The following is a 72089-nucleotide window of genomic DNA, read 5'->3' as shown; positions in this document are numbered from 1 at the left end:
AGCTACATAAAGGATTGTGAGGGGGAACTGTACTTGGGGTCTGGTTGTCTTCGGTTCCGTGCCGCGAAGTTACAGTAGAGAGGCTCGGCAGCATTGCAGGGCTGCGGCTGCCGAACTTCACATCTCCCTCACAAAAACCGAAGTAGACATTGCTTTGGTCCAGGAGCCGTATCTTTATAAGAATAGGGTTTCTGGGCTAAACGATGGGCATTATTCTATATTCTCCGCACATAACGGGGGAAGGTAATAACATGTATAGTAACATGTATAGTAGTATAGTAGCCATAATGGACTTAGGGTGTACCCGCACTCAGCAATAAATCAAATGTTTCTAAGCTAAGTAGTGTGCAACGTGCCGCGTCAATTCTTATTACTGGAGCTATTAAAAGCACACCTCAGGCGGCGCTGAATGCTGTTTTAAATATCCAACCTCTGGATATTTTGGTACAGTATCAGGCCTCCAGCTGTGCCTTGAGGCTTAGGGTACTTGACATGTGGCGTTGCTCACTACTTGGTCATGCAAACGTTCTACAGCGGTTGAGTAGTCAGTTAGTGCTTGGAAACAGAGGGGGTGAGACCTAAATAAATATTATCGGTTTCCTCTCCTTCACTCTCTTATCATCTCTCTACTCTCCCCTGTCTCCTTCCATCTACTTTCTCCTATCCATAACTAATATCCATCTCCATAGCATCTCTTCTTTCCTTCACCAGCACTCATCATCACCACAACCGGATTCGCAACTATCTTACACAAATTTTTTCAACTACAACCAATAAACACACAAAAATTTCAACACCCAGGATGATCACAATGGACCATAAGGTCTCCGAGTGGAGTGGCTGCAACCTATAGCAGCTGCGCATCCTATAACCTAACCTATACTAAAAATCTGTTAATTTCCGATGCTCAGACGAACAATAAATACCCTTGGAATGACAACCCCGGACCATTCTAATCTTGAAACAGAACAAATATCCCACACTATCAGGCATGTCACAAAAACCAATTCCGATCGAAAGTAGAATTGATTCCGTATTTAGCTTCTTCAGAAACCGAAAAACGAAATTTTTTTTTCGGAATGAAACCACTTTTGGTTTCTCAAGTGGAATTGTATTTTTTTTTTTGGATCCATAAAATATCGAAAGAAACACACTCATCATTCCCTGGAGGGATTTTTAGGGTTATAAATACTATTTATTTTTTGATACGACAAATCGGTATCACGAATGGCAAGAAATACGACTGCATATAAAAATAAAAACAAATAAATTTCAAAAGAATGATTATGAAATATGTATATTGGAAAAATAACTAAAATAAAAATTTTACTTCTTTTATTCACTTTCGTATGACAAATTTCGTGTTTTTATCAGATGACAAACTTTCTATTGAAAATCTGTTAGAGTCCTCTTATAACGATTCAAGCAATGCAAATTTCTTAGTTCTTGTTCAAAAGATGATTTCGCACAAATTATTTTACAATTAAAAAAATATATATTTTTAATTTTGTATTGCTTGGTTTACATTTACGAAATCCACTCGATTTCATCTGTCAATTCCTTTGTGTATACGTCAAATGAAAACTCATCTGAAATCGATTGGATTTCATTTGACGTTTGAGCAACGGAATTGACAGTTGAAATCGAGTGGATTTCGTAAATGTAAACATAGTATATGAAAAAAATGTCGTTGTAAATTCGACCCATAATGTTCAACCCAATTGGATAACATTGGGTAATCAATTGGATGGTATACGTCTAGTAGATCCCGAGCTAATAACACAATTTCAAAAACGTTATCCAGTTATCCTGCTACAACAACCACCACTGCCGTAGTGAAAAAATAAAGTATTTTGTGTTATTTTTATTTTTCTTGTATAAGTTATATTAAACTTCTAATGAGTGTTTTTTTAAGCCCGATAGCACTTGAAATTGTAAAAAATAACACAAAAAATTAAATTGTAATCAAAATTTTTTTTATTCGAAAGATCAATACGTGACATTAACATTTGAAAATGATTTCGGCCTTTGTGCACCGCGGCTGTTCTTGACGAAGTGCATTCTGGACGTCCAATTTTTGGCCACTTTTTCGAGCACTGCTGGCCGTATGTCACGAATAACACGAACAATGCTGGCCTCCAAGGCATCAACAAACCAACAAACCCGTTAAGCCAAAAATGCGCTTGTTCAGATGGACGATTGTGTACGCCATACAAATGACGAAGTCGTCTATAAGTTGCGCGAATCGACGACTGATTTTCAAAGTAAATTTGGATAATTTCGTAGCGTTGTTCAAGCGTGAGTCTATTCATGATGATTTGTCAGAGTATACTGAAACATATAAAAAAAAAAAGTTTCATCAAAATTTAATTTTTTTTGTTACTTTTTAGAATTTAAAGTTCTATCTAGCTTAAAAAAACACCCTATATATTAAAGAAAGAAGAACAAAACTGTTTTAAGACCAAGTTTTAATAAATGAAAAGAAATATAAACCCTTTTTCGAAGAGAAGTGATGTTTTATACCGATGCTATCGATTTGTTCTGTGCATCATCCAGAAAAAAGAAAAAGGATGAAATGTGAACTTTTTTATGGAGCTTCTACAAGATAAATGTTACGTTGGGATCAAGTTGCAAGGTAAGCTAACATTTTGAACTTATAAGAGTTCGCAAGCAAATTGCACTATCAGACAAAGCCACATTCCATTCTTATGAACCTTTCTGTACAAGATCAAAAAGTATTTGAAGTGTTTTAGTGCTTCATAATTGGAGATATTAACATATAAATTTGACACAAGATAAAGTAGAAATCGTAGAAAAATTAGAAATTACCGACTGGCTTAAACTTGTGCATAATTTCATTATTTATCACAAAATGTTTAAAAAAGTTTCATGTCAAACTTACAACTCTCTCGGAGAAAAATTGTCAGAGTACGTGTTTTGTTTTTCACTTGGAGATTGCAAAAAGTAAAATTATAGAAAAAATAGCAATAATTCTCATTAAAATCTAATAAAATTATAAACTAATCAATTGTGTGTTGACAACAACACCAAATTCGTCGCAGTGTGTGATGCAATATGGGAAACAGTGATTCTAAACTTAACTTTCGCAAATCGATTGTCCAACTCACACAGAAAAATCTGACAGGAATACGAACATCTGATTTTGACGGGAATAAATTGAATGTAAACAAATCTGACAGGAATACGAGATCATCAACACAGCACCAGTCAGAACATATGTGCATACATCACAACCCATGTTTCTTGTACACCATCATCACCATATGCACAAATCACCATATACCCATCAGCCACACACATCATTATCATCATCATCTGCAGACATGTATAGAGTAATTTCGATGCCAATTAAAATTAAATTTTAAATCTTTTCATTTATTTCCTGTACATTTTTCTGAACTATTTTGGAAAGACCCTAGTATTCAAATGTTGTCATTGACATTTAGTTCCCATAAAACCATGTTGTTATTGTAAAATTGTTAGTTGTTGTAATTCATGCAAACACCTTACTTCTTACACCATGATTGGAAATATATTTGTGGAAATATATTATAACTACTGGTTGGATCTCTAAATTGTATGTTTCTTTTTTATTTTATTAGATCAACATCTCAGTGAGATTTTTCAAAAAATGTTGCCTGCAATTATTCGATTCGTTTGACATTTAACGGCATTTTATAAAATCACTAAAATATTTCATGTCAAAATTTTTACTCGACTACTTATACTGAAACTAGCTATTTATTTAAAAGTATGTACAGTTAGGCAAGAAATGTATTGCAAAAACCAAAATTGTAGAAAATTTCATATTAATTGTTCGTTTATGGCAACAAATTATGTAAAAACAATACGGGTTTTTGTGCAAATCTCTTGCTATAGGTCCTTACAACAATATTCCGTCAAAATATGCAAAGGTTATTTGCGATTTATAACAAATACGGTCAAAAATAAGAATTAACTACTATTTGGGGGTGACAATAAAAGTATTGCAAAAATTATCAAATCGATGGTTTCTTCGTGAATTGCCAAAGGTATGTTCCTTAATGAGTTGTCTATCCACTTTGGACATTCATTAGAGCATTACTGAGCTTAGTTAAACCAAAAATTAAGGCTCGGTATGTTCCACTCTAAGGATACTGGTTCCCCAATTTTTAGTAAATCTTGATCCTTCGTTGGAGGACGTTTTTGGAGTTTTTTGTTAAATTGGACCCAAAAATTGTATGAGGGTTGATATCAGGATGTTGGCCCGATGTATTTAAGAGTTTTGTGTTGTTATATTACATCGGCAATTTACACAAATAAGATTAACATGTCATTATCTGGTCTTTGGAATGGTAGTAGTTGACTTTGTTTGAGCTTTCGGGATCGATTTTTCTGACTTTCAGACTAATGCTTATACAAATTTCTTAATGATGTCAGTGGGGATGTCTTCCCAATCATTATTATATCCGTGAACCCAATTTCGCATACTATTTTCCATGGTAAAGAATATAGTACCCAAATATTCGGTATTCAAGATTCTCCAGTAGCGGTTTAATTTCCATATTTGATGGGTTTTATTGAATTTGGCGTAATTTTTTGGATTTATTATGATAGCAGAGGATAATATCTATCCACTTAGTAAAAATTAAATCATATCAATACCATTTAGAGACGAAATAGTGCTCTGTCGTAGGTCGTTTCAAAACACTACACTGGTGCCAATTTTTTCCATATACTTTCCAAAGGTATTTCGATGTTCTCAAAGCCAAAATCGGACTGTTTTGCATTGTTCCATTATCCTACAATACATATTGAGTCAAATATTCATTCTTGGCATACTTGCCTGTGGCCGATTCGTCATTGTTTATTGTTAATATGGTCCCATGCGTTTTTTACCTGCCTGAAGACCCTCCATGACCGCATTTTTTATCACTGAACTTTATTACATTCAATACTGTTAGTCCATTATTAGCCGCAAAAGTCATAAAAATGCATAATGACCGCAAAAATTTGCAAAAATTTTGTAGTTTTATAGTACTGATTTTCCCGTTGCAATACTTTTATTGTCACCTCCAAGTAGTAGTTAATTCTTATTTTTGACCGTATTTGTTATAAATCGCAAATAACCTTTGCATATTTTGATGGAATATTGTTGTAAGGACCTATAACAAGAGATTTGCATAAAAAAATGTATAGTTTTTACATAATTTGTTGCCATAAACGAACAATTAATATGAAATTTTCTACAATTTTGGTTTTTGCAATACTTTTCTTGCCTAACTGTAATTTCAATTTGTTTATTCCTCTGAAATCAACCTAACGACACCCACTTAGTATATATGTACATATAAATATCTCAAACGGTGAGGAAAATACGCATACACAAACATGCAAAATTGTCCACAGCCATGAGACGATAGTTATTGCATTTTTTGGCATGGAGTTTTTTTCGGTATTGTTATGAAGGTGGATTTTATCCAATCCTGTGGGTATATACCAGTATCGTGGATGTAATTAAACAGTTCTGCCAGTAGCTCAATGTTGCTATTATTTTGCATTTTTAATAATTCAATCGGAATAAAAGTCCTTTCATCAGGGCCAGTAGCTTTTCCATCTCGAAGGGATTTTATTTCGGATTCTACTTCATTGTTTGTGATGAAGTTTCCTATCATATGTTCTGATGCATTGTTGACGAAGTTTGATCGGTGATCATCCTGAAATAATGTTTGGATATATTCTTCCCAGATATTTTTCATTTCTGCAATTTCAAAGACAGGTTCATTGTTGTTATTGAAAAGGACAGATGGATTTGTATTCCGATATTGAGTAATTAGGTGATTATTTTTTGCGTTGTATTGTTGTTTCTTTCGCCCAAGCCATGTAACGCCAATTACTTCACCTCTCTCTACTTTTGCATTAAAATCACCTTGGACTTTCTATTTCGTCATAAAATATTTCTACTTCTTCATTACTTCTGTCTGAGGTATTTGCGAGAGGTATTTGATTTCCCTCTTACCACCCATATCTGGGAAGCATTCCCCTATCCGCCACCTGGGAACACGTCCTCTAGGCGTTACAGGCTCCCCTAGGGTGAAATTTCGGTAAAACAATGTGGGTAAATTTCTAAATGCCGAAATTCGGGAGGTAGCGTTCTATGGGGGCTATATGAAGGCGTTGACCTGTTCGGACAAATTTCGGGGGGAAAGCAATATGAAGGCGTAAACCTGTACTAAAAAATTTCAGGTGGAAAGTTTTGCACCTCCAACGAAGACTAAATACCAAATTTCAACCATTTTGGTGGAATATTGAGGCCACAACCTTCAAAATACCGAAAATTGGGATGTACCGTTCTACTGGGGGTATATGATGGCGAGGGCCTATACCGACAAAATTCTGGGGAAAATGTTTATAGCCTCAACGAAGACCAAGTACCAAATTTAAGGCGTGGACCTGTACCGACACATATCTGGGGTAAAGTTTTATACCACCAACGAAGACTAAATGCCAAATTTCAGCCATATCGGAGGAATATTGAGGCCACAACCATCAGAATGTCGCAAATCAGGAGGTACAGTTCTATTGGGGTATATGATGGCGTGGGCCTATACCGACAAAATTCTGGGGAAAATGTTTATACCCTCAACGATGACTAAGTACCAAATTTCAGCCATTTCGGTGTAATAAGGAAGCTAAAACCTTCAAAATACCGAAAATCAGGTGGTACCGTTCTATAGGGTCTATATCAAAACGTGGACCGATTTCATTTCAGCAGACGGACAGATGGACGGACGAATTTTACCCTGATCAAGAATATATATACTTTATAAGATCTCCGATGAATATTTCGATGTGTTAAAAAAGGAATGACATATTTAATTATACCCTCCACATTATGGGTATAAAAACAGTTTCTGTATCTTCGATATCGATTAAGTGTAATTTTTTCCCACGTAGTATCCACCAACACAGAACTTGTTGGTTATTGAGAAGCATAACCCGATTTGTCAACTTAACGTGTTTTAGCCAGTTTCCAATGAACTTGGTTTTATTGCTGTTTTTTTCTGCAAATTTCAATGAATTTTTGTCTTATCAAAAAAGCTGGAAAATTTTAGCAAATTGGCGGCGGGAGACAATAAAAATCAGAGCAAGGAGTGCCTTTATGTTTATGAGGGGGCAATGGGCGATATGATGACAAAATTCTTACGGCGTTATTTACCAAATTACGACCTCGTGCACACACAAATCAAGTGTTGGGAGGGAGGGCAATCTATTTACGCAGATACTCAGTGCTATATGTTAAGATAACGGAACTGGATATATGTACACAAGGTTCGAAAATAGAACTTTTTATTGATGAGCAACTATTTCATGCGAACTTAACACCACCTTATGACAATATTGTAAATAGTTCGGCGATGGATGAAGAAAAATGCTTAATTTTATTGTTTTATTGCAAACCGACAACCACCCACTCATCCAAGCGACTGAGGGCAATGGAAGCGACTGCATCCACACTTACCAAATCAGCGATACCTGATTGTTCCGAAATTAGGACGGACTTATTCGACAGCAGTGCAGATAGTTCGTGGGAAGATGACAATCCTGCATTAATAAGCAAAAGAAAGCATAAGCCCACAGGCATTACAAGACGATTTGTTATAAGTTCAAAGCTGTCATCCCACAAAGCAGCAACGGTGGGTCACCAGCTTTCTGCAGCGGGTAGTGAAATTCCAACCCAATGTCAGTCAGGAATCCATAAGGCTATCTACAAGAATACTGATCTGGTGAATGAGTACTTTGTAAGCACGCTGTAACTGTTGTGGTGTAGTATGCACTTTGATGGCAGACACCTTGAGAGTCATCAAAAATGAATTTAAGTTGACTGCGCTTAATCGAAAGGTGGGAAAGCTCAGACAAAGGCAGAAGGTTTCCAGAATGTTATTTGCATGTTCATTTTCTGCTTAATCTGGCTCTGGGTCTATCTCCAGATCTATGTATGTGGCTGCTTTGATGGGATGTACCCACAGATCTACTGGAGTTAGTTGAGTAGGTTTGCCAGGGCAGTTGAAAAGGGTACAGTGTGTCGTGCGAGCCTGTGCCAGATGATGGGCAGCTAATATGAATCGGGGTGCACTCATTGATATGAGAGAAGTTTCCCTTGTCCCGCCTGGGATGTTTGTGGAACAATTATTATTGTCGTGGCAGCTGACGCTCCTCAGCTGCGATAGATGGGGGATGTTCTCCGACGATCGCATTTACACAGTAGTTGTTTATGACATCAGCGCATGCATCCGTGTGAATGCTATTTAAACCTGCTTGATAGGTTTGTTAATCTAGGAGTTCTTTCTTGTAACGTTGGCCCTATATTTTTAGATCATGAAGATGGCTCTCAAGGTAACACCCGAGCAAGAACTGCAAGGAAAGCATGTGTTGCTGTAACGGAAGAATCTTTGTCTCCTCATGTAGATGATCAACTGAAGACATGAGGAGGCACCCTGTCGCAGTTGTCAGGGCGGCATTTTGACATGTTTGAATATTTTTCAATCGCGTTGTACTTATATTCGCGGACAATACTGACTTTAGCTTACCACAGACCGTCCTATCGCGTTATATATGGTCAACAAGGTTTCTTTATCTGCACCCCAAGTACTGCCGGCTAGGGACTTAAGGATCTTGTTCCTACATCTAAGCTTGTCGCAGATAGCTGTGACATGCCCGGAAGACATAAATATACTGTCGAATGTGACCCCTAGAATTTTGGGGTAAATTGTGGTCGGAATCTCCTCTCTGCGTCCACAAATATAATTGATATTCAATATTTCAAACTTAGCCGGAGGGTAGTCTGCTCGATGCCCTCAAACAGCGTGGAGTGCTTGAGAGTGTCAAAGATATGGCAAGTGTCACCATCACCGTCCTATCACACGGCTTGCTCTGACTAATAAGTATGGAGATGGCGTGCAGCGCTGTTATCGTGCTGTGCTTCTTACGGAACCCACGCTGATGATTGGCAACTGGATAGCTATTTCTAAATCTGGGGAGGACTAAAGCCTCAAGGGCCTTTGCTACGGGCGACAAAAGCGAAATCGGTCTGTATGATTCACCTTTGCTGGTATCCTTGCCCGGCTTCATCCCGGCTGGATCCCACGGCGGCGGGTTCTTCGGTACTGGATTGACCTGTAACCAAAGAACACCAGTGTTCCTGGCAGCGGCTGCCACCTCAGTGTACACATGTTTGTAATTGCATCGTTTTCCTGGAATGCCTGTTTCAGACTAATTTGGATGTGCTTAGTTTGTCACATCCGCATCCAACACACTCCAACTTCGGTGAGATGCAATATATGTCGGGAGTGAGTATATCACAAGGTTTGTTCTGGACTCTAGGGACTATGTTGCTGCATGCTGCGTGAACACAGGGCCCAGTGAGTCGTTGCCGCCATCAGAATACGCGACTCCCCCGCAGTCCCACCAACAGCAGTCGCACACACAGCACCTATCACCAGCCGTTGTTGTTCCAATCCCTGAAAATGCAACCTTTTTACAGTTTAATTGCAATGGACTGCGAGGTAACTTCGAGGAAATAATGGATTTCGTAAGTCGGAAGAATATCATGGTCGCGGCGGTACTGGAAACCAAGCTCAACAACAACTGCACTTTACAGTGTTGTGATGGTTACAACGTACTGAGGAAGAATCGCAGCAGAAGCGACGGGTGAGGGGTAGATAGATTTCCTATTGCAACAGTCTGTTCAATACAGACCTATCTCGCGTGAGACTGCCTCTAATGACACGTACATGGGGTAGCAGTCAGGTGCGATATAGCCGAGGCAGAGTTGCTGATCGTATACATCCCGCCGATAAATAGCTGCTCTTAAGTTTATAGGCCCAACATTGGCCCGATTTTGGAAGGTCATAACCGTCTGGTATTGGAGAACTTTAATGCTCATCATGAGTTGTGGCATTCAGTCCTCGAAAACAACCCGTCATCAGCAGACCGCCAGATTTCATCACCCCTGAAAGCCGAATTTTCATGAATCACAGGAAAGCTAATTGACCTAGTTTCAGGGAGTTCACTAATCACCGTTTCAGAGATCTGCCCAACCCTTTTGATGTTTGGGTATCAGAAAGGACGTTCCAAAACATCATTACTGCTGCTGCCTTTAGCCTGCTGCTGGTCGAATATCCGAAGTGAAACCAAATTTCCCAGCAGAGGCGGAAGGGTTAGCAAATGAGCATGATGAGCTTCTTCGCGACGACCACAGTGACCCCAGAGTCAGGCAGGTGACACTGAAAGTTAACAGGTTGGCCGGTGAACATAAGCGGAACAAGTGGCTAAATCATCTTAAGAGTTGCAACATTGGAGTCGGAATAACTGAAATGTGGGCAACGGTTATGTCACTCTCGAAACCTGGAATGAAGGAAGATAAAACCTCAGTCACGTTTGGCAGGGTGGTCCCACTGCTGAAGCCATGCAAGGATGGCAGCAAAGGTTAATCGTACATAGATATTTCGGTTTTGTCGCCCGTAGCAAAGATCCTTGAGGCTTTAGTCCTCCCAAGCGTCAGAAACAGCTATCCACTTGCCGATTATCACCATGGATTCCGTAAGCAGCACATCACGACAACAGCGCCGCAAGCCATCTCCACACATATTAGTCGAGGACTAAAGCAGAACAAGCCGTGCGATAGGACAGTGATGGTGGCGCTTGACTTATCAAAAGCCTTTGACACTGTCAAGCACTCCACGCTGTTTGCGGACATCGAGCAGATAACATTCCGGCAAGTTTGAAACTTTGGATAATCAATTAAATGTGTGATCGCCAGTCGTATGTGAAATTCAGAATCAAGAAGTCGAAGCCCTGTAGAGTGAAACAGGGAGTTCCCTAAGGTGGGGTAATATCTCCGAAATAGTTTAACCTCTACTTCTCCTGTATTCCGCCCCCAGACGGTATTGAGATCGTAACTTATGCGGATGATTGTAATATCTTGTCGTCAGGTAAATTCCCCGCTGCTATTTACGTACGTGAAATTCAGGAACAAAAATTCCAATCCCTGTTGAGTGAAACATGGAGTTGCCCAATGTGTGGTGATATCTCCGGAATAGTTTAACATCTACCTACCTACCTCTCATGTATTCCGCCCGCTCCAGACAGTATTGAGATCATAACGTATGCTGATGATTGTACGATCTTGGTGTCGGGTACCTTCCCTACTGTCATTTGTGAACGGCTGAACACCTATTTGACTAATCTTACCACCTTTTTTCACGAGAGGATATTTGCATATCCGCCACAGCTATGCGGCGCCAGTGTGGTCCGCGAATATAAGTTCAACGAGATGGAAAAAATATTCAAACCTGCCAAAATACTGCAACAGAGTGCCTCCCCATGCCTTCAGTGGACTATCGTGTGAATGCAGTCTTCGGAGAACATCTTCCATCTATCGCAGCTGAGGAGCGTAAGCTGACACGACAAACTAGAGTAGTTTTGGGTCAACTAGGCTCAGGCGGTGCAGACGTCTAAATTTCTACAGGGCAAGGATCAATGACATTGTGCTAACCATCTTCCCACCATGTGGCATAGGTCCGTACGACACACTGGATCTAGCCACTTTATCCGCTTACGTTCGTCTACTAGCCTGTTGACTTCAAGAGTGAGTTCTCTTACACTTGGGCTTATAGGTTCGTAAGACGAAACTGATCACGTTCATTTTCTAGTCCCGTCGCCTCTGCTGGGAAATTTGATCGGATTTCGGGTATTCGACCAGTAGTTATATAGCCAGCGGCTGCTTCAGTGATGATGTCCCGGAAAGTTCTCTCAGCTACTCGAGGATCTGAGGGAATAGTCAACTCTGTGTAGCGGTGACTGGTAAATTCTCTGGACCCTTGCCAATCAGCATTTCGTTCCATGGTTCAGAAAAGTTAGGCGGTCGGAGGTTATGACTTCGGGTGGTCTCTTTAAAACGTACTGAGGAGGGAACGCAGCAGAAGCGAAGGGTGAGGGGGTGGTGGGATAGCTTTCCTATTGCACCAGTCTGTTCAATACAGACCTATCTCGCTTGAGACTGGCTCTAATGACGCGTACATAGAGTGTATGGGGGAGGTGTGGCAAAGCCGAGTTGCTGATCGTATACATCCCGCTGATAAATAGCTGCTCTCCAGGTTATAGGTCCAACATTGGCCCGCTTTTGGAAGGTCATAGCCTTCTGGTATTGGGAGACGTTTATGCTCATCATGAGGCATTTAGTCCTCGGAAACAACCCGATGGGTATAGTGCTGGCTGAACAGATTGATAGCTCTACGTTCTAAGGGAATGGTCTACTCTGTGAAGCGGTAAATTCTTTAATTCTTTAAAAGTACGACGGTCAGAGGTTTTGAAGTCGGGCGGTCTGTTTACGGAGACGATGATCGGCTAACGCCGTACCTCTCTGGTTATTGCCTAGGGTGGAATGCCAAAGCTCATGATAAGAACTGAAGTCCCCTAGCATCAGACGGTTATGGACCCCAATAGCGAACTAATGCAGGGCAAAGCCATTTATCGGGGGCATGTTCACATTCAGGAACTCTACCACGGCAGTTCCACACTTTACTGCTACCCGCATACATTCCATGTATGGGTCACTTTGACTTTAGTCAAGCGACATAGGTCTGTAGTGGACAGACTGGTGTATAAGAAAGGCTGATTCTTGTACGATCCTTCCGCAAAACATTGTAATCATCACAAAGTTACAAGCTACAGGTGACGGTGAGCCTTGTTTCCTGGATCGCGGCGATCATGACTTTCTTCCGACTCACAAAGTCTAATATTTCGCTAACTTTTTTGCGGAGACCGTTTCAATTGAATTGCAGAAATGATGCATCTCCGAGGCGCTGAACAATAATTTGGGGTGTTATATGCTGCGTTTGTTTTTGTTGGGGAGGCTTCGGATATGTCCCGTCTACCGACGACGAAGTTGGACACATGATGGGAGATGCTCTGCCGTAGCAACACACATAACTTGTATCGCGATTAAGACCTGAACATCATCTCTAATGCGATTCTCTAACTCATTTTTTGAGTTACCGACAAATGTCGGTAAAATTAAAATGCTTATAATTTCGGCATAATTTGGGTGCCACCGTAGTGCAATGGTATACACACCCGCCTTGCATGTACAAGGTCGTGGTTTCGATTCCCAGGCCAGGCAACGCCAAATTTTCAACGGTGGCAAAATACCCCTCAGTAATGTTGGCGACATCTCCTGAGTATTTCAGCCATGTACAACTTCTCTACAAGTGGTGTCTTAATACACGCCGTTCTGACTCGGCGATAAACAGTAGGTCCCATATCATTGAGCTAATATGAATCGGGGTGCACTCATTGATATGAGAGGAGTCTCCCTTGTCCCGTCTGGGATGTTTGTGGAACAATTATTATTATTTCTGTAATTAACGATGCTTTTCGGTAAGTTAACGACGAATAAAAAGCAGTCGTAAAATTCTACCGATAGCAAGAGTGTTGTCAACTTTTATTTGAACTCTTCATTCAAAATTTTGCGTTTTAATTTTACCGATTTTTGTTGGTAACTCAAAAAATTTGTTAGACAATCGCACTACTGAAGTGCACCCATTCTCTACATCTATTACATGTCACCGAAGTTGACTTATGGTGGAACAGATCCATGGCCCGGGGTTCTTCTCTATCCCGGCACGGACCAAAAGAGTTCTGAGCAGGCATTCCGGGATATATTGCCGATCTTATGGCGAAAATGTATACCAACACGGCCCCTGGTCGAAATCAATCCGGTGCATAGAACCTGCCGCCGTGGAATTGTTCCTTTATGGATGGATAGTTTGGGTTCAAATTGTAAAAAGGAAGTCCATTATAACCAACTACATTTGTTATAAGTTCGGCGTGGAATTTTTTCCAAAACAGCATTTGTTAACCTTTTATGGTCAACAATGTGCCATCAACATTTAAGATGTTGTTTGTCAGATATGAAATATTTTTGAAAAATTCTGCATACAAAAATTAATGCTCTTCATCTTATCTCGATGGGTTCTCTTTTCAAAATCACTGTTTTTATATGATATTGTCGATATTTGCTTTTATCATAAAAATCGACATTTATAGCTGTGAAATGCTACGAAAATTAAATATAGCTATGTACATTATCAAACGTACCTCATAAAAGTACGAATTTGTTGTTGTTGTATATAACATTGGCAGTGAAATTCTTTGTTTGTCGTTGTGGGATTAACTTAAACGTTTCAAGTGTTGTTACCATTATATAGAGATTTTCTGCTGTGGCTGCGCCACATCACCTGCAAAATCTGCCGTTGGTGTTGGCAGCACCGACTTTACAGTTTCCATAACTTATTGATATTTTGTTAAAAAACATTTCATTTCATTCAATCCACTTTTTTATTTAATTATTAATGTTCGTTTGAGGTAATCGGTAGTACAACTAAAACCTTTCAACGACTCGCATCGAAGCGTTTTGAGCGGGCGGCCCTTTGAACGATTTTGCAAGTTGGCTTACTAACCACTGTTGGCGTTAGCGTGTATTTAGCGAATAAATACGATATCGTGTTGAGACATTTAAGTGTTATAATTTACCTGGGAATATTTGAATCCAATTGAAATTAGTATTTGAAAAAAAATTGTTATTGAAATTAGCGGCAAATAATGTAAAATGTGCAACAACAACAAACATATTTTAATAATAATAAGTGCCGCCGAATGATTGAAAATAAAATTAAAAAAATTGCAATTTCAATTGTGTGTCCAGCAATTAGGGAGTTATAAAGCAATAACAATAACGAAATAATAATTTAAACAAAAAGTTAAAGTTTTTTAGTTGCAACAAAATTATAACAAGACAGACAAAATGGAGGTCAAAACTAATGAAAACAATGGCCGTGTTACAACAACTGTGTCCATCGAAGTAGATATCAATCAATAAGTATTAAGTTTGTATATAATTAAATATAAATATAATTAAGTGGACGGAACAAGTTAGACAAAATAAAACAGATATATATTTTATTTAATTTACGTAAACTGTCAAATTAATCAAGATAGAGTCCTTTTCATAAAAATAAGCGATAGTGTAAAGATACTCTAGTGTGAATTCTCAACTACACCAAGACCTCGCTTTGCGTTGTTTTCCAAGTTGCGTCGTTGCTTAGTTAATACCAATTTTCACTATGCGTCGTTCGATTTTCGATGTTGCGTCGTTTTAAGTTTGAGTGTCTAATTTGTTATACCCTCCACCATAGTATGGAGGGTATATTAAGTTTGTTTTTCCGTTTGTAACGCTTTGAACTAATCAAAGTACATATCGTCACCATAAATGCCCGAAGTCGTATCTTCAAAAAAGTCAAAATTAGTTCTTTTATTGAATCTAATACATAAGACTAAAATACATGCTCTTAAAAAATTTCAAGCTTTTACGTTAAAAAAATAACGATCCTATTCAAGAAAAAGGCATTTCGGAAAATGGGATAGCATTGCAGATTTTGTTGTAATGACGGATTCCCGGGGGTTTGGGTTTCACTACTTACTCCCATTCGTATATGATTGATAATATCCCATATACTCGCCTTCGTTAGATTAATATTCCATAAAACAGTTTTTAATTTTACAACGTTTTTTGCTTCTCCTGTAAGATTATTATTTTGTTAGTTACGACTTTTGGCATTTATGGTGACGATATATTCTTGATCAGTGTAAAATTATTAGTTGATTTTGTCATGTCCGTCCGTTTGTTGTAATCACTCTATGTTCCGAAGACTTGCGATACATGGCTGAAATTTACACATATCGCTCATTTACTCAACGAGTGACACATCTCGAAAAATCAAGTTTCGAGAAAAACGCGTTTTACGTTGGCGATTGAAATTTGACTTCCCAACTTAAAAAGATTATTACGAGTACACTAAAACTAAAATAACTACTTGGACCATATTTTGCAAACAGCTAGCCAGCTATCAGTGCTAAATTTCTGTGCATGATCAAACATGATTTGAAGTGTTTTAGTGCTTCATTAACTCAAAAATTGTTTGTGTTGAATTATGCGAAACTCCTAGTAAATGAGCTATAACTCGTCGAGTTTTAGAGATATCAGCATGAAAATTTGACACAAGATAAAGTAGAAGTCGTAGAAAAAATAGAAATTGCTAACTCAGAAAACGCATTTGGAAGTGTGTCTTATTTTGGAAGACATTCCTCTCGATAGGACCATTATATCAGGAAACATGGACTTGCCCACGAAAAACATCATATCGCTGTAAACAGGGCTACTAGGAGTACCTTCGGTAAAAATTCTCGCACAGAACCTTAGCCGCACTTAAACAAAAAGGTTGCTCATTTGTGTACCATCCACACACCAAGGAGTATACCGATAGGGCCCACTTTTGAACATAATCTAAATTCGGACAAAATATTTCGAGATCCAAAGTTTGGACCAAATTGGTTGCTCCGTTTAAAAGATATTGCGCTTACAATTTTAGCGGATATTTTCGAACTTTTGTGGGGGAGGTACCGGAAGAAGTGTACCTATAAGAACCATCTTCGAATTTCATCTAATATTCGAAGAAATATTACGATATGCAAAGTGTGGACCAACGCAGTATTCGGTTCGGGAGTTGTCGTGCGCAACAGCCACTACACATGTCGTAGGGTTTTTTTGCAGTTTTCGGGCCATTTCCTCAAGAAATATGGACTTGCTACTGAAAAAACTTGTACAATTGTAACAAGGGCCTTGAGTGCAACCTTGCGGTTTATCCGTTCGCGAGTTACTGCGCTCTCCATCCACAACACAGGGTGCCATAGGGGATTTTTACTGCTTTCAGGCACTTTTCTCAGGAAGTATAGATTTGCCCCTGAAAAAAACTTGCTCCATCGTAATGGGGGCAGCGAATAAAAGTTGCTACAACAATAATCAAATGGATTCGAGAGCAGATCTTTAACTGCATTTCTCCGAAATTTTGAGTGGGAGGTACCCGATGGAGTCCATATTCGTACTATATCTATGTCTGGTAGAAATGTTACGAAGTGCAAAGTATGGACCAAATCGGTTAGAGTTATCGTGCGCATTATTTTTGCGAAAAAAATTGAACTTTTGTGGGGGAGTTACCCGAGGGAGTGGGCCGATATGGTCCATTTTCGAACTTAAACTATGTTTGGACAAAATATTACGAAAGCCAAATTTTTGGACCAAATCGGTTAATCCGTTCGAGAGTTATCTTGCGAACAAACAACTACACATGGTGTCCTAGGCGATTTTTGGCCCTTTCAGGCTATTTTCTCAGGAAGTATGGATTTGGCCCTGATGAAACTTGAACCGCCGTATGGAGGGGGGGGGGGGGCCGTGAATACAAGTTGTTACAACCAAAATCAAAGCGATTCGAGAAAAGGTCCTAAACTGAACATTTCCGAAATTTTGGGTGGGACGTAGAGAAAGGAGTGGACTGATTGAGTCCATATTGGAACATCATCTAAGTCTGGTAGAAGTTTCACGATGTGCAAAGTATGGCCCAAATCAATTCCTCCCTTCAAGAGTTGTCGTGCGCACAAATTTTCCGAACATATTCGAACTTTTGTGGGGGAGGTACCGGGAGGAGTGGACCGATATAAGCCATCTTCGAACTTAATCTAAGTTTGGACAAAATATTAAAAATGCCAAATTTTGGACTGAATCGGTTTATCCGTTCGAGAGTTGTCGTGTTCTCCAGCCAGCCAGACAGACAGACGGACGGACATAGCTAAATCAAAAAACTCAAAATTGTCTGAAACGGATTTCTTCCAAACATACTTGGGGTCTAACACCATTATTTCGATGAGACACATTTTGCCCGTATGAAAGTGTATATACATACCCTCGTTAGCATAAATGCTGAGAGTATAAAAACGTAGACCTATACCGAAAATTCGCTGCAAGTGTTTCGTAAAAAATACTAATTTTTAGCCATTTCGGTTAGATAATGTGGCTAAAACCTTCTATGGGGGCTATGTAAAAACGTGGACCTATACCGACCATTATCTGCGGGAATGTTCAAACCCTCCCCCCAATAAAGACTATAATGACGATAATGCCGTTATAACCATGAAAATACCGAAAATTGAGTAATATCTTTCAATGGGGGCTATATCAAAAAGTAGACTGATATAGCCCATTTTCAATACCAAATATCCTAGGAGTAATAGAAACTTCAATACCAAATTATAAAGCTCTATCTTAAATATTGCGAGCTGTATCTTTGTTTCAACAGACGTACATACCTAGCAAACCTAATGTCTGATGTCCGACGCGTCTGAACAATTTCGGAAGCAAAGTCGTTCAGATTTCGTTTCGATTTCTAAACGATTTTTTGGAGAGGAAATAGTTCAGATTTTGCACCGATTTCATTCCGATTTCGGATCGAATGTCTGAAAGAAAGTTCCTTTCCGAATTTTTCAAGGTTTTTCTTCAGATTTCGTTACGAAATCGATCCGATGTCGCTCCGACATTTCGTTCCGAAATTATGTCAACCACTTCATACAACTTTCGTTAAGATATCGTTACGATTTCGGATCTGATATCGGACGTATCGTACGAATTTTGTTCCGATTTCGATACGATGTCGGTACGATTGGTTTGCTGGGTAGTTATATCGACTTAGAATTTTATGTTGTAGTGTGATTCTCTAACACATTTTTGCAATTACCGACAAAAATCGGTAAAATTTAAATCCTTTTTTCGGTAATTAACGATATTATTCGGTAAGTTAGCGACCAATAAAAAGTAGTCGCAAAGTTCTACCGATAGCTACAGTGTTGTCAACTTTTATTTCAACTTTTCATTCAAAATTTTGAGTTTTTAAGTTGCCGATTTTTGTCAGTTACTCAAAAAATGAGTTAGAGAATCGCACCACTGATCAAGAATATTTTGTCTGGCTTAATTCCATTGTTGTTGTTATAATATTTTAAAACAACGTATTTGTTAGTGGAGTAAATTTAGGCAAGGGATGAGGAGGGGAAGTCTATAGTTTCGATTCTTGTCACAGAATCTCATCAGTTCCCTTGTTTTTTGTTTGCAGACTACTAGAAACCCTATGTACCTAATTACATCTACTTTAGTAGGGAAATGTGGCTTAAATCCCCAAAATACCAAAAATCGGGAGGTACCGCTATAAGGGGACTATACCAAAACATTAGCCGATATTGTTCATATTCAACCAAAAATGATGCTACAGCAAAGAACGATTCACATAAGAGCGTCGACGACCAGCAAAAAAACGTTCATATCGACAAAAAGAAAAAAGCCAGACTAGAGTTCGCTACGACCCATCTGAACTGTAGTGTCCAAAAATGGAGAACTGTGCTGTTTTCTGATGAATTTAAGTTTAATTTAAAGGATTGAGATAGCATAAGGCTTGGACCAAATTGCAACGGTTAAATTCAAAATATTGCAAAGGCACAGTAAAACATTTAGACCGAACATAATGGTCTGGAATTTTTTCTCGGGTCAAGGGATTGGATCAATTCATAAAATTAATGGAAATATGGATCGTTTCAAGTATCATAACGTATTTAAAGGCGCGATGTTGCCTTATGCTGAAGAAGAGATGTCACTTAGATGGACATTCCAGGAAGATAACGAACCAAAACATGTATCGGAAGTGGTTAAGGAGTGATTCCAAAACAATTCAACAGAAGTTCTCTATTGGCTGTCCCAATACCCTGATCTTAGCTCTCGATTGGGACCTGTGGGAGATCGTTAACTCAAAAGTAAACCGAAAAAATTGCAAAACCAAGGAAGATTTATTTGAAACCGCAAAAATAGCATGGGAAGCAATATCGTCTGCAATAATTAATAATTTAGTATCCTCTATGCCTAAAAGATGTGCATGTGTCATGTCATTTCAATCATTTTTGCTATACATCAAATGTTTCTTTTTTAATTTTAACTTTTGTTTATTACATTTTGAATTCCTTATATTCGTGTTTTCCAATAATATATGTAGATATAAATAAACAAAAAGAAAAATACAAATAAAAATTACAACTTATGTTTTCTTAAAAAATTTTCATTTAAAAAAATGTACTGAGGTGGTGCTTTAGTTTTGGCCGATACTGTATATACTTATATATAATGTCCCCGACGAATATTTCTATGACTTACAAACGGAATGACAAAGTTAACTATACTCTCCATATTATGGTGGGGCGTATAAAAATAAGTTAGTTTTTTGGCAGTAGTTCGCTGAAACACTAAATGTTTTATTAGAACCAATATTAGTTTGAGCTACTGTAGGTATAATAGTGATTCAATAACATTACTAAATGTACCCAGCAAACACAATGTCGGACGTCCGACACGTCTGCACAAAGTCGGAAGTTTTTTCGGACGCGTCTGACCGAATTCGGTCCGAACTCTGTCCGATTAGTCTGAAGAACTTTTTTCCCTCTCTCTCTCTGAAGGGATTTTTTTTTATTTTTTCTCTTTTGCTGCATTGGCTATATTCATTGTAAATAAGCATAGAGAAAAGAATTGTACATGTTGCGCTCGCACATTTTAGGCAAATTGTGTGTATTTTTTGATGTGCCGATGAAGTGCGAACGAAAAAAATAAGTGCTCGGGTTTTAATTTCTGTGACCGAGAACAAATTTGGTTTATTTTTGTTATGCGTGATATGCATGATAGTATTTAAAGAGCATTCATAGTGAACCGTTGTATACATAATATATAATTGTTCCACAACATCCCATAGGGACAAGGGAGACTTCTCCCGTTGTATACACATTTGTTTATTTTTATAAAGTTAATGAAAGTAAAGATTTTCTTCGTCAAACTTCAACGATATTCCGTGGAAAGTCATGTTTTATAAATATTGCCAAAGTTAAGTTTCTTTATACTTTCATGTATAACAACTTTTGTATGTGAAGACATTATTTTTTCATATATAAATAAAAATTGTTTTACATATTTCACAGATCCTGTTGATAAATTTGTTGTTCCCCACTGGAGGTTTTTTCTACCTAATTGTACGGATTTAAGAAACCCACTGGGTTTCAAATGTCAATTCCGATAGGTCAAATAAGTCCTCATAAAGAAGGTTAACCCGGCAAAAATCCATAATATAAACAGGCTATAAGATGATATTAAAACCTTTCATATGTTTATAGTAGGTGAACAAACATTTAATTTACATTTTTCATTTTAATTTACATTTTTGATACTGGTAGAGCTTTTTTTAAATTTTTTAGTCCTTTATCTTAGGAAGCACGGAATTGTCCACGAAAAAAAATTACTGTCGTAATAAGGAGATTGGGAGAAATAATTAATCAAAATCGTGTTAATTAAAAAATTGCGACTTGGGAATTCAAATGGACACAAGACAAATGGACGGTCGAACATTTCCGACTTGTCTTTATGAAGCAAAATCTCAAAAGGTCTTTATATGTGTCACCCAACGTAGATTATTTACGTTGTGTTGGTATAAACATTTGCTTAAAAGGGGATTTTTGTGACATCATAATTGGTCAGTCATTGCAGATATTAATTTCATTTGGTGGTAGGTGCCACTTTTTTTGCAAGCAGGTGATTGTCATTTGCAAAATATTCTACAATGACTTTTTGTGTATTGTCTGTCATGGTTATTTGCAAATTTGCTTGGATATGAAAACAAAGGCTTCTAATGAAATTTTTCTACGTCACGGTAATTAATTAATAAAAATTGTCCTCGAGAGGCTTAGACAAAGGCTTCTAATGAACAAACATTTAAATGTAAGGATTTTAATTTTTCATGAATTAACTGTGTACATTTAACACTTTCAAATAATAAAAACAAATTCTGGGCGAATGCTGGTATTTAAATCAGAAATTCGTACGAAAGTTCATCAGACTTAGGACCGAATTCGGTCCGAAAGTCTGCAAAAACTTCCGATTTTCATCCGAGTTTCGGTCAGAGAACACGTCAACCACGCCATATGACTTTCGGTCAGAGTTCGTACCGAATTCGCATCCGAACTCGGATGTTTCTTCCGACTTTCGGATCGAATTCGGTCCGAATTCGGATGTTTCTACCGATTTTGGTTTGCTGGGTAGGCATTTGTGTTGCTTCAGCTAACGAAGCTTGTGTGAGTAGAGTTTGTGTGTAAAACTAATGGTGTGGTGGTTTTGTGTCTGCCGCTAATTGCAATCAGGTTACACTAGAGTTTTTTGCCGGGTTAATCCACTTCGAGAGGATTTATTTGACGTTTGCGCTACGTTTGAAATCCAAACTCACTGGGTTAATCCGGTTAAGTGTAACCGGGGTATAATTGTCTTGGCAATCAGGGCTTTTCATTATTAGGTGTGTTCGATAACTCAAAAGTTTGTACAAATTTGTACAAACTTTTACAAAATGTTGTTCGATAACAAACTTGTTCAGTAAAAGAGAAATGAGAAGTATTTACAAGTACTTGCAAATACTTTTTACTTGCGAAGATATCAAACAGGCATATTGCAAACTTCAATCGATAGGAAAAGTTGAAATTCGTATTTTATATCATTCTCCATATGTCCTTCCACCTCACGTAAGAGTTGGTCTTTTACAAGTTCGTGAAATCCGGTTGTGTTGCCATTTAGTTACATGACCCTTTCCGTTGTTTTCAATAGAAAGGAAGAAAGACTAATCGGTCTCTTGTCTATAGATTTTAGATTGGGGAGATTAGTCAACATTAGATAATCTTAAAAATTTGTATTACACCTACAATGTTCTTAGGTGGAAAAACCAAAAAACAGAAAAATCGCCAGAGCGCTTTTTAAATAAATCGCGGTCAAAGTTCACATTTTAGGTTTTTTGGTTTTCATTGTTAAAGAAATAGTCAGTGAATTGTCCCAACTTGAACTTCTATGTCTCAAAAATGGTAAAAACTACGAAAATATCATGAAGGTCAATCTTGTGGAGAATTTTCACAGCTACAATATTTTCTCCAAACCCATTTCGATAGGACTTGCGATTTCTAAGCAAAATCGTGAAAACCAAGATATTGGTTCAAGAGCACCGTTCGTTGTAATTAGAATCACAAGGACTACCTTCGATAAAAATTTCAAAACAATCCTCGACGGAAGGTGTTGTCCGATATAGCCAATCTTCGAACTTACTTAAGTTCGAGTGAAATGTTACGGCATGTAAAGGTTGGGCATCTTTTCTATAATTATCATGTACACCAGTCATTTTAGTGGGTCATCGTAAGTTTTTTAATGTCGCTCTAAACATGACCTCAAGGAGTTTCTTAGATAAACATTATAAAACGATCCTTAACAACCTTTTGTGAGAGTCGAACCCGAAGGAGTTTTCGGATACAGACTTTATCGAAAATGTATATACGTTTGGATGAAATTTTACGATGTGCAAAGTTTCGGCCAAATCTTATACTCAGTCGTAGGTCATCAGTCATTTTAATTTACATTTTTGATACTGGTAGAGCTTTTTTTAAATTTTTTAGTCCTTTATCTTAGGAAGCACGGAATTGTCCACGAAAAAAAAATTACTGTCGTAATAAGGAGATTGGGAGAAATAATTAATCAAAATCGTGTTAATTAAAAAATTGCGACTTGGGAATTCAAATGGACACAAGACAAATGGACGGTCGAACATTTCCGACTTGTCTTCATGAAGCAAAATCTCAAAAGGTCTTTATATGTGTCACCCAACGTAGATTATTTACGTTGTGTTGGTATAAACATTTGCTTAAAAGGGGATTTTTGTGACATCATAATTGGTCAGTCATTGCAGATATTAATTTCATTTGGTGGTAGGTGCCACTTTTTTTGCAAGCAGGTGATTGTCATTTGCAAAATATTCTACAATGACTTTTTGTGTATTGTCTGTCATGGTTATTTGCAAATTTGCTTGGATATGAAAACAAAGGCTTCTAATGAAATTTTTCTACGTCACGGTAATTAATTAATAAAAATTGTCCTCGAGAGGCTTAGACAAAGGCTTCTAATGAAATTTTTCTACGGTCACGGTAATTAATTAATAAAAATTGTCCTCGAGAGGCTTAGATGTCAGTGACCTAATTCCATAGGGAATAAGAACCATCCGCATCTTTGAAGTTCGGGCTATTTGTTAATATTAATACAATTTGATATAGTGTAAAATATAAATATATTTTGAAATTTTGGTAATTATTTCAAATATACATATATGTATGTAAATATATAGGAGCGCAGAACAAAGTCTGGAAATTGTGACTTATATGTAGCGGAAAATGTACATTGTGTCAATACACGTGTTGCAATAACAGACTATTTGCACTAATTATCCATTAGGAAAAAGTTTAATTTGTTACTGTAAATATTTGCATTTCCCGCTTTATCATTTATAGCTATATCAGACCATATGCTTTTCACATGTATGAAATCAGCTGGTCTGTATATTAGTATACCCAAAGTGACAACATACGTATGAAAAAGCATATGGTGTAATGTAGCCATTAGCTTTCCCTGAATTTGATAAAGATATGAGAAAACACAATCTACAGTTAGCCATTGTCTAGTTGTTTTAAATCTTAAAAAATTGAATGGATTGGAATCCCATAGAGGAATCAATTGAATGGATTGGAATCCCATAGAGGAATCATAGCAAAGATGTAAATATACTAATAGGTCATTTAGATATGACTTCATTAGCCGGATTTAGCACATTATCAGGTTTTATTTGCTAAATCCAGCCAAAATCTACCAGATTTCCCATACAAAAATAAATCCTCGTATTTAGTGGATTTGTTTTAAATCTGGCATAAATCCTCGTATACAACTCTGTTTTTTTCAACATGTTGCTAGAAAATACAAAAAGTTGCAAGCTGACACAAGAAACAAGGTAGATGCATCGGTGAATTGCTACACTAAAAATAATCAAAGACATAAATACAACAAAGACTAGACAAAATGCATGCAACAAAAAAATGTTTACGAAACTTTGTATAGAAACATTACCCTTAACAGGTTGCAGTTAATTCAAAATCGCAACCAAGGAGGAACATTTCATGTAATGGTATCAGAAACGAAATTTATGAATTCAATGATCTATTCAAGAATAATTCTATGTCAATTGGATCGGTAAATTCGGTTAAATACGTAAAAATGTATAAAAGAAAAAAATGTTATATCACCATATCGTGATATAACATTATGTTAAATTCAAAAGCCATTCACTGAAGAATGATAGCAAAAAAATGTCTTATCTTGTTGTATTTATGTCTTTGAAATAATTTAATATAGCTCTGTTCCAGAACTAAAAAGTTTTTACAATTTTTACCACTTTTACACATTTTGCGTTCCCGTGCACCAATTTTTGTATGAAAATCGTTTACGACTATTACAACATTTACGACTTTTACCACTTTATAAAGTACGGGAACAGGCCATATGTAAACATTTGTAAACAAGGAGGAAAAATTAAATTTGTTTTGATGTACAAAGTTGATTTTAATCAACCAAGACGATACATATTTACGATGTCTAAACGATAAAATAATACGTTTATTTATTTTAGATGGGCAAACTGCGATAAAATGATTCTTTATTTGGTATTTAGTTAGCATTTGTAGCATAATGTGCTAACATTTTCAGTATTAAACAATAAATTTGTAATTTGATGTATGTTTTTAGAGACGAATTCAGTTTACAAAAAATTCTTTTGACGTTTATGACTTTGATTTATTTGACATGTACGGCAAGGACATAAGGTCTGTTCGATAACCCAAAAGTTTGTACAAACTTTTACAAAATGCTGTTCGATAACAAACTTGTTCAATAAAAGAGAAATGAGAAGTAGTTGCAAGTACTTGCAAGAACTTGCAAATACTTTTTACTTGCGAAGTTATCGAACATAATGTAATTTTACGATATGGTAAAATAACTTTTTTTTTATACGTTTTGTATTCTTCTTCATAAATTTCTAAATTTCGTTTCTGGTACTATTACATGAAATGTTCCTCCTAGATTGTGATTTTAAATTACCTGCAACCTGCATTGTTTCTGTTATGGGTAATGTTTATGAAAGTCCCATCAATATACATACATACATATGTAAACAAATGCATAAAATATTATTGTTTATTTTTTTTATCGATGATGTTAATTTCGCATAGAATGCAAGTTTTTTTGTTTAATTCAATCAAATCTTATTTCAATTTGAACAAATTACTATTTTGCGTTTAATTCTGTTTAATGTTAAAACCACATTTTCTAAACACGTGAATAACGCTCACCAGACAATGGGAATTTGTTTGACGCTACTAAAGTGACAATAGTCAAAATATGAAAACATGACAAACAACTGTCTGGCTTGCTTCATTTAACAAAACAATCAAGGGGATTGATAAATGTTTCGTTTTATGTGTAATTAGTTGCTGCTGTATATATATATATGTAAGAACGTGGAATTAATTTAATGAAAATAAAACATTTTCACAACACATATTTTGATACTGCACAAATTCACGCTTTTATCGAAAAATACTTTTATTCTCCATTGCACGCTTTTCGGAGTTTTAGATTTTTTTGTGAATTCTATAAAGACCGATAGTTGTCTAAGCACTACCCGGTATACCTGGTTGCGATTCCCCTACTCATTTCATTTGAAACAAATTAAGTACCAAATCATCAATAAAACAAGTGAGAAAAGGCTATAGTCGGTACGGGGCCGACTATGTGATACCCTACACCACTACCTCTGTGAATAATATTTTCACTCGAAAACATTTCTTTTATGGAGATACGAAAGTTTTCACCTATCTGGCTTTTATATCAAATGACTTAAGGCGAACTGAACCAAAATAATTAATATTTAATTTTATATTTGACTACTGTCGACATCGCCAACATCAATAGGCTTCTATCTCTGTGAGAAAATATCGTGATGATCCGATCAAAATTCCGACCTGTAGTGTGATTGCAGAAAAAGTGGAAAAAAGGGATGCATTAACGACTATTGCGATATCTCTAGGGTGTCCAAAAAACCGGTTTTTCCAAACACAACGGTTTTCGGTTAACCGAAATTTTTAATTTTTTAAAAAACCGGGTTTCGGTTTTCAAAAATTTTCAAAACCGGTTAACCGGTTAAAACCGGTTTTGTAAAATAGGTACAAAATTGCTCATAATTGATAAATGTTTGATTAAAAATGTGCGGAAAGGGGTAAATTAAGTATAACGACTTCGTTATTATATAATTATCTCATAATATCCCTGTTATTTGACATTGAACCTCAAGGTGGGGACAGCAAAATTAAGACTGAAATTGTGCTCTATGAATAGTAAAAACCCGTATACATTTATAAAACTGTGTAATAAAAGAATTAATTTTGCATTTTATTAAGTCTGGAGTCTCCCTCATGCGTTGAGAACCTCAAAATATCCATGCCGGAATTAAACATTGATTTTGTTATCGTTACCCTTTTTAAATTCGACAAGTTCTTGGTTTACTGTACTAATTCAAAAACGTATGATTAACGTCATTCAAACTACCTTGTAATATTACGTATACGCAGTTTTTCATAGATCGTTCAGTTAAACTAGATTGGCACAACTATATGTTTTACACAAAATATTTTTTCAAATTTAAAGGTATCTGACATTTATACGGGACAAGAATATTTTGTTAGTTAGGTTTAGTTTACTTTGAAGAATACAATTTTTATTTTATATTAAAAATATTACTATTTTTTTAAAACCGGTTAACCGACACAAATAACCGGTTTTTTCGGTTAACCGAAAATTACGTTTTTGGCGAAAACCGGTTTCGGTTTTGTAAATCAAAACCGGTTAACCGGTTAACCGGTTTCGGTTTTGGACACCCTAGATATCTCTATTATTTGACTACCTACGCAAACCTACTTTGCATAATTTCAAAGATGGGATTTGCTACTTTCTTAGTCAGGCTTTGCTTTTAGAAGGTCCCCAACCAACGCACAGTGGTCCCACTTGTATGGAAAAGAGTGCCAAAATAGTTCTAATCGAGCTACCGCCTTCAAATTTTAAACGAAGGTTTATAACAAGCCAAAAGGATAGAAAACCATTTTTAGTGGATGTAGGTCCATATTTGGGTATAGCTCCTATAGAAAGGTACCGCCCGATTTGTGGTATTTTGACGATTTTGGCCAAATTAACCAACCGATTTGAATGTTATTTTGCATTTTGAGTTCTGACTGAATAAACTACCTCCTTGCAAAAAATATTCAATATAGGTCCACGTTTAGGTATTAGCCGCCATATAAATGTACCCTCAGATTTTCGGTATTTTGACAATTTTAGCGAAACTTTCCAACTGATTTGGCTGTAATTTGGCATTTTGAGTTCTGAGTGAACCAAATACCTCCATGCAAAAAATGGTCCGTATCGGTCTACGTTTAGGTATATCCCCCATATAAACGTACCTCCCGATTTTCGAAATTTTGACGATTTTACCCACATTTTCCAACCGATTTTGCTGTAATTTTGCATTTTAAGTTCTGAGTGAGCAAAATATCTCCTTGCCAAAAATGTTCAGTATAGGTCCAAGTTTAGATATAGCTCCCATATAAACGTACCTCCCGATTTTCGGAATTTTTACTATTTTACGGGCGTGGTGTAAGAGGAATAACTTAGCGGGTAGCAGGTGGGGGCAGCTGGACTTTTTTTAATCGTAAACTAGAGACTTTTCCCTGCATTCTAAAAAAAATTTCGAGACTCACAAATGCTCACAACATTAGTAAAACTCAACATAAATTAATAGTAATTATATTAAAAATAGCAGAAAAAGTCATTTATTGAGAATTTATTTTTAATGAAGTTAGAAAACGAATTTAATTTTGAAAATTGCACATTTACCTCTCCAATTTTTTATAATTTTACTCATAACCTACGAATGCTATGCGGATGTATTTTTCGTTTTTAAGGCCTCACATACAAATCACAACTTCTTCGACTTAACTTGGCATATAACCGCAGTAAATTTACAAAAATAAGGCTGAATGTTAACAATTTGATATGTTTAGAGAATATTTATTTCAATCGCAATAAAATTTGTCGCCATCAATTTTTCGATTTTTGTCCACGGGCGGAACCACTGTGCAACGGTGTGATATCCGTCATTATTATTAAAATCGCAAAAATGAGAAGTTGGGTTTTTATTAGCGACTATTGCGATATCTTCGTTGTTAGACCACCTACGACAACCTATGTTTCATTGTTGTTGTCCTCTGTGAGACCCTCATTAACCCTCGAAATTTTGTGACGATCCGATCAAAATTGCGCCCAGTAGCGTGATTTCCAAAAAAATGGAAAAATGGGATGTATTATCGAATATTGCGATATCTCCGTTATTTGGTCACCTACGCCGACCTAGTTTGCATCATTGTAAAGGTGGAATCGTCTACTTTCATAGTCAGGCTTTGCTTTTGAAAAGTCCCCAGCCAAAGCTATGATATTCGTCATTATAACTAAAATCGCAAACATGAAAATTTGGGGTTTATTTGCGACTATTGTGATATCTTCGTTGTTTGATCACCTACAAGAACCTACTTTACATCGTTAGAAAGGTGATATTTTCTACTTTCATTGTCAGGTTTTGCTTTTGGTATACCCCTTATAGAAGCTGAGATATTAGCTTTGGAAAAAAAGTTGTCTTTTTATCCAAATAAGTTTTTTGCCCATTCCGACCCCTAAATATTATTCGACCCTCACCAAAATCAATAGGCTTCTTCCTCTTTGAGATCACTATTAACTCTCAAAATTTCGTGACGATCCGATCAAAATTGCGGCCTGTAGCGTGATTTCCAAAAAAATGGAAAAATGGGATGAATTACCAACTATTGTGATATCTCCGCTATTTGGTTACCTACGCCAACCTAGTTTACATCATTGTAAAGGTGGAATCTTCTACTTTCATAGTCAGGCTTTGCTTTTGGAAAGTCCCCAGCCAAAGCTGTGACATTCGTCATTATAACTAAAATCGCAAACATGAAAATTTGGGGTTTATTTGCGACTATTGTGATATCTTCGTTGTTTGATCACCTACAAGAACCTACTTTACATCGTTAGAAAGGTGATGTTTTCTACTTTCATTGTCTTTGCTTTTGGTATACCCCTTATAGAAGCTGAGATATTAGCTTTGGAAAAAAACGTTGTATTTTTATCCACATAAGTTTTTTGCCCATTCCGACCCCTAAATATTATTCGATTATCACCAAAATCAATAGGCTTCTTCCCCTCCGGGACCCCCATCAACACCCAAAATTTCGTGACGATCCGATCAAAATTGCGACCTGTAGCGTGATTACAAGGTTTAGATGGACAGACGGACAGACGGACGGACGGACGGACACACATAGCCAGATCGACTCAGCTCGTCGAGACATTCATTTTGATATATATAAGTATGGGTCTACGACCATTATTTCGATGCGTTACAAACTTTTTGGCCAAAACCAACTTATAATACCCTCCCCACTTAGTGGTGTAGGGTATAAATAGTCCCGATATAGGTTCTACCTAACAGCCAGGGAGCAAAGTGATTCAGCCCTTTTGCAGCCCAACATTTTGTAAATTTTTTTCTTTACATTAAAATGTCATTAAAATGGGTCCGGTGTTTGCTGAGGGAGAAACTTAAGAGTAGAGTTCAACTTTAAACAAATTTAAAAAGTTTGCATATTTATGTGTTTTTTCAATTTTAAATTTTCTAGTTTCATACAAAATATGTTTTCCAAGAAATATTGGTAAATTCCTTTCCTTCGATTCTAACGAGAAATTAATTAAAATTAATATTACTAATAAAACAAGTAAAAAAGTGTCAGTCGGCTTTGCCGACAGATATATACCCTCAGCCAATGTGAAGTGATAATTTCACCTACGGACAGATCGAATGTATTTAAGAACTCTTCAGAATTTTGTGGCCCTTTTTGGACAATTGAACTTGCCGAAAAAAATGTGGATTAGGAATTAACTGCACTAAGACACAAATGTTGAACTTTTGTATGGAAGGAACCCATAGGGAGGACCGATATGGGCCATTTTAGAAGTTAAACTAAATTTTGATAAAATATTAGGAGATCCAAGGTTTGGACCAAATTGGTTGCCCCATTCAAGTGATATCGTCCTAGCATTTTAGTGACATTTTTAAAATATTGGGGAGAAGTACCAAAAGTTGTGGACCGGTATTGCCCATGAAACTAAGTTTGGATAAAATATGACGAAGACCAAATGTTGGACCAAATCGGTTGAACAGTTCGAGAGTTATCGTGCTCTCCGACCGCCACATATGGTGGCATAGGGGTTTTTTACACCTTTCGGTCTGTTTTCCCAAGAAATATGGACTTGCCCCTGAAAAAACTTTTGCCCTCGTAATGGAGGTAGCGAATGCAAATCGCTTCAACAAAAATCAAAGTGATTCGAAAGCAGGTCTTAAAGTGAACATGTATCCGAAATTTTGAGTGGGAGGTACCGGATGGAGTGGACAAATATAGTCCATATTTGAACCTGATCTATATATCGTAGATATATTATATTGTGTAAAGTATGGACCAATTCGGCCACTCTCTTCAAGAGTTATCGTACGCACAATTTTTCCGAACATTTTTGAACTTTTGTGGGGGAGGTACCTGAAGGAGTGGACCGATATGGCTTATCTTCGAACTTAAACTATGTTTGGACAAAATATTACTAAGGCCAAACTTTGGACCGAATCGGCAGACCTGTTCGAGAGTTATTTTGCCCTCCAACCTCCTCACACGGTGTCATAGGGGTTTTTTGCAACTTTCAGGCTATTTTCTCAGGAAGTATGGACTTGCCCCTGATGAAACTTATACCGTCGTATGGAGGGCATTGAATACAAGTTTCTAAAGCAAAAATCAAAGCTATTCGAGAGCAGGTCCTAAACTGAACTTATGCGAAATTTTGTGTGAGAGGCACCCGACGGAGTGGACCGATTGAGTCCATATTAAAACCTGATCTAAGTCTGGTACACGCTCCACGATAGGCAAAGTATAGACCAAATCGGTTATACCCTTCAAGAGTTATCGTGCGTACAAATTTTCCGAACATTTTCGAACTTTTGTGGGGGAGGCACCGGAAGGAGTGGACCGATATAGCTCATCTTCGAACTTAAACTAAGTTTGGACAAAATATTACGAAAGCCAAAATTTGAACCGAATCGGTTCATCCCTTCGAGAGTTATCGTGCACTCCAGCCAGCCAGACAGACAGACAGACAGACGGACGGACATTGCTCAATCAACTCCAAATTGTCTGAAACACATTTCGTCCAAACATACTTGGGGTCTAAAACCATTATTTCGATGAGGCACATTTTTCCCGTATGAAAGTGTATATACCCTTTCTAGCCTAAAGGCTGAGGGTATAATTAATATTAACGATCTTCCCCCTAATAGGCAAAATTTTCAAAATAAATATAAAATCAGCTTGAGTCAGGCTGGGGCTTGAACCCACGCCCTTGAAAAACACATGAAAAAGAGCCAAACTCATAACTTTCAAAGACTACGCTAAGCGTTTGTCATGGAAGCCATACAAAGAATGAACAAATATTCAGCGTTGTAAAGAACAAGAAAGCGGAAAAGTTAGATGATAGTGAAGCCGTTCCACAGCCGATATGTCTGATGAGCCTCTACCATAGGCGAAACATGTTACATAGTGGTGGTTGTGTGGGTTCGAATCTTCTGCTTTCCTTTTTCACTTGCAAAAATCATTGGTTATTAAGATCGATTCTAACGAGAAATTGATTAAAATTGATTTTAGGGACTTTCGAACGTCTTAGCAAAATTATCCAGAGGATGCTGAGGAATTTACGACTAAAGTACATCTTTAAAATTAGGCATTATAACATCTGTTTTTTTATTTTATATTTTTAGTGTTTATTAAAATAATTTAAAAAAATATACTTTGTTGAAAAATTATTTTAATATGTCCGTTTTAGGAATTTTATTGATGGTTTAACGAACATGTTCCAACCAACTTAATAGTATCTTGGTATCTAGGACTCTCCGTGTTTTTTAAATCACCTTACTAAAAGTCGTATACATAGACTTTGGTGTATAATCCATACAGCGGTTTCTCCCGATTTCGGGTATTTTGAAGATTGTTTCATCGCCTTGCATTTACAATTCTCAGTGGACAGAAAAAACTCACGTTGCTCTTAAACGAACATTATATGAAAGGAGCTTACACCTGGGAAGTTTTTGCGGATTCTGAAACTTCAATGTTCATAGATTAAGAAAAATCAAAAAACAAAAAAAAAACGCCGGAGCGCTTTTTAAATATAAATAAATCGCGGTCAAAGTTCACATTTTTAGGTTTTCACGATTTTGCTTAGAAACAGCAAGTCCTATCGAAATGGGATAAGAAAAAATATTGTAGCTGTGAAAATTCTCTAAAGGCCAGTCTTTATGATATTTTCGTAGGTTTTACCATTTTTGAGATATAGAAGTTCAAATTGGGACAATGCACTAAATGTATAGCCTCCTTATAAAACAATGTCATGTACGGTGCGCCTTAACTAACATTAAATAAAAACCAGTTACACCTGGGAAGTTTTTGCGGATTCTAGAACAGCAATGTTCATACATGATAAATATAAAAAAAAGATCGCTAAGGGATTTTTAAACATTTTTAGGTTTATTTTAGGTTTTCAAAATTTTGCTTGGAAACCGCAAGTCCTATCGAATAGGACTAAAGAAAACTTTGTAGCTGTGAAAATTCTTTAGAGGATTGAGGGTTATGATTTGTTCCTAGGTTTTACCATTTTTGAGATATAGGTTTGTTAGGTTTTCAAGGTTTGCTTGAAAACGGTAAGTCTTATCGAAATGGGACCAGAGATAATCTTATAGCTGTGAAAATTCTTTACAAGATTGGCTTTCGTAATATTTTCCTAGGTTGTACCATTTTTGAGTTAGATAAGTTTAAGTTCGGAAATTGCAGTCATGACATGACTTGCGGCTTCCCAGCAAAATCGTAAAAACCTAAAAAACCCTAAATACGTGAACTTTGAACCCGATTTTTTTTAAAAAGCGCTCCGGCGATTTTTTTTTGTTTTTTGATTTTTCTCATCTACATATGAACATTGTAGTTTCAGAAAATATAATAGTTTTTAAGCAAGTTAAGTTCAGCCTGGACCAGCTTTTTATACCCTCCACCATGAAATATTTTGAACTTATATGGAATAATTAATGTTCACAATTTTATGTGAATTTTTTTTGAGCACTTGGAACCTCAAACAACTTTTTTATCTAATTCGGTCACTTAAAAACGGGCGATACCGTTATGTGTGGACTATACTATAACGTGGGCCAATGTCCAACATTTTTGATAGAGAAGTTTTTATCCACAGTGAACTATAAATGCCAAAGGACATCTAAACTTTCTTGAAAATGTAGATTAACCCCCAGTTTTTGTAAAAATTTTTATTCTTCTCACACGAATTGTCAAATTTTGTAGATCGATTTACTCGCTTTAGCGCAAATGTTGAGCGCTGATTTTTAAATGAGGAATCCTTAATGATATAAGGAACGGGTATACGAAAAATTAGATGTGTATGTCATCTGGGAGCTGAGCTATGAATACCTGAATTATTACGAATATAGACGAACGAACAAAAATAAGTTACAAAAACTGGGGGTAAAACTAAAAATCTGAAATACCTAAACATGGGGCTATGTGGACAATTTTTTGTAGAGAAGTGTTGTGACTCTAAGAACTCCAAATGTCTAATCACGGCTATTTCGGTTAAAAATTGTAGTTAAAATCCTCAAAATATCGAAAATCGGAAGGTACAGTTATATGGGGCTTTACCAAAACATGGACCTATGTTGAAAATTCTTGATAATGAAGCTTCGTGACTGCAGGGAACCTCAAATGTCAAATTAAGGCTAGTACCGTCAAACAATATTGCTAAGACCCTCAAAATACCGAACATCGGGAGGTACCGTTATATGAGGACTACACCAACACATGGGCTACACCAATACATGGCGAAGTTTCGGGACCAAAGAGAAACTCAAAGGTCAAATAACAGCTAGTTCGGTTAAAATTTGTAGGTAAGATCCTCAAAATACCGAAAATCGGGTGGTACCGTTATATTGGGCTATACCAAAACATTGACCTATGTTGACGATTTTTAGTGAAGAAGTTTCGTGACCACAGAGAACCTCAAATATCAAATTACAGCTAATTCGGTTAAAAATTGTAGCTAACACTCTAAAATACTGAAGATCGGGTGGTACGGTTATATGAGGCCTTTACAAAAACATGGCCTTTATAAAAACAATTTTTGGTGGAGAAGTGCTGTGACCACTAAGATCCCAAAATGTCAAATTAATTCTAATTCGGTTAAAAATTTTAGCTAATATCCTCAGCGTGGTGCAATGGTATGCACACCCGCCTTGCACACATAAGGTCGTGGGTTCGATTCCCCGGCCAGGCAACATCAAAACACTTTTCAACGGTGGCAAAATACCCCTCAGTAATGTTGGCGACATTTCCTGAGTATTTCAGCCATGTAAAACTTCTCTACAAAAGTTGTGTCTTAGACACGCCGTTCGGACTCGGCGATAAACTGTAGGTCCCATATCATTGAGTTAATATGAATCGGGGTGCACTCATTGATATGAGAGAAGTCTCCCTTGTCCCTCATGGGATGTTTGTGGAACAATTATTATCCTCAAAATACCGAAAGGAGGTATCGTTATGTGGAGGCTATACCAAAACATGGGCATCTTGGAACTTGACCTGCATACGAAGAAAAGATATTCGGATGCAAAAATATAGCGCTCCAGCTCAAAAGTGAAGTTGAAGACCTGGGGGGTTACTCTGTATTGCGATGCGTTTGCGTTTGGTATTTTGTTAGCGCAAGACATTTGCGTTAACGCGCGATTTTGACATATGCTTTTGTATTACAGATTGCGGCGGTGACAGAAAGGAAAAAGGAACAAAAATGCTTGCGAAAGGAGATACGAAAACCTTATAGAGACGCATTTAATTTCCTTACGCATCGCATTTTTCTTACGCATCGCAATAGAGAGTAACCCCCCTGTTGTCGAATCGCTTTAATTTTTTTTTGCAACAACTTGTATTGGCTGGCCCCATTAATATACTGTCCAAATCTAGTTTAACTTCTAAAATGGTCCATATCCTTAGGGTCGTTAGGGTAACTCCCCCACAAGAGTTCAACATTTTTGTTTAAATGCAGTTTAGAATCTGTTCGAAGATCCTTTGGAAAATTTTAGCGATGTTACTCCGTGTGGCCCCGCTTACAGCGATGTTATATTTTTTGTGAGTAAGTCCATGCTCATGACTCCCAAAATGAGATCCACTTCTAAAATGGACTATGCCGATGCATTCCTTCAGGTACCAATTCCGCAACTCTTTTGAGCTTTATTCCAATTATATATTTTTCGGCAAGTTTATACGTACAAAAAGGGCCACAAAATCTGAAAACCTCCTAAATATCTAATTATTGGGGAAAAGGATTTTTGGTTGCGTAGCCGGTATTCGATTTTATATTGTCCATAGATGAAAGTTTCAATTCACATAGGCTGACGCCAAAGCCGCCTGATACATTTTCACTTGTATGAACAAACATTTACATATACAATATGATTTACTTTAGCTAAAATAAACCCTTAATTATGGCGATTTGGCCAAAATCCTGTATTAGACTTATGTACAATGATCCGATTTTGAAGATTATATTGATGATTATTATATTTTACATGGCTATGTGGTGGTATTTTTGATATTTGCAAAAATGCACAAATTTGTAACCCTAATATATGTGTTCAATCATATGAGGATACAAATTACTTGATGACATGCATGAACAATTAAATCGCTTGATTTTCAATAATGTGATAAATAATTATATTGCCAGAGTATAGCTATTATCGATATTAGGTAAATGTACATCTCTGAAATGTTAATTATTTTTATTAAATTTTTAATAAAGATTTTTATAAATAACTGTGATTTGGTCTTGTAATAAAGGAACCATACATGTGTACATACAATGGTCGAATAGTTTTTAAATAATTTTCACTTGATATAAATTTTCGACTGTCATAAAATACTACAGTCAAACTTACCTATAGCGAACAATCGCATACCAACGAAAGCAGATAACCTGTCCATATTTTATACCCTAATTTATAGTGATTTAAGTCTGAAAACCCCCACAAATAAACTATAACTGAATTTCTCATAATTTTCAAAAATATTATGTTGTTTTGTTCTGTTCAATATTTATTTTGAAAATTGTGAGAAATTCAGTTATAGTTCTTTTGTAGGGGTTTTCAGACTTAAATCACTATAACTTAGCCATTTGTTAACCGATTTAAAAAAATAATATTTTGTTTGAAAGATATTATTCGCCACTTTAAATGTAAGAAGGATCAATAGAAATTTGTTGTAAGAAAAAGAAGATATGTCCGTTTAAATTTAAAAATTTAAGAAACCCAGATTTTCAATACTTTTACCGTTATAAAAAAATAAAACGAAGTGGCCCAAACGAACTAAGGGCACTAACGTTGTCCATGGATCCCAACACGATAAAATTTTGCATCAGAAAGCTTGAATAATTTTCTGGTCAAATTTTGTAGCACAATTCCATTTATCGACATTTTCCGAAGAGTTTGCACATTCTCAAAGCCAAAACTACCTGAAGGAGCGTTCCAATGCCTTTGCGATGTATTAGAGAGTTTTTAATCACTGTCTTGGCTACAATTTTTGCCTTTGTGGTGAATCGAAAATCTCAATGGTTTGGCTGTTATATGCCAAAATATCCAAAAAACGTCAATAAAAAACTTAAAGTCAAAATCGGGAGGCTCGATTTTCACGGTAGATATATGGTCCAGTGGACTTTTTTGCTCAGTTCAATCCCAGGAATCAGAAACGCGAAGGGCTCATGAAGGTTTTCAAATCGCCCCGGCCTAGTATATACACTTTCATACGGGCAAAATGTGCCTCATCGAAATAATGGTTTTAGACCCCAAGTATGTTTGGACGAAATGTGTTTCAGACAATTTGGAGTTGATTGAGCAATGTCCGTCCGTCTGTCTGTCTGTCTGTCTGGCTGGCTGGAGTGCACGATAACTCTCGAAGGGATGAACCGATTCGGTTCAAATTTTGGCTTTCGTAATATTTTGTCCAAACTTAGTTTAAGTTCGAAGATGAGCTATATCGGTCCACTCCTTCCGGTGCCTCCCCCACAAAAGTTCGAAAATGTTCGGAAAATTTGTACGCACGATAACTCTTGAAGGGTATAACCGATTTGGTCTATACTTTGCCTATCGTGGAGCGTGTACCAGACTTAGATCAGGTTTTAATATGGACTCAATCGGTCCACTCCGTCGGGTACCTCCCACACAAAACTTTGGAAAAGTTCAGTTTAGGAACATCTCTCGAATAGCTTTGATTTTTGCTTTAGAAACTTGTATTCAATGCCCTCCATACGACGGTATAAGTTTCATCAGGGGCAAGTCCATACTTCCTGAGAAAATAGCCTGAAAGTTGCAAAAAACCCCTATGACACCGTGTGAGGAGGTTGGATGGCAAAATAACTCTCGAACAGGTCTGCCGATTCGGTCCAAAGTTTGGCCTTAGTAATATTTTGTCCAAACATAGTTTAAGTTCGAAGATAAGCCATATCGGTCCACTCCTTCAGGTACCTCCCCCACAAAAGTTCAAAAATGTTCGGAAAAATTGTGCGTACGATAACTCTTGAAGAGAGTGGCCGAATTGGTCCATACTTTACACAATATAATATATCTACGATATATAGATCAGGTTCAAATATGGACTATATTTGTCCACTCCATCCGGTACCTCCCACTCAAAATTTCGGATACATGTTCACTTTAAGACCTGCTTTCGAATCACTTTGATTTTTGTTGAAGCAACTTGCATTGCTGCCTCAATTGCGATGGTAAAAGTTGTTTCAGGGGCAAGTTCATACTTCTTGAGCAAACATCCCTGAAGTTCTAAAAAACCCCTATGGTACCATATATAGTGGCTGGAGATCCATTCTTTTTAGTATCTCCTCCGCAAAACTGTTGATATTAAATCCTAATCAACATTTTTGTCAGTTCAAACGCCCAACATTTTTAAAACTCCCTAAATACATGCGTTTTTTGGAAAAAAAATTGTTTCAATATACACAGGCTGAGGGTATATCTCTGTCGGCAAAGCCGACTGATACTTTTTTACTTGTTTATATACATATTTAACAACAGTAGTTATTACAAATGCAATAGACTAAATAGATAATAAACCTACACATTTTGAATACACCCTTTTTGTCTCGGTTATTGTTTACTTTCATTTGCAACCAGCTTTTTTTGTCGCATTAACAATTTCTGTTATTAGTCATAAAAATAGTTGAGTTATAAATGTCCAAGCTTCCGTACTGTCTGTCTAGCATCTGTAATTAAGTTTTGATAATTATCTCTGTTGGTGATACCGTAAACGGTAAGGCAATCGGGGAGGAAATGATTATTCGAGTTTTATTATTATTAAGACAGAGAGAGTTCAGAAATTTGATAGAGACATTTAGATTACGTCTAGGGACAAACCCCGATTTTAAATAGTTTTAAGATTTAATTATTATTTTAATTGTTGAACCACCAATATTTATGTATACCTTTAGGATGGGTTAGGCTAGGGTATGTGTAGCCATTTGTGTGACTGCGCCACTCGGAGACCTTTCAGTCCAATGTGATCATCCAAAGAAGTATATAAGGTATGGGATTGTGTTTAGTACCAGTAAGAGTTCATCTGCATTCTCGTTACCCCTAATGTCACAGTTTCCTAGTACCCATCATAGCTGCAAACCGTTTGTTAGTCTTTCCAAAGCTGCGCTGCACTCAAGCAAGTCCTCAGATTTGATGCTAAAGGATTTGATGAGTTTAAGAAAAGATAGTCACCGGTTCAAAGATCACAGCATCCAGACTTGTTATCAATTCTCCACCTTTCCTGATCGCAGACATTTCAGATTGGAATACGCTACAGTCTTTGTCCAACTTGTATAAGTATTCAAGACCTAGCAGATATAGACCAAGTTCGAAGATGGACCATACCGCTGCTACACTCCTTCAGGTATCTCCCTCACAAAAGTTCAAAATTTTCGCGTAAGTGCAATTTAAGGGCTCTTCAATAATGTTCGTAAAAATGCATTTTAAGGACATGTCTAGAATAGTTTTAACATTTATTGCAACTGGCTGTGTTCGGGGGTAAGTCCATACTTCTTTAGACAATGGCCCAAATGCTCTAAATGCCGATTTGGGCAAACCTTGCACATCGGACAACGGCGAATCCAATCCCTCACAAACGGTCAAAATTTTCGTTTAAATAAAGTTTTAGTACATAAGCTGTCTCGTTGCCTTGCTTCATTTCTGACATAATAAAAATTAAGGACTGGGTACATAAGCAGCCTCGCCTGCTTGCCTTGCTTGCTTCTGATAAAAGAATGAAAAACGAAAAGGGCCTCCTAGTTCGAAAATTTGCTCGGCCTTCTTTATTATTTTATCAGAAACAAGCAAGGCAAGAAGGCGAAACAGCTTATGTACCCAGGACTTAAGAGCTGTTCACGGATTGTTTTGACATTTTTACTAAAGGAACTCCTTGTGGTCCAGTTTACTGCGATATAGTTTTTTTTCTGAAAAAGACCTTGCTTCCTGAAAAAAGTTTAAGAGCTGTTAAATGATATTTTCCTGAAAAAGTCTCTCCTCTCTTTTCGTTACATTTGATTCTCTAGAGATCCCTAAAAAGCAAGTCGATTTGTAGATCCCTACCACCGACGTAGTCAGGGGGGGGCCCGATATGAATTTAGTTCCCATAGTATATTAGCATATGTTACACATATTTTAATTTTTGAGTAAAATTTTAAACTATTTTAAACTGTTCAAGAAATATGTAAAGTAGTTGGAAGCATTACAGAGAATTATTTATTTGAAAATATAAAAATAATGAACAAGTTAGGCTTTTGAGCAATTTTATGCATAGTTCTTGTTAAGTTTTATGGTGTTGTTTAAGCGTTTAATCGGAATTTAAGGCTGACTGTAAGTGTTACTGAGTTCAGAACAATACGTTTATTTGTATTTATTGGTCCAATACTTTGGCTTATAAATAACATCCAGAAAAAACATTTTTGCTATATTTTGCTTTTGAAATTTTTTATAAGAGCAATTCAACAATAAAATGTAAAACAGTTGCTTAATCTTTGTGGTTTTTAGAGTTTGTATATTTTCTCTTACACTTTTTTTGAAATTCATAACAATTACAAATTCTTTATTATGTTTGAAATTTGCAATAAAAAATATGTATATCAACCATTTTTTATGATATAATATCTGTTCCGCCGCAGTGGCGTAAATGTATTTGGACAAAAGGATTTTTCTGTCGAATTTTTATGTTTTGTTCGACCTTTCTTCTTCTTCTTTATTTGCCGATCCGCATTCGGATTTTGGCGATCATACAATAACAAATTAAGTATTTTTAGCTGTATATATAGATATATGTTTATGAATATGTTGTGGTAAATTATTCAGCAATGGTGATCTCTCTATTCCTCGCAGCGTTGATAAGGCTTCTTTCATTTGGTTGATTTGTCCACTCCAAAATGTTTTTTATCCAGGAAATTTCTCTTCTTCCTCTTGGCCTTTTTCCCTCAATTTGACATTTAATTATGCTCTGGATGACAGAATACTTTTCGTTTCTCATTATGTGTCCCATATAGGATATCTTCCTACTTTTTATGATATCAAGAAGTTGTCGTTTAGTGTTCATTCTTCTCAGGACTTCTTCATTTGGTACTCGGTCAGTCCAAGGAATTTTCAGTGTTCTGCGATAAATCCACATTTCAAATGCGTTCAATTTTTGTTCGTCTATTGACTTTATTGTCCATGTCTCGGCAGCATATAGTAGAGTGGACCATACATAACATTTTATGAAGCGCATTTTTGTTGTGATGTTGACGTCATGACTTGTTAATATTTTGCGATGGTTAAAAAAGGATTGCCTAGCTACTTCTATTCGGCATTTTATCTCTCTCGAGGCATCCCATTGGCCATTTATAAGGACCCCAAGATATTTAAAACTCCTTACCCGTTCTATTTCGTCATTTTTTATTTTCAATGATGTGTTGTTTTGGTAAGTTTTTCTACTTATTACCATATATTTCGTTTTCTTAATGTTAATCTTAAGACCATACAATTCGCTTTTTTGAGTAAGCGAGTTAACCAGTTTATGTAGACCATATAGGCTAGTGGCAATTAATGTTGTGTCGTCGGCGTATCGTATATTGTTTATTAATTCAGAGTAATTCACCCTTACGCCAATTTGCTCGTTTTCAACTGCTTCTTGAAATATTTTGTTGGAGTATAAATTAAATAATAGAGGTGATAGGATACACCCTTGTCTAACGCCTTTGGATATTGGGATATTGTCAGTGAGTTCTCCATCAACTTGAATGTTTGCAGTTTGTTGCCAATAAAGGTTTTTTATGCATCTTATTTCCTTTTCTGTTATTCCGGTATCCATCAAGATATCCATCATTTTTCATGCCTGACCGTATCGAAAGCTTTTTCGTAGTCGACGAAACATAAGAATATATCGTTTTGAACATCTCTACATTTTTGAATAAGGACTTGGATACTTAGTAGTGCCTCTCGCGTTCCCATGCCTTCTTTGAAACCGAATTGTGTTCTCCCCATATTTGGCTCACACTTAGGGTAGATTCTTTTATGTAGTATTTTAATAAATATTTTTAGGGCATGACTCATTAGACTAATTAGTCTATAATCACCGCATTTTCGTGCATGTGCTTTTTTTGGTATAGCTATAAATGTAGATTTTAACCAGTCGTCGGGGTACTGTCCTGTATCGTAAACGTGATTGAAGAGTTTCAGCAGTAGTTGTATATTGTTTCCCTCTATTAATTTCAAAATCTCTGCGGGTATTTCATCAGGGCCGACGGTCTTCTTATCTTTCATTGACTGAATTGCCGATTTGACTTCATCTTCCGTGATCGGGTTTCCTGTTATGTCTGATTCAGTATTAGTGTTATTTTCTGGCCTTTCATCATCAGTGAATGTTGTTTTGATATATTTGTGCCAAACACTTTTTCTTTCTTTGGTCTCGAAGACAGCTTTACTGTTTTCGTCGACAAGTAGAGCCGGATGAGTTTTGCGGTATATTCCGGATGATTCTTTTAATTTCTTGTGTAGGTTGAAATCGTCGTGTAGTCGGTGTAGCCTTTCGATTTCATCACATTGCTTGTTAAGTTGAGCGTTCTTTGCAGCTCGTGTGGCATTTCTAATCTCTTGGTTTATTTCCCAATAAATTTCATAGTTGGTATTTTTATGTATTTTTCGCTTTTCGCGAAGTTCGAGGATTTCTGTTGTTATCCAAGGTTCTTCTTTTCGGGTGGTTTTTGTCCCTAATATAGTTGAGGTTGTTTTAAAGACAGTTTTCATTTCATTCCACAACTCCTCAGTGCCTTGGCTGTTGACGTTATTAAGATTGGTGTTTATAAATGCTTTTACTCTTTCTTTTGTTGATGGGTCTTCTAGTTTTTCTAGATTAAGTTTAGTTTTTGCAGCTTTTTTTCTTGGCATTCCAAGTCTTATTCGCATTTTGCATAATAAAAGATTATGGTCGGAAGGGACGTCCGCTCCGGGATATGTGGAACATGTTACAACACAAGAACAGTAGCGTCGATTTATTAGTATATAGTCAATTTGATTTCTAACTGGATTTTCTGTACTATCTTGTGGCGATCGCCATGTATACAGACGTCTTGGGTGATGGCAAAATAGAGTATTTACTATTTTCATGTTGTGTTCTTGGCAAAATTGTATGAGCCTGTCCCCTCTTTCATTTCTGGTGCCTAGTCCAAATTTTCCCGTGATATCCGCTGTTTCTATATTTCCTACCTTAGCGTTGAAATCTCCTTGAACAATCGTGATTTCATGTGGTTTTGTCATTTTCATGAGTTGTTCAACATCGCTGTAAAATTTTTCTATTTCCTCGTTATTTGAGTCACATGTTGGTGCATAGACTTGGATAATATTCATATTAAGTGGTTTTGCACATATTTTTATCATCATTACTCTATCGGATAGTGGGACAAATCCATTTATGCAGTCTGCTATCTTATTTTCCACAATGATTGCAACACCTCTCCTGTGAACGTCATCGTAGTTTCCCGAGTGATATATTTTAGTATTCTGTGACCTAAATTCGCTACTTTCGGTCCACCATGTTTCACTGATTCCTAGTATATCTATATTCAGTCTTTTCATTTCATCTATGGTGTTGTTTAGTTTTCCAGGTTCGTACAGACTTCTTACATTCCATGTTCCGATATTTATTTTTGTTTTATTTTTACCTCCGGGGATTCTTAGCACCCTCGTTTTGCCGGAGACTGAGGGCCGTATATTATCTATTGTATTCATTGCATTTGTATGATTTTTCTAGGGATGTTACTTTAGTGGTTTCCCGTTGCCTTCTAAAGGGTTTATAGTTTTCCTTCTTTCGTTCAGCCGCTCCTATGAAGTACAGACGCTGTTTGCAGCCGCCAAAACTTGGACAGACGCTGCCTTTTTCCTTTTTTTTTTTGGTTCACCCCGCATATTTTATTTCTGCGGTACCCGCCATATCTGATGAGCATTCCCCTATCCACCACCTGGGGAGGCGTCCGATGGGAGAAAAAAGAGGAAAAAAAACAACTCCGCACGTTATTAATAAAATCATGATTATTGAACTTCAGGTCAATGTTTATATTTTACTAGCTAAACCCGGTGCGCTTTTGCTACCCCGAATAAGGTAAAATATATTTTGACAAATTTATTTGTAGGCCAATTTTCGTCACTCATTCCAACTTTCATTAAAATCGGGTATATAAAGCGTATTTGGTACATCAAATACATGAAATCGAAAATATATATGGGAGCTATATCCAAATCTGACCCGATTTCAATATAATTTGAAAAAGTTATTTCTAGACACATTTCCGTCACACATTCCAAATTTCATTGAAATTGGTCATACATATCGTGTTTAATGCATAAAATACATGAAATCGGCTGAAAATATATATATATATATATATATATATATATATATATATATATATATATATATATATATATCGTCTGCTCCGTCGGAAAAGGTCGTAAGTCCACTTTTTTTGGAAATCGCGTTTTTGTTACAGGATGATAGTACAAGTCAAAACACGTCGTATGATACAAAGAAAATGGTAAAATGTCGCGTTTTTCTATATGTTTTGCCCTTATCGGAAAAGGTCGTAAGTCCACAAAACGTACAAATTTGAGTACGAAAGGTCGTAAGACAACAGGAATATTTATATTTTAAAAGAATACTACAGCTAATGTAGTTCAGATATAAAGTTTAACGTCATCCCTGGTTGGGGTGCAATGGAAAGAACTAGCCTACACCTTTGGATGATAATCGGATGATATTTGGCGGAGCAAGTGGACCAAACTTTTGAACAAAAATGTGATCATTTGTATATTGCAACGAAAATTTACATTCGAAATCTATTTTCCCCTATAAGCGAACTGATTATGAAAGACGGACTTCTGGCCATTTCATTGATACAAATTGGGATGCTGTATGTGTTCAAACACCTCATATATTTAAAAATTTGTAAAAAAATCAAAATTTTTACTGCTTTTACTGTCGTATATCTTACTTAACTTTATTAACTGGTAATTTGTGGTTTCTCTAGGGACATTTACTCCCACAACGAGATTAGTTTGTACTGAATTCAATAAATGTTTACCTTCTAACGGACGGGTAAGTGCAATGTTTATATTATTAAATGATTCTAAAATAATAATCGATTGAAATGTTATTAAACTAAGAAGACATCATGGTTTTTGCTAACAAAGAGCAGTATGAATTTGAAATGGAATTAGACGATGGTGTCATGGGTCTACTTTCCTATGGTTTTCACGGTGATTCTGAAAGCTCTGATGATAAACTTCCTAAGCCCAGGAAGACATTACATGCTGAAGATTCTACATGGTTTGCAGACAAAAACAAAAAAACCCCAAACGAAGAATAAATACCAAATTTCAGCCATTTCTGAGGAATATTGAGGCCACACCTTCAAAATACCGGAAATCTGGAGGTACCCTTCTATGGGCACTATATGAAGGCGTCAATACCAAACATCCTAGAAGTAATAGAAACTTCTATACCAAATCACGAAGATCTATGTTTAAAATTGCGAGCTGTATCTTAATTTTAAAAGGCGGACAGACGGTCATGTTTATACCGACTTAAAATTTTACTCTGATCAAGAATATACACTCCACGTCAGTAGAATAGAACACCTAATTTCTGTTAACGTTAGCTTATTTATCCCGAAGCGGATGAATCTATTTTTTTAATCTTATAGAGATTTAAAGCCTATGATGTTCCGTATCAAACACAGAAAAAATTATGTTTCTAGCTTTTCGCGAAATGATTTTCTGATCATTTTTCCGATAGTACTATGAAAAATAGGCATTTATTTTCGGTCATCAGGATAGAACAGTCATTTTATTTTCGCGAATTGTGGAGATATTAACGCCGAATTTCCTATCAGTCGATAAAGCGGGGCTTTCTAATCATTTTTCACCAATAAAACCATATAAATAAATCCGCGGACGCCGAAATAACAGCGTAAACGGGTTTAAATTGACAGATAATAGAAACATCTCGGAATATCAATAAGAGTCGCGCAACTATGTCATATTTCTTCACAGTAAGATAGAATATGACACATACAACTTCGACGGAAACAATCGAGTGCTGCGGATGCTGATAACATTGAAAATTTTGAAAATGTTCCATCTTTTCAGCATCCGAAGCACTCGATTGTATCCGTCGAGGTTGTCTGTGTCATATTCTATCTTATTGTGAAGAAATATGACATAGCTGCGCGACTCTTATTGATATTCCGAGATGTTTCTATTATCTGTCAATTTAAACCCGTTTACGCTGTTATTTCGGCGTCCGCGGAATTATTTATATGGTTTTATTGGTGAAAAATAATTAGAAAGCCCCGCTTTATCGACTAATAGAAAATTCGGCGTTAATATCTCCACAATTCGCGAAAATAAAATGACTGTTCTATCCTGATGATCGAAAATAAATGCCTATTTTTCATAGTACTATCGGAAAAATGACCAGAAAATCATTTCGCGAAAAGCTAGAAACATAATTTTTTCTGTGTTTGATACGGAACATCATTGGCTTTAAATCCCTACAAGATTAAAAACGTAGATTCATTCGCTTCGGGATAAATAAGCTAACATTAACAGAAATTTAGGTGTTCTATTCTACTGACGTGGAGTGTATATATTTTATAGGGTATCCACTGAATATATCGATATGTTACAAACTGAATGACAAATGTAATTATACCCTCCATATTATGGTGGAGGGTATAAAAATCTTCAGAAATGTTGGTGTCGATATGCAATTTTAACATACCGCCAAATAACTGACTTGAGGCATGCCCACTGTGTCCACCTTCTTAAAATGTATCTTATATACCTGATGAAACTATAGCTATCGATATGTTGCCTTCTAATCTAAACACTTGCTTTCCAATAAGACCAAAACTTCGTTATGTATAACATCTGGTATTTCCATTGATTTGTAGCATATTTAAGAAAGTGGGGGAGGTAGGGTCTTATTGCTAAAATATGTGGCCAGGATTGGTGAAACGGAATCGTTCGTAAGTTTCATATATGTATATAGCGCATTTAAAAAATAGGGCACAGCTGTAACCCGCTCCTCCGAAATTCAACAAAATATATAGCCTACTTTCACCAAGGGAAATCCCTGTGCATAATCTGAAAATTACATGGAATAAGTACTTAGGGTCGGAGATTCAACAATAGTTGCCTCTTAAATTAATTTTCTGACCGATATTTTCATAACTTTAGTAAAAAAGCGTTTTTTAAAAAATAGGGCCTGCCCACGCCCCCTTCCGAATTCAAAAAATATAGATCCTATTTTCACTCCGGTTGTTCCTTGTATATTCTCTGAAATTTTCAGAAAAATCGGTTCAGCCGTTTTTGAGTCTATGCGGAACATACAAACATGCACACATTGTCTTTTATATATAAGATTTCACCCAAAAGTTTTGGTCCATTAAACCCGCTAGTAATTATCTCATCACCATGTTAAATTTCAAGCTTATACTTTGTCTTAAACTCAAATCATTTTTAAAATTTCGCTCCGATCGGAATATTACTGCGATCTACAGGACAGCTACAAAGTCGGGTAAAAATTGTGTATTTGGTCCATTTCACACCTTTCGATCATAACCAACATCTAATGGGGTCGGAACCCGACATCTCCACAAAATTTCGTGACGATCGGTCCAAAATTGAGGCCTGGAGTTTTATTACAATTGTTAATGGATGGACGGACACACATAGCTAGATCGCTTTATTTCGTCAAGATATGAAAAAATGGCAAGGGGAGGGGTCTACGACGAATACCTCGCGATGTTACACGAATATTGGACAAACCAAACTTATAATACCCTTTCCACATTGTTTTGTAAAGTACAAATATTTTATTTTAAAAACGTCCGTAAATTGTATGAAAAGGTCGTAAGTCCCTACAAAAATACAAAACTGTACAAGGAAAAGGTCGTAAGTCCAAAGGCATCCAATTATCTCCCAAACGCGACGGAACTTAATCAAACAAAGTACAGGTATTGAAGCGGAATAAATAAACGAAGAATACTGCCTTTACCACCATAATAAAATCTTTAATACAGAAAGCGCTGGAATGTTTTTTCTTCCTCCTGAAAAATTTATTGAGAGGGACTTACGACCTTTTCCGACGGAGCAGACGATATATATATATATATATATATATATATATATATATATATATATATATATATATATATATATATATAGGCGCAATATCCAAATCTGAACCGATTTTAATTAGATGTGGCCAATTTATTTCTAGACCAAATTTCTGCACACATCCAAAATTTGGAGACATTATCTGTTACCATTCTATAGACATTTGCATAAAAAATCTAAATTTTTTGGAGGTACCTCCGATTCTGATGCTATACCTTCGGATCAACGCGAAATTTCAGACATTTTTATAGCCTATGTTACCTTTAGGCCATGTAGTGATATACTCTGAAAATTTCAGGAAGATCGGTTCAGCGGCTTTTGAGTCCATAAACTTCAAACAAACAAACCTACAAACATTTTCTACTTTTTATATATTGATTTATTACATATTATGTCCAATATTTCAAAATTAAAATGAATTTCATCTTCAGAGATTTTTCTGTAGATTACTCTTTGAATAAAACCAGAAGAAAACGTCATAGAAACCCACAGCAATTGTATTTTGGGAAGTACTTTCAATGGATGCACATTTCTAAAAATATTAATTTTTCCTCCTTCGGTAAAGGACGTTGTGACGACAAACGAAATCTAAAAACTGATCGGAAACAGGTTCTCCTTCGTCAAAATCTCAACAAGTACCACTCGACTTTGCGGACAGGAATATACCCTGAGCCTGTGTGAATTGAAACTTTCATCTATAGACAGATCGGATAGCGGCTACACAGCCAAAATCCTTAAACCCAAAAACTATACATTAGGAGATTTTCAGAAATTTTTAGCCATTTTCGGACGTATGAACTTGCAAACAAAATATGGATTTGTATTATTGATCACAAGTGTTGCGGAGGAGGTATGGAGAAATTGACCGGATCGACATAGTTCATTTTGGGAGTAGATCTTATTTTGGAAGTCATTCCTTTTAAGAGATATTGCGCCCACCAGTCATTTCAGTTCGCCAGAGTATAATTTTCACCTTTTGACTCTTATGTCAGAAAATATGGACTTGCCCACGAAAAAAATAATACCGCTCCAAACACAAGGAATACCTTCAGTAAAAATTTCTAAAGATCCTCAAATAGACCTTAAACTGCACTTAAACAACTATTTTGAAGGTTTGTGAGGGAGGTACCCCAATATGGTCCATTTTCGAGCAAAAACTAAGTTTGGAAAAATATTACTAAATCCAAAGTTTGGACCAAATCTGTTGCTCCGTTCAAGAAAACTCGCGCATACCACTTTAGCTAAAATTCTTGAAATTTGGGGAAAAATACCAGAAGAAGTAGACTGAAAAGCACCATCTTCGAATTTTGTATATAAGGCTCGCTGAAACATTGCGATAAACAAAGTTTGGACAAACGCAGTATCCGGTTCGAAAGTTGTCGTGCGCACTAGCCACTACACATGATTGCCTTAGGTGTTCTTTACAGCTTTCGGGCCATTTTCTCTGGAAGTATAGACTTGCCTCTTGAAAACTTGTACGGTAGTAATAGGAGCCCCGAGAACACTTGTTGCAAAAAAGCAATGCGTTGCCAGTTTTAGAGTTTTTTATTTATTAATTTATTTATTTCATAGTTTTACTTATAACTAAATTATTAGCATAAAGGAAGTGAAGCCATGACTATTGAGGTCTTAAGCTTACACAGCTTCGAAGTTAATCAAAATATCACGAAGGCCAAATTATGGACCGAATCGGATGATCTGTTTGAGAATTATCGTGCTCTCCAGGCGGCTACCCAGACGAACGGACATAGCTAAGTCGACTCCAAGTTTTCTGAAACAGATTTCGTCCAAACACGCTTTGGCCCTAAAGCCATTATTTCGATGAGGCACATTTTGGCTAAAGGCTGAGAGTATAAAAAATGTAGATTGGGAAAATTTGTGTTTATGGATTTTTGCTAAAAGAATGTATACATGTATAGACCTTGGATTGAGCGAAATAATTTCATTTTAAAAGAAGTTAAGACTGGATTCCAGAGTTTGCCTTGTTCCTGATAAATTTATGAGAAGATCCAGAATTTCTATAAGTGAAGTCCGACGATTGGACGCCAAAATTAGTCTATCGATAGATGCACGATTTTGCGGCAGAATTTGTCATTTACATAACCACGATTAGGTTCTAGGATTTCTTGATGGATAGACTAACTATTGCTCAGCATTAGTTCTCGGCCTTCAGAAATTCTTTGTGATAAGTTGATATCAGATTTTTACATATTTTTGAAAATTATAATGTTAAGATATTTGAAAATTAATGTTATGATATTTCTAAGGTTTTCCATTGTATTCGCTTTCTTTTGGTCTTCCCGAAGTGATATCACTAAATTTCATAACATTCACTGTAGTTGTGAATTATTTGATAAATGATACGCCCAAAAATATATGGGATTATTAATATATTCATTGTTTTGACCATATATTAACTGTGACATATTGTCAAAAAAGTTCTAAAAACAAGACAAAATTGGCCAAGATGTCTTACACCATTTGAATTAAAAAATAGTAATGAAAATTATTTCATCAGTAATATAAGTCTAAAATAAAGTTTACATCACTGCTAAATAAACAATTTTCGCTAACATGAACTTTCAATAGACAATAGCCATTTTAGTATGAGCCGCCAGGGCTTTGGAGCTTTTAGGATATTATCTTAGGAAGCATTGACTTACTCCGGAAAAAATGTACCGTTGTAAATGAGCAGGCTCGAACAACCTACTGTAAAAAGAATCAAAACGATTCCAGAGGAGCTCTTAAAGCTCACTTTATCCGAATTTTGTGTGGGAGGTACCCGAAGGAGTGGACCGACATAGTCTATATATCAACCTGATACATGACTGGATGAAATAATATGATGTGCGAAGTCTGCACCAATCACAAAACTCTCTGCGAGAATTATCTTGCGGATTTACCATTTACCATTTTGGTACCGTCAGGGTTTCTTGGAGCTATAAGGCCAACATCTCAGGAATCATGGACTTGCGCAAGAAAAAATTTGTACCGTCGTAAAAGGAACCGCAAGGAAAACTTACTGGAAAAAATTTCAAAACGATCCGAGAGGAGCTCATATGCTTCACTTTATCCAAATTTTGTGTGGGAGGTACCCGAGGGCGTGGACCGATACAATCCATATTCCAACTTGATACATGACTGGATGAAATAATAGGATGTGCAAAGTCTGCACCAATCAGAAACTCCCTGCGAGAATTATCTTGCGGATTTGCCATTTTGGCTGGTACCGTCAGGGTTATTTTGGAGCTTTAGGCCAATATCTCAGGAAGTGTGGAAGTATGCGCAAGAAAAAAAATGTGCCGTCGTAAAGGGAGCCGCAAGGACAACTTACTGAAAAAATTTCAAAACGATTCGAGAGGAGCTCTTAAACTTCACGTTACCCGAATTTTGTGTGGGAGGTACCCGAAGGAGTAGACCGATATAGTCCATATTCGAACCCGATCTATATCTGGTAGGAATAATACGATTTGCAAAGTTTGGACCAAATCGATTGCTCCCTTCGAGAATTATCCTTCACAACATTTTACACACAAATTTTGAACTTTTGTGGGGGAGGTACCCGAAGGAGTGGACCGATATGGCCCATCTTGGAGGGTATACAAAATTAGACCTCAAACTTGAAACAACGCAACATCGAAAATCGAACAAAGCATAGTGAGAATTTGTATTAACTAAGCCAACGACGCAACATCGAAAACAACGCAAAGTGAAACGACGCAAAGCGAGGTCTTGGTGAAAATAAATAAATAAATTATTGCTATATAACTAAGTACCTCCAGGCCCCAAACTATTTTTTAAGATTAAATCACACCCTCCGGTATTAATTAAAAATAAATTTGGTTTAGCTTTATTAAAAATTTATTTAAACTTTAAACAAATGTGAAGTCAGTTTTTAGCCACAATTTTCTTAAAATCTGATGCAGCAAATTTTTTTTTGCATTTGATATTGAATAACTGAGTGATTATTTACAACAACAAAAAAGTAAAAGCATTTTTGTCAGCAGAGTGTCTGTAATCGATACAATATTTCGCTATTTTAGAGTTGGATTTTTCGACTTTCGCGCCGCCTTTGTGCACCGCTTTGCTTCTTCCTCAGTAAACTCGGTAAGCTTCCTGCAAAAAAAGGCAGTATCAGGGCGTATACCTGCTTTGTCCTCTCACTACGCAAATCAGAATCGCTGTAGGGGTCATTACTGGTCATTGCAACATTAGATCTATGGCAAGTACGTGGGGGACAACAACATTGAGAGCTGCAGGCTATGTGAAGATGTGGAAGAGACTGAAACCTCTGTCTGTATAACAGATCAAAAAACACAGACTGTTTGGAGTGCAAGCGATAGTGTCTCTCTCTTATTTTCCTCCACAGACCCCACAGAGTTGTTAACTTTTAGGCTCAAATCAACTTTTAAATATCATATTGAATGTATGTGGGCATGACAAGTGCATGATTTCAAATATAAATATTTATATTATTGCACCTCTAAATTACTTGGAATTGTAGAAAAATCCCGAAACTCAACGAAACATTTATTTGGCTCATGTTCGCTGAGAAGGGGATTTTTATTTCAAAGCCATTTAATATTAACACACACTTTATAAAATGCAAATTTTCAGACAACATTTAAAATATTTTAAAAAAGTTCAGTTTTTGTAAAAGTTTGCAGTTGCTTTTTACATTTCACCTCATCTCATCCTTTCTTCACATGTAGACGGTGTTCCTCACATACTTACAAACATACATACGTTTAACAAAGAAAGTGGCCTAATGACTCGTTTAATGATGTTTACATTTATTTTTGGGATCGATATAAAAAAACAAAGTCAATATTTACGAGTATTCCTGCCGAAAAGGCCAAAAAGAGCTTATCAGAAATGTCAATAAAAATAAAACGAAAGAGTTAAACTTTTTACAAGCACTTGCGACATTGATATGTACATATATAAAAAAAGGAACAAGAAAATTTAATTATCTGAATGGCAAATATTGCGAAATACAACACATACCTATTTTTATTACAAATATGACGTTTAGAGAACATTTTTATGATTTATTTTGAAAAGGCATTGTTCCTGTTTTCTTCTCCGTTTGTCGCAGAGTGTTGTGATAAATGTGTTCTCAAACCTATTATACCCTACACCACTATGTGGGGAGGGTATTATAAGTTGGTTTTGGCCAAAAAGTTTGTAACGCATCGAAATAATGGTCGTAGACCCATACTTGTATATACCAAAATTAATGTCTCGACGAGCTGAGTCGATCTGGCTATGTGTTTCCGTCCGTCAGTCCGTCCGTCTGTCCATCTATACCTTGTAATCACGCTACAGGTCGCAATTTTGATCGGATCGTCACGAAATTTTGGATGTTGATGGGGTTCCCGGAGGCGAAGAAGCCTATTGATATTGGTGATGGTCGGATAATATTTAGGGGTCGGAAAGGGCAAAAAACTTAGGTGGATAAAAAGACAACGTTTTTTTCCAAAGCGAATATCTCAGCTTCTATATGGGGTATACCAAAAGCAGAAAATATCACCTTTCGAATGATGTAAAGTAGGTGCTCGTAGATGATCAAACAACGAAGATATCACAATAGTAGCAAATCCCAATTTTAATTTTTGCGATTTTAATTATATTGACGAATGTCACAGCTTTGGTTGAAAATTTTCCAAAAGCAAAGCCTGACTATGAAAGTAGAAGATCCCGTCTTTACAATGATGCAAACTAGGTCGGCGTAGGTAACCAAATAACGGAGATATCGCAATAGTCGGTAATACATCCCATTTTTCTATTTGTTTGGAAATCACGCTACAGGTCGCAATTTTGATCGGATCGTCACGAAAATTTGAGGGTTAATGGGGGTCTCACAGATGAAGAAGCCTATTGATTTTGGTGATGGTCGGATAATATTTAGGGGTCGGAATGGGCAAAAACTTATTTTAAGACAAATTCAAAGTTTTATTCTTTGTGAATATATTGGCTTTTAGTAGGGGTATACAACGGCAAAACCTGTCAATGGAAGAAGAAAATATTACCTTTACATTGGCGTAAAGCAGGTTGGCGAAGGTGGTCAAACAAGGGAGATACCACAATAGTCGGTAATGCATCCAATTCTTCCATTTTTTGCAATCAAGCTACAGGTCGTAATTTTGATCAGATGGTCACGAAAGTTTGGTTGCTTATGGGGGTCCCAGAGAGAAAGAGGCATATTATTTTTGGTGGTAGTCGGATTATATTCCCTAAAAGAAATGTTTACCAGTGAAAACCTTATGCACAGGGGTAGTGGTGTAGGGTATCACATGGTCGGCCCCGTCCCGACTATAGCCTTTGCTCACTTGTTCTCTTTAGAGCGCCGTGCTCTTGAACCAACTTTAAATGAAAGGAGCTTACACCTGGGAAGTTTTTGCGGATTCTGAAACTACAATGTTCCAAGATGAGAAAAACCAAAAAATAGAAAAAAAAATCGCCGGAGGGCTTTTTAAATAAATCGCGGTCAAAGTTCACATTTTTAGGGTTTTTTAGGATTTCACTATTTTTCTTGGAAACCGCAAATCCTATCGAAATGGGATTAGAGAAAATATTTTAGATGTGAAAATTCTCAACAAGGTTGGCCTTTATGATATTTTCGTAGGGTTTACCATTTTTGAGATAAAAAAGTTCAAATTGGGGCAATTCACTGACTGTATCATCTCCTTATAAAACAATGTCATGACTGCAATTTCCCAACTTAAACTTATACATCTCAAAAATGGTACAACCTAGGAATGCCAATCTTGTAGAGAAATTTCACAGCTATAAGATTTTCTCTCGTCCCATTTCGATAAGACTTACCGATTTCAAGCAAATCGTGGAAACCTAACAAAAAAAAAAAACCTAAAAATGTGACCTGAACTTCTATATCTCCAAAATGGTAAAACCTAGGAACAAATCATAACGGTCAATCCTCTAGAGAATTTTCACAGCTACATTTTCTTTAGCCCCATTTCGATAGGACTTGCGGTATCCAAGCAAAATCGCGAAAACCTGAAATAAACCTAAAAATGTGAACTTTGACCACGATTTATTTAAAAATCCCTCCAGCGATTTTTTCATGTTTTTGGATTTTTTCTTAAATATGAACATTGTAGTTTCAGAATCCGCAAAAACTTCCCAGGTGTAAGCAGCCGACACAGTCAGTGCATTATCCCTATTTGAACTTCTACATCTCAAAAATGGTAAAACCTACAAACATATTACAAAAGGTCAATCTAGTAGATCACAGCTAAGATGGTTCAAGAGCACCGTGATCTGACGAGGTTAGCTTCTTTATTGAGATTTAATTGACGTATTCGCAATGGAATTGGCGTTTGAAATCAATCACTCAGAGGCCTTTAGACGTGTTTTTTTAGGAATATATTTTCAATCGCCCAGAGGCCCCGACGCTAATTTATTAATCACGCTACCTCAGTTGGAAAATTTCATCTCGATTCAGGAATTTTACTAGAAAATATACAGCGAACACCGTTGCAGAGATGATAGAAAGTTTAAGTGGACCCTCGTAAAAAAATTAGGAACTATATATCATCAGTCTTGAGATTTGAATATGTTAATGTCGTTGTTCCAAGTAGAGATGACTGGAACCGAGGTAACCCTCATCTGGACGATCTGGCTTTCTATACACAAATTCCAAGTGCATCCTAGCTGCGCGCTGTCTTGTAAAATTCATAAGTGAATTCATAGGAAAAGATGTATTCAACTGCATCCGCGGATGCAAACTTTTTGCTGGGTCAGTGTGGAGTCTAGAAAATAAGTGCACGCTAAAGATATGTGTGTACAGTCCAAATTATTAAAATTGTTTCTAAATCAAAATATATGAGTTTTATGCTCAAATTTAGTCTTGATTTTTCAAAAGTAAGCTCAGCGGTACACTTCTAAATAAATATAACATTTATATTTACATAATTGCACAAAATAATGACCAAATAATTTTTAGATAAAATGTACTGTATCGTTCGAAATAGGTGGAGTAACGCCCTACAATTTATGTTATATCTTAGTTTTGTCTTGTACTTTAATTCTAAGTTTTTAAAATAACTAATAATACAAGAAAAAAGATCGGCGCCGAAAGCTTAATCCAATTCTACAGTGTAGATCTTTTCAAGATTTTTTCTCTCAAACGCACCGAGTTCTGTCTATCTACTTGTGCAAGTACCCAGACTTCGGAACCATATACTAGCACGGGTATTCTCAGTGTTTTGTAAAGTGTTATTTTTGTTTGACGAGATGTGGCTTTGTTATACCCTACACCACTATGTGGAGTGGGTATTATAAGTTGGTTTTGGCCAAAAAGTTTGTAACGCATCGAAATAATTAATGGTCGTCCCGACGAGCAGAATCGATCTGGCTATGTGTGTCCGTCCGTCCGTCTCTTCATCTAAACCTTCACGCTACAGGTCGCAATTTTGATCGATTTGGGCGTTGATGGGGGTCCCGGAGGGGAAGAAGCCTATTGATTTTGGTTATGGTCGGATAATATTTAGGGGTCGGAATGGGCAAAAAACTTAAAGTGAATATCTCAGCTTCTATAAGGGGTATATCAAAAGCAAAATATGCCAATGAAAGTAGAAAATATCACCATTTTAACGATATAAAATAAGGTTGTCAAAGAACGAAGATATCACAATAGTCGCAAATAAAACCCAACTTTTAATTTTTACGATTTTAATTATAATGACGAATATCACAGCTCTGGTTGGGGACCTTCAAAAAGCAAAGCCTGACTATGAAAGAGAAAATCCCATCTTTACAATGATGCAAAGTAGGTTATCGTAGGTGGCCAAATAACGGAGATAACGCAATAGTCGGTAATACATCCCATTTTTTGAAATAACGTGGTTACTAGTGCTCCCGGGCTCCCAGAGAAAAAGAAGCATATTGAGTTTGGTGATGGTCGGATAATATTCAAGAGCCGGAATGGACAAAATACTTATTTGGACAAAAATTCAAAGTTTTATTCTTATGCAAACATATCCGCTTTTAGTAATTGTATTCCAAAAGGAAGGTCCGTCAATGGATTAGGAAAATATCACCTTTATTATGATGCAAAATAGGTTGGCGCACAACCCACTTTCCCATTTTTATACCCTACACCACTATGTGGGGAGGGTATTATAAGTTGGTTTTGGCCAAAAAGTTTGTAATATGCTGTTTATATTAGAGCTTTTTGCAGGGTTAACCTTCTTTATAAGGATTTGTTTGAAATATAAGCAATGGAATTGACATTTAAAACCCAGTCGGTTTGTTAAATCCGGTTATATATAAACGGGGTATTACGCATCGAAATAATGGTCGTAGACCCATACTTATATATATCAAAATGAATGTCTCGACGAGCTGAGTCGATCTGGCTATGTGTGTACGTCCGTCAGTCCGTCCGTCCGTCTGTCCGTCTGTCCATCTGAACCTTGTAATCACGCTACAGGCCGCAATTTCGATCGGATCGTCACGAAATTTTGGATGTTGATGGAGGTCCCGGAGGGGAAGAAGCCTATTGATTTTGGTGATGGTCGGATAATATTTAGGGGTCGGAAAGGGCAAAAAACTTAGGTGGATAAAAAGACAACGTTTTTTTCCAAAGCCAATATCTCAGCTTCTATATGGGGTATACCAAAAGCAAAACATGACAATGAAAGCAGAAAATATCACCTTTCTAATGATGTAAAGTAGGTGCTCGTAGGTGATCAAATAACGAAGATATCGCAATAGTAGCAAACAAAACCCCAATTTTCATTTTTGCGATTTTAATTATATTGACAAATATCACAGCTTTGGTTGAAAATTTTCCAAAAGCAAAGCATGACTATGAAATTAGAAGATCCCGTCTTTACAGTGATGCAAACTAGGTCGTAGATAACCAAATAGCGGAGATATCGCAATAGTCGGTAATACATCCCATTTTTCTATTTTTTGGAAATCACGCTACAGGTCGCAATATTGATCGAATCGTCACGAAAATTTCAGGGTTAATGGGGGTCTCACAGATGAAGAAGCGTATTGATTTTGGTGATGGTCGGATAATATTCGGAATGGGCAAATACTTATTTGGAGAAAGGTCAACATTTTATTTCAAAGCCAATATCTCTTTTCCTTTAAGAGGTATATCAAAAGCAACCTGGAAAGGAAAGTAGAAAATATCACCTTTACAACGGTGTAAAGCAGGTTGTCGTAGGTGGTCAAATTGCAAAGATATGGCAATAGCCGATAATGCATCCCATTTTCCGATTTTTTTGTAATCACGCTACAGGTCGCAATTTTGATCGGATGGTCACGAAATTTTGGGGGTTAATGGGGGTCCCAAAAAGAAAGAAGCCTATTGATTTTGATGATGGTCGGATAATATTCAGGGGTCGGAATGGGCAAACACTTATTTGGAGAAACGTCAACGTTTTATTTCAAAGCCAATATCTCTGTTTCTTTAAGAAGTATATCAGAAGCAAAATATGGCAAGGAAAGTAGAAAATATCACCTTCACAACGATGTAAATTAGGTTGTCATAGCTGCTCAAACAACAGAGATGTCGCAATAGTCGGTAATGCATCCCATTTTCCGATTTGTTTGTAATCACGCTACAGGTCGCAATTTTAATCGGATCGTCACGAATTTTTTTTTTATTTAGGGGTCGGAATGGGGAAAAACTCATTTGGAGACAAATTCAAAGTTTTATTCTTTGTGAATATATTGGCTTCTAGTAGGGGTATTCCAACGACAAAGCCTGTCAATGAAAGAAGAAAATATTACCTTTACATTGGTGTAAAGCAGGTTGGCGAAGGTGGTCAAACAAGGGAGATACCACAATAGTCGGTAATGCATCCAATTCTTCCATTTTTTTGCAATCAAGCTAAAATTTGATCGGATGGTCACGAAATTTTGGTTGCTTATGGGGGTCCCAGAGACAAAGAGGCATATTATTTTTGGTGGTAGTCGGCTTATATTCCCTAAAAGAAATGTTTACCAGTGAAAAGCTTATGCACAGGGGTAGTGGTGTAGGGTATCACATGGTCGGCCCCGTCCCGACTATAGCCTTTGCTCACTTGTTTCATTTGAATTGTACTGAGGAGTATCTGAGCTTTGGTTGGATGCGTATCAACAATGCAGACAATCTGAGTAAAATGTTCCCAATTGCGTTACCAAAGTTTGGTAAATTTTTTGTTTAAAAAGATGTTTAAAAAGACGCTGGGATATCCCAATTTCCAATTTATGGATTTTCATTTCCATGTCAGATATTTCTGCTTCTGTTGGACATATTCCAAGGAGAGAGCTTGATAACGAAACTAAACCATCTAAGATTTAAATTGATACAGAATGCATTTATGGTAAAATATCAGAGTTACTGGAAAAGACGCTAAGCTATCACAATTTTAATATTTTGAAGTTTTTACTTTAATGACAAATACCTCTGCTTCTATTTGATGAATTAAAGACATATAAAATGCTAATCAAGAAGACCCCGTCCCGACTATAGCCTTTGCTCACTTGTTTTTAACCTGCTTACTTAATAGTACGTTTATATACATATAACCGGATTTAACAAACCCACTGGGTTTTAAATGTCAATTCCATTGGTTATATGTCAAATAAATCCTCACAAAGAAGGTTAACCCGCAAAAAGGCAGTCTCCTTGTGTGAAACCTCTTTTGGTAGTGAGTTGTTTGGAGAGATTCTTTAATATTTTAACTGAGGACCGGGTATCAGTTAAGTCATCTTAGAAAGACGAATGAGCTTTGTTTTGAATGTAGGGGGCTGTCGAAGTCGGCTTTGTAATCGTCAAAAAGGTGGTATTTGTCGATCTGCATATCTTGGGTCTTGTTCTTCAGACATTCTGATAGATGAATGTCTTCCAATCAAACGTGTTGGATGTGCCATTGTTCCGGGGAGCAATCATAGACTCGTACCACCACTTTGTGTTCAATTTGGTTTCCTGTTTTTGGTCTGTAGACAGCCAGTACCACTTATGAATGTCGAGATGCTTAAATCTACTACTGCTTATTACCATATTTTTTGCCGCTGCGAAGTCTATCAGCCTCATACCATTGTCAATTTGGAGACTGAATTTACCGACTGTTGGAGAAAAAATATTCTCCTTTCCAATTTTGGCATTAAAATTGCCTAGAATAATTTTAATATCATGGACAGAACAACGGTTATATGTTTCGTCCTTGTCTTCTGTGGGAGCACGACCGCAAATAAAGCTGATGTTGAAAAATTTAGCTTTTATCCGAATTGTAGCAAGTTTTCATTCATTGGGGTGATGCTGGAGACCAGATGTTTTAACACTCGACTAACTACGAACCCGTATGAGCCAAATGATCGGCTCAAGTGGCTCCCAGATTTTTGTTGTTGTAGCAGCATAGAAGCCTAAGTAGAAACATAGGTTTAATGCTGGGTTGGCAGCCGCTGGCCGAAACACTATGTTTCCGTTACGAAAGAACCCGCTGGCGTGGGAAATTTTTATTGGGTTGTTTTATAATCGTCTCATAATACCTAATTCCAGTATATTGAATTTTCTTCAATATCATTTTAGCTTTCAAACAACAACAATGGTGTCTGTAAAAATGAAAAGACTGTAGATGTAGCCGCCAGTAATGACGAACGACCGAATTGGTCAAATGGTTTAGAGTTCTTAATGTCCTGCATATCCATGTCTGTTGGTTTGGGTAATATTTGGAGATTTCCCTTTACCGCATATGAAAATGGTGGGGGAGCGTTTCTAATTCCATACTTGGTTGTATTATTCCTTATTGGTGAGTATCCCCCTTTGCATTGGCAATACATTTTGGAATATTTTATAATCATTTTTGTTTTCGTTTTCCATTTCAAAGGCAAACCCATGTATTATTTGGAAATGATAATGGGTCAATTTACCAGTAAAGGACCTGTGAAAATGTGGTCCATATGTCCATCATTTTTAGGTAAGAAGACATTCGTATTTTAAAAATATTATTTATTCAGAAGACCCATAAGACTCGATAGTCTAACGTTAGGTTTTGTTAACCTGCGTTCTTGGTAACAAGTTAAAGAAATAAATATAAATCAACTGTATATTTGAAAATTACAATATACTTTTAGGCGCACTGTTATTTAACCCTCGGACGACTCACACCGTTTACATAAAACATACACACAATCTATTAAATAATACAGAACAACGCATTTACCTAATTCTTCGTAGACACGTTCTAAATATAGTTAAGAATTCCTCATTCAAAAATCAGCGTTCCACATTTGCGCTAAGGCGAGTAAATCGATCTACAAAATTTGACAATTCGTGTGAGAACAATATTTTTTAACAAAAGCAGGGGGTAAAGCTTTTGAGGATGTTAAGAATACTACCCTCCGGCCTTGTTTGAAGTGTTGGGTCACCAACTTATATGTGGTCGCCAGTCGTACGTGGAAGTAATGAACAAGAAGTTCAAGCGACATAGAGTGAAACAAGGAGTTCCCCAAGGTGATATCTCCGGAACTGTTTAACCTCAGCCTCTTCTGTATTCCACCCCTCCAGACCTCATTGAGATCGTAAAGTATAATGTTGATTGTAGGATCTTGCCATCAGGTACCTTCCCTGATGTCATTTGTGAAGGTATAAACTCATATTCGAAGGATCTTACCACCTCTTCCCTCGCGAGGATTATGCAAATATCCGCCACTAAATCTACGGTCATTCTGTTCACAATATGGACGGCAGAGGTGAGCACTGAATTTAATGTCATGGTCGATGGTAGCAAAATTCCGACAACAAACTAGCCCAGAATTCATGGAGCTGAGCTGTAGGAACAAGGCTCTCCTAGCCTCCAGCATTTGGAGTGCAGATAAAGAAGCCTTGTTAACCACATACAATGCTTGGTCGGTCTGTTGTAAGCGCTGTAGCACCAGTGTTATTTGCCAAACTAAGTGATGCACAATGGAAAACTTTGCAAACTTGCCAGTATGTAGCCCTGAGAACAGCAACAGGGTGTCTCCTCATGCCTTCAGTGGACCATTTACATAAGGAGACAGAGCTTCTTCCAGTAAAGCAGCGCAATGACATGCTTTCGTTCGTGTTATCGTGTAACGAATCATAGATAGAACCATCCCACCCAGGCATATCTGGAGGCATCTCATGGTCTAGAAAGATAGAGCCAACGTTACATGTTAGTACCCCTTGATCAACAAGCAGGTTTAAATAGCATTCACACGGATACAATCGCAGATACCATAAACAACTATAGTATGAATGTGGTCCTAGGTAAACATCCTCTATCTATTTGAGAAGCGTCAGCTGCCACGACAAGCCAGAGAAGTTTTGGCTCAACTACGATCGGGATAGTGCTGTCGCCTAAATTCCAATATGGGGAAGGACCGATGACACCATGCAAAACATCTGCCCAGCATGCGGTACAGTCCCACACAACACACTGCACCTTTTTAATTGCCCTGCCAAACCTACTCAACTAAAGCCAGTATCTTTTGGGGTTACAATACATCGAAGCAGCCACATTCCTAGAACTAGAGATAGGCCCAGAACCAAATTAGGAAAATGGAGACGAACTTACAAACATATCATATACTGTTACAAGAACAAAAACTTTAACTTTTAAAAAATATTTTCTTTTTTTCTGTTTTAGGTGTTGGTTATGGCCTGGCATTCGGCACAATTTGCATCATCACCTACTATTCATCTCTAATTGCTTTGACTCTGTACTATATGGTCGTATCTTTTCAAGCTGTTCTACCATGGACATATTGTCGTGAAGATTGGGAATATTGCGTGGACTCTATGCCAAAGGAGGGCAGCACGTTGCCCGGTAACGAGACACATAAATTAACCAGTAGTTCTGAGTTATATTTTACGTAAGTTTTTATAATGAAATCTTCAAACTTCATTAAAAAATAAAAAAATTACACTTTACAGACAAATTGTCACGAAGGAGAAGATTCAAATCGCCGATGGTTTGGGTTCGCCAGATTTATATTTAACAGCTGCCCTTTTTGTCTCGTGGATTGTCATCTTCCTTGTGATACGTAAAGGTGTTAAGAGCTCGGGGAAAGCAGCATACTTTTTGGCGCTATTTCCCTATGTGGTGCTGGTTGCATTACTGGCACGCGCTGTAACCCTAGAAGGTGCTGTTGATGGCATTTTATTCTTTTTGAAACCTGAATGGGGACAATTGGTAAATTTAAAGGTAAGAAATAATTTGAAAAGTTTCTATGCCACGGTGGCATAAAGTTTCAGACATCATTAAGACATCATTCGTTTCATAGTAATATGTTACTTCTAAGTATGGGTAATTCATCTTACTCCTATTTGGTGGGATGATGAGATCTGAGTTGGGAGCTGCAGAAAGGTTGACACTGCCATAGGTCGACACCACAGATCGATTGGGCGAAAGTCTGTGGATCGATCTGGACAAGACAAAGATGTACTGTATTGTGTGTTTCCTGTCTACACTACGGGAAGATAGCTTCACGTCTGAATAGTTTTGTAGATCAACTAGATCCTGTGACAGAATGGTTGTATTGGCTATGGACCGTTTGACTTCTGCAACCGGTGGAGGATGTTCTTGCAGAACACAATTGACTTCATACGATTTGAGAACTTCCTGGACTGCATGAGTATGAACCGTCTTTAGCGAAACTTGGTCGCTGTCCATTGGTCTGACATTTTGGATGTCGCGGCTGTAACAGCGATATCCTTTCGGAGGTACCTAAGGGATGGATCCTGCCCCACTATATGATGTTTGGGATGCGATGTCTCATGGCATGCCAGTAGGTGAGCAACAAGTTATGTTGCTGCACTTATAGCATCGTTGCTTCCTAGTGTAGATGGTCCACACTTTACATCTGGACACATCCGGTAGCGGTGCGTAGGGCATTATTTTGGGTGGTTTGCAACGCCTTTTACCGGATCTCGCTTAAAGATGACGTCCAAAAAGGGGCTGCATTTTGTAGGACTGATCGGCTACCTGTTTTATAAGTAGTGAGCAAGATCTCCTTGTCCTTGTCCCAAATGGGAGATGGCATTGGCTTGTTGCTTGTCTGTAATTTGGATTGTACACCAACTGCATGTAAGGTACGGAATTTGCCGAATTTCGGGTTTTGGATTTTTGGTAATGCCCTGTCTCCGACCCTAATGACCAATATCCTCTTTTGTCCCTGACCTTAAGATGGTTGACGCTAATAGCTGCAGGTTTCTTTTCTTCTAAAACGCATCCAAAGTGTTGAGGTAGGCATTGATTTTGTCCTCCAGATCATTGATGAATACCACGGAGGTCATAATGGTGTAGTCATCTGTATAAGTCACCAGATTTACGAAGTCTGTAAGGGCAGAGAAATTAGAGACACACAAGTTAAATAGCAATGTGGAGATTACATCTCCTTGTTTAAATTTCCGAAACTTATTAAGGTCTTTCCGAACTTATTACGAAGCATGGCATTCTTACTTAAGTCATTCCTGATAAAAGAGCAAAGAATTCCAGAGTCAAATTCAAACTAGGTTGCCCTTTTCCTTTTATTCTTTTATATTCTTTTAAAGGCCAGAAAACCAGTCACTTATGTTCCGAGGTCTCTTGGAATTCTTGCTTAATCCATTTCTGATAAAAGAGTAAAGCCCTAAACACATCTAACGTTTGTGTAAAGTTGGACGTCATTTCTGATAAAAGAATAAAAAATACGAACTATGTTGCACTTGTTTATTATTAGAAATGACGTCCAACTTTACTCAAACGTTGGATGTTTTTAAGTCTTAAAGAACGGCCGAGCCAAATTCGAACTAGCTTGCCCTTTTCTGTTTAGTTTTCTACCAGAAATAAAGCAAGCAAGAAAACCAGTCGTCAAGTCACACCCGCTAAGTTTGCGGTAAAGAAAATTGCGTTTTTCGGGAGAGCGGGGAGGAAAAAGTATATAGGGACTCTTTCCTCTCCGCTCTCTCTCAAAAAGTCAATTTACTTTACCGCAAAGTTTGCGCGTGTGCCTACTGGCTAATGGCAAACCTCAATCAGCTCGTCACTTGCTTTGTTCGCTTTGCACTAGTAAAAGAATTAAGAAAAAGGGCAACTTAGTTCGAATTTGTCTCGGCCGTTCTTTATTCTTTTACCAGAAATGAAGCGACAGAAGGAAAGAAAAATTCATTGAGCATGACGTTCTTGCGGAAGTTATTTCTGGTAAACGAATAAAGAACGGACGATCCGAATTCGAACTAGGTTACCCTTTTTCTTTTACTCTTCTACCTTAAATGACTTAAGCAAGAAAACCAGCCGCTTATGTACCGAGACCTTTAATCCGAAAACACATCCAACGTTTCAGTAAAGTTGGGCGTCATTTCTGATAAAAGAGTAAAAGAGCAAGGGTAACATAAATCGATTTTTTTATTTTTTTTTGTCAGAAATGACGCCCTTCTTTACTGAAAAAAAATATGTTGTCGAACGTTATACCCCATATCGTGGGGTAGTCAGTGGTCGGTATCAGGACATCATCAACAATATGTTCAGGGGCAGCCTCATTTCAGCCGTCCAGTGTCGAAGTTTCTTCTTGGAAGAGAATGGTTTTTGAGTTGTCCCAATCACCTAGACTTCTTTGCTGCCTTCTTCCTTCTTTGTTTTTCAGTTGTTCTTATCGCCTAGAGTTCTTTCCAGCCTGTGGAAGTTACTAGACCCGATTGTTCCTCTGCTTTACTATTTCTTTCAGAAACTGCCTATAGAAGCACTGAGTCTTTCAGAAAGGGTCTATAGAAGCGACAACTTGTCGTCAGTTAGAATCAGATTAAGCTGCATATTCTCCGGGGGTATGTCCTGGTCCTGCTCTTTCGGAACATGTCTTTGCAGTTGGTCGAGGAGTTCCCTACATTGTCACTTTGCAATTATTAGAGTACCGTGTAGGTCGTCCCCGCCCGTAGATTTGTTAGCCGTAGATTTGTTTGCACCAATCATCGCTTCGTCATACTATCATACTGTATCACACTCAATTCAAATTAAACACTTTTTGTTGTTGTTTTTTCAGGTCTGGAAGGAAGCTGTGGTCCAGTGTTTCTTTTCATTGGCCGTTGGTTGTGGTCCAATTGTAATGTTTTCTTCGTACAATCGTTTCGATCATCCTATTTATAGGTATTTATTCCCCCAAAGAAATTATTAAAATTATAAAACTCCTTCGTTTTCGTTCCAGAGATGCCATGATTGTGACCAGTTTAGATACTGTTACCAGCTTATTAGCTGGCATTACCATATTCGGTATCTTAGGGAATTTGGCACACAATCTAAATATTTCCGATATAAAAGAAGTGGTTCAAAGTGGCACAGCCCTGGCATTTATATCATATCCCGATGCTATTGCCAAATTTCAAGCGGTACCTCAGGTCTTTGCTGTTCTATTCTTTTTTATGCTGTTCGTATTGGGTGTTGGTTCCATTGTGGCGCTGCATAGCTCAATTGTTACCATAATATGTGATCAATTTAAATCATTTAAATATTGGGTAGTGGCCTTAATAACATCAGCTATCGGTTTTCTATTGGGTTTGGTCTATGTTACGCCGGTAAGTTGAAAGCATTGCGGTAATTATCCTTTAAATTGTTGAATACATTTGCACTCCATTTTACAGGGAGGACAATGGATCTTGAATTTGGTTGATTTCTATGGCGGTACATATGTTATTTTTGCCTTGGCAATTTTGGAAATTGTTGGCATAATTTGGATTTATGGTTAGTTTTTTTTTTGTGAAATAAGTCGGTATTACTATTAACATCTCAAAATGGTTTTACAGGTCTGCAGAACTTCTGTGATGATGTGGAATTTATGACCCACCGAAAAGTTACCATATATTGGCGTTTATGTTGGTCCTTCTTAACACCAGTTATGATGTTGGTCATTTTCATTTACTCCATGGTGACCACTGAACCTTTGACATACAAGAAATTTGAATACCCCGAAGCCGCCAATGGTTAGATTCAACGAATGGAATTTGTTTGCCCTTAATAATAGTTTTTATTTCTTAACAGCCGCTGGTTGGATAATATTTGCCATTGGTGTTGCCCAATTTCCTCTATGGGGCTGGTGGTATGTTCAGACGCATTACAAGGACACATTGCGTAATGTAAGTTAATTATAAACACTTATGTTTTTGTGATGATTTAATTGTTAATTGTTCTTATTAGACATTCAAATCATCGACAAAATGTTCCGAAGCATGGGGCCCCAAAAATCCGGAATTGCGTGCAAAATGGTACGCCTTCAAGGAAGCTCTTGCCATTGAAAGACAAAAACAGCAGTCCAGCAGTAAATTGGGTTTCTTCAAGCAGAAGGTCTACAATCTATCGAGTTCATCTAATTAAGATGTGTATTAATTATTATTAACTGTATATTTAATGTAAATAATTAACTAGAATTAAGAACACGATTTATTATTTTTTTTTTTTTTTCAAATTAAGTAAATAAAGTTTCAAATTTACAACCCATGATTTAGTGAGGTTACACAAGCGGCAAATTCAGACCTTAAGGCCTATGTACATACATAAGTAGCCTCAACTGCTTGCCTTGCTTTCCTGCTTTATTTCTGACATAACAAAAATATTTTATTCTTTTATCAGAAGCAATCAAGGCAAGCTGCTTTATTCCTGCCATAACAAAAATAAAAGAATAAAGGTCGAACCCTTTTATTCTTCATTCTTTTATTTTTGTTATGTCAGAAATGAAGCAGACAAGCAAGTGCCCTGTTGCAGAACCTGCAAGAAGCTACTATTTTTTACTACGATAACATTTTTTCCTTTATGTTATCGGAAAAAATAGTAAAAATTAGTAGATTCTTGTAGTTCTGGAACAGACCAAAGACAAGCAGGCGAGGCAGCTTATGTACCCAGGTCTTTAAACCCAAATTTTAAACTTTAAAAAAGGGCAACTTTGTTCGAATTTGGGTCTTTATTCTTTTATCAGAAACGACTCAAACCGAAAACACATCCTACATTTCAGTAAAGTTGGCCGCCATTTCTGATAAGAGAATAATTCGATCTATGTTGCCATTTGCTCCTTTGTTCTTTTATCAGAAATGACGCTTGATTTTACTGAAACGTTGAATGTGTTTTCGGCTTTAAGCAGGAATGCCATTCCTCTTATGTACCGAGGCCTTTATTTAAGCTCTTCGCTTCGCTGTGTGCTTTGTTTAAGTCATTTCTGGTAAAAGAATAAAAGGCAAAGGGCAACCTAGTCTGAATTATTCCTTTATCAGAAATGAAAAGCAACATAAGCGAAGTAAGCAAAACATGCATTGTTGCTTAAGTCGTTTCAGATAAAAGACTAAAGAACACAATTCGAACCAGGTTGTCCTTTGCCTTTTAGTTCTCTACCATAAATGACTTAAATAAGAAAGCAAGCCGCTTCATAGGCCTTTGAGGCCTACGTACATAAGAGGCTAGATACATACAGTGTTGTGCATATACATACATATGTAGGTGCAGTTGGCACACTGGCGGTTGTACTTGGTAAGTACAAAGCTGATATTTTCGCCTTACAGGAAGTGCGATGAAATCTGGCAGACGTAAAGATCACAAACGATTACGCACTGTGTTTTTATAAGCTGGATGTTGGATTTATGCTAAATTGGAGGCTTAAAAAATCTCGTTTCAGATTTACTTCAGTTTGTATAAAAGCAACGTTTTTTTAAATCAGTCGCATCTGCGCCCATACCCCGACCAAAGAGAAAGATGAACAGACCAAGGATATATTCTACGAGCGCCTAGAGATTGCATATGACCGCTTTCGTGGCCATGACAGGGAAAATATCTTTGGTCCCACGGTCGGAAAGTTCAGCATTTCTGTGCTAACATCCGACAACGGAGTGAGGCTGATCGATTTTGCAGCGACAAAAAACATGTTAATGGGTAGCGACATACATACGTAAGACGATATTGGGGATATGTAAAATCGATTTCGATTAATCGATTATTAGCCGTAAAATTTCTAAAAGTCGTAGTCGACTATTGACTGTGCGAAAACCGGACAATCGATTATTCTTAATCGGCTTTCTAAAGACAGAGACAACAGACAGAGAGCGTATCCCTAGACGAAATGGATATTCCCAGATGGGAAAACGAGAAACCAGATTAATCATGTTGTGATAGATAGAAGACACTCTTCCAGAGTGTTAAATGTTCGATCGATTCGAGGAGCGAACAGCGAGTCGGACCATTTCCTTGTAGTAGCCAAGGTACGCACGGAACGAAAGCTGTATGTCGAAAAACTACAAACACAACAGATAGCACAAGCCTACTCCGCTCAACTGGCCCACATGTTATAAGACGCCACTCCTTGTCCCGATAATGTGGAAGCGCAGTGGAAAAGAATATGTCACTCTATTCAAACTGCCGCAAAATCTATACTTAGATACCAAAAATCACCACCTAAAAATCTATGGTACAATCAGGAGTTTCGTGGGGCTACTGAAGAAAAGAACGCGGCGTACAGAGCAGTCCTGCATTCTGTAGCAACACGAAGCGCCAAAGAAAATATCGGGAGAAGAGGAGAGAGGAGAAGCATATTTTTAGGGGAAAGAACAGGAAAAACGTGAGTGTGGGAAACTCCAGGTGTTCAGGAGTCAGAATGGAGTCCGAAAATTGTACTGAAGGGTAGGCACCCTCTCCTGCAAAGATGAATAAATGTGGTAACTGTTACCGACAGCGTACTGAGAATCTGAAATAAACAATTCATTTCGAATTTGGTAGGCGATAAAGATACCCCAGAACCAATTGCAAACGACGACGTTGAATGTAAACCACCTAGCAAAAGCGAAGTCACGATGGTAATAAATCGGCTGGAAAACAATAAAGCAACAGGAGCTCATGACATGCCTGCCGAGCTGTTCAGTGAGTTTATAGAGGGAATAAACAAAGTGACCAAGTTTCGCACGATAGATAGTATCCAGCGGAACAACTAACTCAGGAGTAGAGATTCTGGATCTAATGTCAGGGGTTCACTTTTTAGCTGCATGGATCTTGTTGGTGACCTGCAAACAGCTAGCCAGAACCAAACCCGCACTGGAGATAATATACAGCGGATAGAGAGACTAAGTAGCCTACCAAGACTTCAATGAGCAATTAACCGGGACCGGATTGTACAGAGGCATAAGTCTCTGTACTGTGTGAACGTCTAAAACCTATGGTCAATCAAATAATCCGGTCATAGCAATGCGCCATTAGACCTGATAAATCAACAATTGACCAAATATTAACACTGCGCTTAATACAAGAGAAGATTCTCGAAAGACAGATCGACACATACCATCTGTTCGTGGGCTATAAGGCCGCCTTCAACAGCTCATTTAGATCAAAGTTATTCCAAGCGATGTATGAGTTTGACATCCCTGCTATACCAAAACGAGGACCTATATTTTTAGTGGAGAAGTTTCGTGGCCACTGAGAACCTCAACTGTCAAATTACAGGTAGTTCGGTCAGAAATTATAGCTAAAATTCTCAAAAAAACCGAAACTCGGGAGGTACCGTTATATGGGGGCTATACCAAAACGTGAAGCTATGTTGACAATTTTTGGAGGAGATGTTTTGTGACCACAGGGATCTTTAACTGTAAAATTACAGGTGGTTCGGTTAAAAAATTTAGCTAAAATCCTCAAAATACCGAAAATAGGGAGGATCCGTTATATGGGGGCTATACGAAAGCATGGACCTTTATTGACGATTTTTAGTGGAGAAGTTTGTGACCACTGAGAACATCAAATTTTAAATTACAGCTAGTACGGTTAAAAATTTTAGCTAAAATCCTCAAAATACCGAAAATCTGGAGGTACCGTTATATCCTCAAAATACCGAAAGTCCGGAGGCACCGTTATATTTTTTGACCACTAGGAACCTCAAACGTCAAATTACAGGTAGTTATGTCAAAAAATATAGGTAAAATCTCCAAAATACCGAAAATCGGGAGATACTGTTATATGGGGGCTATACCAAAACGTGGGCCGATATAGCCCATGTTCGAACTTGACCTGACCTATGGAGAAAAGACACTCGGGTACAAAAATACAGCGCTCTAACTCAATTATTGTGGACGCTAGAGTGATTACAACAGACGGACATGGATATATCGACTCAGAAATTTATCCTGATCAAGAATCTATATACTTTATAGGGTCGGAAATGTATATTTCAATGCGTTACAAACAGAAAAACAAACTTAACATACCCTCCATACTA

General features: G+C 37.0%; 1 protein-coding gene across 1 annotated transcript; it reads left to right on the top strand.

Moving 5' to 3' along the window:
- Positions 1 to 14290: 14290 nt before the first annotated feature.
- Positions 14291 to 68347, top strand: LOC141397352 (sodium-dependent nutrient amino acid transporter 1-like). Its single transcript, XM_073973498.1, has 11 exons — positions 14291 to 14923; positions 61450 to 61669; positions 61748 to 61837; positions 63530 to 63755; positions 63817 to 64087; positions 66900 to 67003; positions 67062 to 67428; positions 67495 to 67594; positions 67657 to 67833; positions 67892 to 67986; positions 68048 to 68347. Exons 1-11 carry the CDS (start codon positions 14867 to 14869, stop codon positions 68222 to 68224), a joined length of 1884 nt encoding a protein of 627 aa, XP_073829599.1. The 5' UTR covers positions 14291 to 14866; the 3' UTR covers positions 68225 to 68347.
- The last annotated feature ends 3742 nt before the right edge of the window (positions 68348 to 72089 follow it).

This window comes from Musca autumnalis, unplaced genomic scaffold (genome assembly GCF_047663935.1).
Source record: "Musca autumnalis isolate F117 unplaced genomic scaffold, ASM4766393v1 scaffold_3, whole genome shotgun sequence".
Classification (NCBI taxonomy): domain Eukaryota; kingdom Metazoa; phylum Arthropoda; class Insecta; order Diptera; family Muscidae; genus Musca; species Musca autumnalis.
The sequence above is the reverse complement of the archived record's forward strand: the minus strand, read 5'-3'. Positions and strand labels throughout refer to the sequence as shown.

Bases quoted from the DNA above. Each gene is read 5' to 3' on its own strand.
- LOC141397352 (XM_073973498.1), top strand. From the start codon at position 14,867: ATGGAGGTCAAAACTAATGAAAACAATGGCCGTGTTACAACAACTGTG. The intron at 61,838-63,529 runs GTAAGAAGACAT...TTTCTGTTTTAG, and splicing joins CATATGTCCATCATTTTTAG to GTGTTGGTTATGGCCTGGCA. The intron at 67,004-67,061 runs GTATTTATTCCC...TTTTCGTTCCAG, and splicing joins TTCGATCATCCTATTTATAG to AGATGCCATGATTGTGACCA.